Consider the following 72,089-nt stretch of genomic DNA (forward strand, 5'->3'; position numbering starts at 1 on the left):
GTCTTTTCATTCCCGGCCAACAAAAATTCATCTTCAAGTCTTGGTACATCTTTTTCATTCCAGGATGAATGCTCAACTTGCTCTTGTGACCTTCATCCATAATCAACCTCCTCAAGTCAGGGTTGTTAGGTACGCAAACTCTATCCTTACACCGCAGAATATTGTCACTTCCTACCTTGAATTCCGGGTCCTTACCCTGAATCACCAAATTTCTTTTCCCGAGTAGAAATTCGTCTTGTAACTGTTGGTCTCGGATTTCTTCCATCAACCCTTTGGCTATTCTGATCATTCCGAACTTCAGTTCTCCCTCGGACAATCTCACATCTAAGAACAAATCTCGAAATTGTTCCAGTAGTTGCAGCTCTTTAACCATCATTGACGAGATATGCATCTTCCTGCTCAAGGCATCAACAACAACATTAGCCTTCCCAGGATGATACTGTAGGGTAAATTCATAATCCTTAAGAAATTCCATCCATCGTCGTTGTCTCATGTTCAGCTCCTTCTGGTCAAACAAGTACTTCAAACTCTTATGATCACTGAATATGGTAAAAGTGCATCCATATAAGTAATGTCTCCAGATTTTCAATGAAAATACAATGACAGCTAGCTCTAAGTCATGAGTCGGATAATTCTTCTCGTGAACCTTCAGTTGTCGTGAGGCATAAGCCACTACTTTCCGATGTTGCATCAGCACACATCCCAAACCTTGATGCGAAGCATCACAATACACCTCATACGGTTCCTCTGGTTGTGGTAGGACGAGTACAGGTGACGTCGTCAAACGTTCCTTCATCGTTTCGAAGCTAGTTTCGCACGCTTCGGTCCATGCAAAAGGTTGATCCTTTTGCGTAAGTTGAGTCAAGGGTCCAACGATCTTGGCGAAGTTCTCGATGAAACGACTATAATATCCCGCGAAACCGATAAAACTCCTGATTTCAGTCACAGTCCTTGGTCGTTCCCATGCCAACACAGTCTCTACCTTTGCTGGGTCCACAGCTATACCGTCTTTAGAGATCACGTGGCCTAAGAATTTGACTTCTTCGAGCCAAAATTCGCACTTGGAAGGGTTGGCGTACAATTCTTTCTCCCTCAGGACTTGTAAAACCTGACGCAAGTTCCCCTCATGATCCTTAGCATTCTTCGAGTAAATTAGAATGTCGTTGATAAACACCACGACGAATCGATCTAAGAATATATGGAAAGTCCTGTTCATGTAGTCCATGAATATAGCAGGTGCGTTTGTCACCTCAAATGGCATTACTAAATATTCATAATGTCCGTAACGAGTTCTGAATGTCGTCTTCTGTATATCCTCAGTCTTTACTCTGATCTGATGGTAACCCGACTTCTGGTCTATTTTTGAGAATATCGCAGCTCCTCGAAGTTGATCCATCAAATCATCAATTCTAGGTAACGGATACCTATTCTTGACGGTTACTTTGTTTACTTGTCGGTAGTCGACACATAATCTAGATCTTCCATCCTTCTTCTTCACCAATAAGACTGGCGCTCCCCAAGGCGAAACGCTTGGCCGGATAAATCCCTTCGACAGAAGATCCTATAGTTGAGACTTCAATTCCACTAACTCCGCAGGTGCCATACGATATGGTGCAATCGAAATCGGCCCTGTTCCTAGTACGATATCAATAGCAAACTCGATGTCGCGTACAGGCGGCAATCCAGGTACATCGCCAGGAAAAACATCAGTGAAGTCTCTGACAACTGGAATATTGTTCACTTCCGGGTTCCCTTTACTCTCTAAGTTTAGCAATACGGAGTACTCTTGAGATCCTTCGTTCAAAGAGACACTAATGCGGTTGGTAGATAGATACTCGAAAAGATCCGAGTCAGGAAATACCACTCTTTTTTGGTTGCAGTCCAAAAGACAATGATAATGAGATAACCAATCCATTCCTAGGATAACGTCTAAGTTCTTGAGAGTTAGGCATACTAGGTTAGCATGATAGACTCTATTTCTATATGTCACCGGACAATACATACATGCAGCATTAGCAAGTAGGGTTTTAGCAGGTGTGGTAACAATAAGATCAAAGCTCAAGGAAGTAACAGGAAGTTTCAATATGGTCACACATTCCCTAGAGATAAATGAGTGCGTTGCACCGGAATCGAAAAGTACAGTTAGGAGATTATCGTCAATCTCGCAGTTTCCTCTGATCAGACCGTCGACTCCTTCAGCCTCTTCACCATCCATGGTGTAAACTCTCGCTTTTGCAGCAGGGCGCTTTCCTCGAGCAGTGTTTACAGTCGGTTCCGTCTTGGGTGCCCTGCACTGACCGGCAGTATGCCCCAATTTGTTACAATTAAAGCACTGGGGTCTCGTGTCCGGACAAGCATTAGCATAGTGCCCCGGCTTCCCACATTTGAAGCAGGTCACCTCCCTGTTCAAAGTCTGATCTCCAGAACCCCTAGCAGTACCAGTCATGGGTCTATAAGATCCTGAGCTAAACTCTCTCCCAGCAGGACGTTGATACGGCCTCCTGCTCTGAAATCTCCCTTTACCTTGATAGTTTTGAGAGCCTGACCTCATTGTCCCTCCAGTTCCAATACGGTTCAACCTCCTGTTCTTCATCAGTTCCACCTCTGTGGCTTTCTCAACTAATGACTGAAAGCGCATGATTCCTAATGGCCTCACAGAGTCCTCGATATCAGGCCTCAGTCCATTGACAAAACGCTTACACATGTAGCGTTCATCAACGTGATCGTTGAAAAATTGAAAGTGTTTCGCCAGAGTCTCCAACTTGGAAGCAAATTCAGGTACAGACATACCTCCTGGACGGAGTGTCATAAACTGTGCCTCCCGCTCATCCCGAGCACTAGTTGGAAAATACTTTTCCAAGAACGCAGTTCGGAAGGAGTTCTAGTTGATCTCCTCGTTATTGGCTTCCATAATTCCCCTGGTGCCTCTCCACCAATACTCAGCATCACCAAGTAGCAGATAAGTTGCCATGCCCACCTTGGCACCTTCAACAGTCTGCAACACACCGAAAATCTTCTCAATCTCCTGGATCCAAAGATCCGCTTTGTCCGGGTCAGTACCACCCGAGAACTTTGGTGGATCTTGTCTCCTGAAGTCATTCAGGCCCTTGTTCTGGTCCAGAGTTACTTCTCTCTGGCGCTGGTGTTGGTCACGTGCCTCCTCAGCCGCACGTCTCATAGCATTGTCATTTGCCTGTGCAGTCACAGCTTGGGCCATAGTGGCCATCATCTCAGCTAGTTGGTTAGAATTCACCATGTTCTGTTAAGTCAAACAAACAGTTAGTACTCATCACAAGATAGTATCTGGCATAACTATACAATATGATTAAGAAATAACTTCAATCAATTCTAAGCGAAAAATCGCTTGGCAGACAATCAGTTTTCACTCTTTGCAGAGAGTCACACAACCTAGCACAGAAGACCTATTCCCCAAAGACTCCCGAAAGACTCGACAAGCTCTGATACCACAATGTAACACCCCGATTTCGGTGGCGTCACTTTAGTAACCAAAAAGAAAATAAAGCGGAAAAACGTGAATTGTTTTTTTCGATTTGTTTAAATAATAAAACTAAATACTTAATGAAGTAAAGGCTCTACAACAAAAGACAATATAACTAATGTACAATATATATTTACAGCCCCCGCTGTAAGTAGTGAACCACGTCACGAGTATCCTCCAGTGATGGGAAGTAACCGAAAGTGGCGCCCGTAGGCAATATGTACAAACCAAAATAAAAGGTCAAGTGTTCGCAACACAGTCCTCCAAAAACGAGAATAAGTCAGCCCAAAACGGCCTAAACAAGACCTCCTAGTCCGACCAACTCTCTGTGATTTCCATAAAGAAAACCACACAAAAAGCTAACGGTCAGGAAACTACCCTGTCCCAAAATGAACCATGACGGTCAGAGCTATGACTCTACTCCTACACTAATCCTGTCTAGAGGAGTTTCACACCAGCACTCACAACTACATGCTAGCGTGATCATCGTCCGAATCGGAATCCAGAACAACTAGGTCAATGCACACAATCCTTCCCCCTCTCGCTACTGCGATACGCTCCTGTGTTGGTCTCACGGGTTTAGGGCCCGAACCAAGGTCATCAATGACGGCAACAGTAGGTGAGCTAGAGTCTGAAGAAGCCCCTCCCACAGGCTCCCCTCCGAGGGGTCCTCATCATCCGAAGATGACGGTGGTGGTGGTACTCCTACACCGGGTCTACAGTGCACGCCGGGTGGCAGGTTGAAGCTGACGGTACATCTCCTCAAAACTCCTTCCGTCAAGTGTCCCAGACTGTCGACACAGTCCTCCATGATTATCCCCGAGTAAGTCGCTCGGTGGCCAGCGGGGTCGACCACCCATGAGCCGGGGTCCTCCTGGTCAAGCATCTCAAATCTAGTCCCCCCCGAAGGGTGAACCATCGTGAACCAGTCCGCCATGGACATCTGACAATGGGCGTAGTCCGCCAAAGCACACACAGAAGACGCGAGGGTCAACTCCAAAGAATTACATAAGTAATAACTCCAATAGATTAAAGTTTAAGGGATAGCTACTTAGGCTTAGAAGTTAGTGATAGCATCATAAGATTGTATATCTCCCAATGAATATAAATGACAATAATAGCAATTAACATACATCAAGTAAGATTAACAAGTATCAATCACACTCGGCAACTACGTCAATATGCATGTTGCATGAATGAGATGACGAGGAATAGGATGCAATCCGGAGGGATGGGCATCAACGAGTCAGCCCTAACACCAGCCATGGTGGGACCATTTCCGCTCGCGTGTCTCTTATACCAAACAAAAGGTAGTCAGATCAGCAGTAAACCCCGAAGGCCTGCCATTTCCGTCTGCTACTAAGAATCACCGCAGTGTTCTTATGTGGAAATCCGGGACTTATGACCATTTTGGAATCCACCGAGGTCCGGCATCCCACCGTGTATTAACCCCAGAAATGTGTGCATGAATGCAAAGTGATTAGCCAACCAACGTCTCCGACCTCACTCGACACGTCGCCACGTGTTCTAACTAACTTATTGTCTCTGAAAAGAATACCCTAAGGTAAATGTCGATTCTGCGACAAAAGACAATTAATTATAAAAATGTATTATCTCATGATGACTTCTCGAGTCATCCGACTCATCTCCATCCGATGGTCAAAACTGCTCAGCGAGCAAAGAGTATCGACATACTCGGAAACTACCCGTTTCCCGACTTATCTTTCATATAGCCAAACAACAAAACTGCTCCTCGAGCAAAAGAGTATCGACATACTCAGAAACTATCCGTTTCCCGGCTTATCTTTTAGATAGCCAAACAACAAAACTGCTCATCGAGCAAAAGAGTATTAACATACTCAGAAACTTATTAGTTTCCCCAAAACTTGGATTCGACGACACTTCTCTTTTTCCAAAACTAATATTCAACCCTAAGCTTTCATCCGAGATTGTTATCATTATTTAAAGGTTCAGAGGTTGTTTAGTGTCTTATGAATTTTCCTTGTAAAATAGTTTCCATTTAGTTTTATCTCTAATCTTATAAGTTTAAAAGATCCCATAATCCCAAGTAACTCCCAGAGAATGTCTCGATCCACTAAAACAATAACAAGGTCCGAACCTCCGTTCGTCCCGTCAAACTTTCCCAAAATCTCATGATAAATTTGGCATAACTGCCTGTTATCCTCACTCTGAAGTACAACAGATATATGTGTAATTGCATAATCAAATTAGCACAATCCAACAGTCCTGGCACATATATCAACACATCCTAGATTAACCATTTAGCACATAGCACGTAGATCAATATCAACACATTCTAGATTAACCATTTAGCACATAGCATGTGAATCAATCCCAAAAACAATCCAGAGATGAATAATCATCATTGTCAGCCGAAGCCTCAGAAAACATTTCCCAGTCAAACAAAAACAAGTGCATAAACAATAAATCAAGTCGAATTCGTCGACACCTAAAGCATTAACTAGTATTCAGTGAGTAGCCCTCACCTGTAGCTCCTCCAGTGTTTTCCGGCAACGTTCCTTCACAATCTCCCCCTTCCTCTCCTTGGAATTCCTCAAATGAACCTTAGAGCTAAAACCACAGAATTCAATCACAATCTATCAGAAACTCAGCACCCAATACTTACTAAGGTTACACGAAGCAGCATATACTCCGAAGTACGATAATCTAACGCGATACGACAAGTTTTCGAAAAAGAATTTTTCTTCCCCCTTGGAGTGCTCTCGGCCACACACACTAATTGTGTGCACCAATTTTTCTTCGATCAAACTTGGTTCCTAGGTTATCATTAGTCGTAACTAAGACGAATCAAAACTCGGAAAAATTATCGGATCGAAAACTGTCGCAGGGGTATTTTGGTCAATATTTTTAGCTCAGAATTTCAAAATTGGAAATTCGAAAAACAAATTTGATGGGGACGTCACCAACGACGTTTATGACAACTAAACCTATTGGTGCTAAGCTCAGTCGAGAGTTTTAAGTCTAAAGGACGAAGCTTTGGCCAAAAATGGGTTTTTCAAGCAAAATTGAAACTCGGCGGCAGTTCGGCGAGAATCGGCGAAATGTAATCCGCTAAACATGCTCTTGGGCACGCAGGCAAGAGGTTTAGATAGAAAGATGAAGTTATTTGGACAGTTTTGCAAAAGGCTCAAAACTTTGAGCACAGAAAGACATAGAGAAAAACGACAGAATTGACGATCAGAAGTAAGGAATAACATCTATACCTCGAGATCTTCAAGTAGCAACTGTCGGTGCAACGATCAGGCAAGAATCGGCGAAAAATCTCTTCCTCCCCTTCTCCTCTCAAGCTCGCGGCTTTGGCTATGGTGGTGTTGGAAGATTTGATTTTTTTTCAAGCTATTTATAGGTAATGGAAAATGCGAAAAAATGAAAATTTCGCGATTCCGATTTTTCCTGTGCCATCCTCCGTGAATTCTAAGATAGGTTCTGGCGACAGAATTCCATAACTAAAAATAGGTTTCTTGGAATTAAAGCAAACGATTCAAAGTCGGTGTAAATCTATTTTACCCGAAAAACTACTTTTTGCACTGGATGTCGGATGAGAAAACTTCTATCTGATGAAAGATTGGAAAACTCGAGAGAAATAGGTGTGCGCGTGTGGAATCTTCGTTTGAAGCTCCGAATAGAAAAAGTCTTCATCAGCCATTCATTTTAGGTTTCTTGAGCTATCAGGGTTTTAGTTTCGGCAAACCTCCGAGAATTGGAATCGGACGTTCGTATATCTCAGGGTTTCGTATCGAAACGCTTGTCATAGGAGGATTAAGAGAAGTTCTAACCTTTCTCTGAAGATTTTTGGAATTAGTTTCCATCGTGTCTTTAAGTGCAAATTAGTCGTTTACTGACGCTCTCGTCCTAGGTATAAGCGAAGACTACTTGTGCTATAACTTATATTGACTTTAATGTTATCCTTAGCCTTTTTCTGAACTTTCTCCTTCATAAATTCATTCCATTCGATAAACACTTGTTCAGGTTTCCCTTCACGATACATCAAACCTAATCGTGAATAGGAATTTCATTCACTTATTCTAAGCTTAAAACTTGGGTCTCATAGAAACCTCCAGCAATCGTGCCAACTTCTTTGGCCGCCGAAAACACATTGCCCCGCGTCGTGGCTGATTTCCCTGCCACAATCAGCTTTACCACCGCGCGCTGTAGAGCTCGACACTTTCCAGTATCGTGACCTGAGATTCGGTGATAGGCACACCATTCTGCTTCTACTTGTCCTCGAGAGAAAGGAGACTCCAGTCGTTGTATGGAATCTCGGTAGTGTTGTCTGTATGAGGCATCAAGCTTCAGCGTTGTGTCTGTTACGCTCGTTTCCGCATCATGTCGTTCTAGGTGATTAATGACGTCGCGAATCAGCCATCGCTAACCCGCTCCATCACTCGGTTCCTGAGATTGAAGTTGCGCACCTATTTTGTCCCTCGAGAAGGAAGCCAAAGACCTTGCTTGCTCATCATGCCGTTGCAGCGGATCGTGTCCTCGCTCCAACCTTTCTCCAGGTAATAGACGATGCTCCGCCATCGAGCCCGCTGGTTTATCTAGGTGCACCAACGAAAGATCTTCAAAACTCAAACGGCGCCCACAGACGGCGCCAAATGTTCCGTGCTAGAACATAGAGAGGATAGGTAGTACCCAAAGTGTGAGGAATGTGATCACATCATGATGTGAATGCTTAGAGAGAGAAACTCTAACCGCATAGAGAGAGAATGTATAACTGAATTTCATTCTATCATTTCTCAAATGAGCTAAGAGTCCCTTACAATTGGTATTTCCCTCCTATTTATAGAGGTGGAGTTGGGCTTTGGCGCCTCTATCCTGTCTAAATGGGCCAGTTGGGCCTCGGGAAGGGAGGCCCAAGGTCCCGACGCGTCCCCCGCCCAAGGCCGGGTCTCCTGGGCGAGGGACCCTGGGGTCTCGCCCAGCCCAATTAACCCCCCCCCCTTTCATGTGTTACTTTTTACAATATCAAAACCAAATTGCAAGAAGAAGTAGTCGTTTAGAACACAAGAAAAGTTAAAGCAATGTATATTCAGTTTGGAGATGATCTTGACTATGAACAAAGGAATGATTATGATAAAGCAAGCACTTCAGTTAGTTTCACCAATTCAAGTTATGTTCAAAGTAACTAAGAGTGTATGAAGCTCATGGAACTCATTCTATGGTTAAGTCAAATAAAGCTTTCTAGTAAATCTTATTAATCAAATTCCTTGATTCCTACGAATAATTCAATTGAAGATGAAGTTCTTATTTTTAGGCCATTAACTACCAACCCCACCCTTATTCCTAAGGCTGAGAAACTAATCAATCCCATCTCAGGTCGCCTATTCTAAACCCAATTTCTATTTGTGTAAAGAATAAGTAAAACAACTTGTGTGCACTCAAGTTAATATTGAAACCAAGAACATGAGCTCATAGAAGAAAACCTTATTTCATACAAACTAAGAAATTATGAAAAGAAGGTTTCCTCCACTAACTATTATCAAATCTCTTTCAAGACTCAATCGTAGTATAGTACCGAATTATGTTGTCTCCACAGGGATCGTGTTGCTACGTACTAATCTTACTAACTATATATTACATGAGAAATTCAAAGATGATAATTTATTTAAATGAGATAGGTAATAAAGATAACAAAAAAAGAACGAAGAAAACAAACCTAAGAAGTGATTTCACTTGATGCACAACTTGTTCTCAACCCTAATACTCATACAAGATGGGCTTACAGTCAAGATGCCGATAAGAGCTATTCAACCACTAATTTCGTAGCTAGGTAAACCTACCCATTGAAACCCTAGCCTTAACTCCTTAAGTCCTAGCAATCACAACATGAGCATTATGGTCTAAGCCTACTCGATGAGACATACCCAAGGCTTTGTTCATATCCAAATAAGTTCATGTTTAGGTGGAAGGAATCTAAGATTGTCACTCAAAATATCCCTTTAGCTCCCAACTAGATAACCTTATCTAAGCGGTGAGTATCCCGACTGTCACTCGGTTACGACATCATTCCCGACTCAAGATATTATTACCTAAGGGTCTTAGCCTTCCATTGTCAACTAGAAAACCTCAACCTGTAACACCCTCTAAACCCGGCGTAAATATTTTAGCATAAATCAGAGTAAAATGCATAACACAAAGATTATCACATTTATTCTCCAGAAACATAAATCAAAACACCTGTTATGCTCATAATTTAGATATAAATTTTCAACTTTGATGTCTCAACATCATATGCATAGCACAACGAATTTATTTCAACTCAAAAATTTAACATAATCCAAAAATAAATAAAGAGATTACACGAAGTATCTCTGAACATCTAGGTACAATACTAAATGTTTCCCCGTGTTACATAACAGAGCATGACTCCCATAACTAAAATAAAAATAAAAGACTAGCTCCTCCGACTAACCCTTGCGAGAAGCTCCACTATCCTCGGTACCTGAGCGATGTCTCAAAGAACATCATTCCAGCAGAAGGGTAAGAACTCAAATTGATAGCAATTCCGCAAGTGCACGGATTGATCGAAGTAATACAAAAGATTGTCGAACCACAGGGATAGTTGTTCATCAATTGCTTCTAAGAGTTTAGTGTTTAGAATGTAAAAAGAAAAATAATATAAGTTTGAGTTTTGTTTTATGTAAAACGCTTGTAATCAAAAGCTAGAATCAATTCAGAAAAAGAAGTACCTTGGGCAAAGTATCACTTAGTCTAATTGTGTTTCTTACGACCAAATTCTTATATGAACTATAGAAACTCTTCTATGATGCTATAGCCTTTACCTTCATTTGTTAATACCTTAATCAAGTAAATCATTCCATTTCAGTTGCTAAGCCTAATGCCTTAGTACCTAGTCAATTCAATTGAAGAATGAAGCTTCTATGTTCAGGCCAGCACAATAAGTTCCTACCCTTATACCTAAGTGGTAGTAAGCAAATCAATCTAATCTCATGGTCCCTTAATCCTTAACAACTACCGTTGTGCAAGAAGAAAGCCAAACCCTTGCATGCATTCAAGAGAACATTGAAACAGAGAAAAGATACATTGAAAGGAAACTTTATTCATATAAGAAACTCAGAAGTTCAAAACATAATCAAAGCTAAGGTTCACTTCACCCAAAGGTACAAAGAAAGCTAGCCAAGCATGGCTAGGGAATTCACAATGCAAACTAAAGGAACAAAAAACTAAAAGAAGAGGGACAAGAAGCCTCCCACAAGCTCCAAGGAACTAAAACTCTAAGTTTTGTTCAAAAAAGTACAAGATACCTCAAAGAAATAACAAAATCCCTATTTATAGAGTTTCCAGCGGTCATCCACGCATGTGCGTGGCCTTCTCCACGCAGATGCGTGGGCAAAAACGCTCAAAACGCAAAAATCGCAGCATCAGATTTTGCCACGACGCATGTGCGTGGATCAGACGGCGCACATTCGTGGGCATCAGGTTTTCCAACAGTAGTTCCACGCATGTGCGTGGTATACATGGCGCACATGCGTGGCTCATCTGAATTTTCTTCAATTTTGTAACTCCCACTTCTCCTATCATCATGGCTCTTAACTTAGCTTTCAACCATCATCATTAGTCATCAAAAACCTATCAAACCTGAAAAGAATCTCAAGAAACCATCAAAACAACAATGTAACTCATTGGAACATGTCATTAATCATGATAATTCACCATCCTTTCATTCAATTCAGCAAATAAAACCTCAAATGTGCAATCAACACTTATGAATTCAAAGGACTTCAGCTCAAAACTTACCATAGGAATTACTTTCTAACTAAACTAATAAAAAGACTAAATAAATTGATTAAAAACACCTAAACTAATGCAGATGCAATTATGAAATAAAAAGGGACTTAACTTGACTTAAAACTCAATAAAGGACTCAAAAGGGAAATGAAAGAATTAAGAAGGACTCGATAAACATAGAATAAACTTTGGGTCATCACACCACTATACTCAACGACAGCTTGTCCTCAAGCGTAAACTCAAGGTAGCTTGTCCTCAAGCACAGAATAAATCACCCTACTTCAGCTGCTTAAACCTTACCAACTACCGTTGTGCAAGAAGAAAGCCAAACACTTAGATGCATTCAAGAGAATATTGAAACAGAGAAAAGATACATTGAAAGGAAACTTTATTCATATAAGAAACTCAGAAGTTCAAAACATAATCAAAGCTAAGATTCACTTCACCCAAAGTACAAAGAAAGCTAGCCAAGCATGGCTAGGGAATTCATAATGCAAACTAAAGGAACAAAAACCTGAAAGAAGAGGGCCAAGAAGCCTCCCACAAGCTCCAAGGAACTAAAACTCTAAGTTTTGTTCAAAAAAGTACAAGATACCTCAAAGAAATAACAAAAGCCTTATTTATAGAGTTTCAGCGGTCATCCACGCATGTGCATGGCCTTCTCCACGCCCATGCGTGGGAAAAAACGCTCAAAACGCAAAAATCGCAGCATCAAATTTTGCCACCACACATGTGCGTGGATCAGACGGCGCACATGCGTGGGCATCAGGTTTTCCAACAGTAGTTCCACGCATGTGCGTGGGATACATGGCGCACATGCGTGGCTCATCTGAATTTTCTTCAATTTTGTAACTCCCACTTCTCCTATCATCATGGCTCTTAACTTAGCTTTCAACCATCATCATTAGTCATCAAAAACCTATCAAACCTGAAAAGAATCTCAAGAAACCATCAAAACAACAATGTAACTCATTGGAACATGTCATTAATCATGATAATTCACCATCCTTTCATTCAATTCAGCAAAAAAAAACCCCAATGTGCAATCAACACTCATGAATTCAAAGGACTTCAGCTCAAAACTGACCATAGGAATTACTCTCTAACTAAACTAATAAAAAGACTACAATAAATTGATTAAAAACACCTAAACTAATGCAGATGCAATTATGAAATAAAAAAGGACTCAACTTGACTTAAAACTCAATAAAGGACTCAAAAAGGAAAAGAAAGAAACAAGAAGGACTCGATAAACATAGAATAAACCTTGGGTCATCACATATCATATGGATAAGCATAATAATAAGTAATTATAAAAACTTGTATGTATTACACATAAATTCTTCACTCTTAACCAAGAAAACTAATTTATGTAATTTAATTTAATCAATCAATTTCACAGTTATGACCAAACTCCATAATTAATAGCTCAAGTATAGCAAATATAATTGTCTCCAATTACCACAACATCAAACTCCCTAAACATATCACAATTATCATTAATTAGCATCAACAGCTCCCTAAAACCTACTGTAACAATTTTACAATAACACATATGACTCAAGTGAGACCCAATGCAAATGCATTTGGTACCAAAGTGTTATCATTAGCGATATTACCGCGTCCACTCCAGACTGATAACCTCCAATAAAGCCCGTCATCTAAGCTTTCAAAACTATCTCCAGTTTTGGGACAAGTCACTAGCCTCCACAAGAACTAGCAAATGTTGTCTCTTGACAACTATGCAGTGTATTGTGCAAACTCAACTAACATATGCATATTTAGACCATCTCCAAGTCCTGATTATTCTAGCATAGACATCTCCTAGTTCAACAATATGAATAATCTCCAATTTCAAAAAACACACACTTATACGTTATCAATTACACAACTTGCAGTCACAATAACTTAGCAACTCAACATATAATATCAATTCAGAAAACAGTACCATATAACGAAATATTTAACAGATGTAAATTAAGTATAATTAATATATAACAGGTTTTGCAACTATTATTCAAAAGCTGGATTTTCTCCCCAATTTTCCCCAAAATCGAGCCATGCTCCATGTGTCGCGCGCCACCTGCTTACGTCGCGCGACATGCGCACGCGCCACCTACCAGCGCCACGCATCCCCGTGCGTGCCCCCACTTCCATGCGCGCGCAACTCGCGTGCCTCTACCGCCATGCGTGCGCAACTCGTGCGCCAGCACTCCTCTTTTCCACCCCACAATTCATCTAAAAATCAAACCTATCTATTTTCAGTTTAGAAAATTTTGCATCCTAGGGTTCCTAAACCATGCTTTCTATCACTACCAACTACTTTACCAATCCAGAAAATATGAATTCAAACCCTTACCTCTTGTAGATCAACTCTAGGTTTTCTCCACTTTTCTGCTCTCCTTCTCTGTTTCACGTGTTCTTCTGTCTGCTCCTCTACTAATCCTTATTTTCTTTCTTTTTTTTATTCATTTCACTCCTAACCCTAAACTAGTAGTATTAGTGGGCTATACTCCCAACTACTCACACTAAAACCCAAAAACCTTACTTAATTTAATCACTTAATTATCTGATAAAATCACTTAATTACCATATATCATAGTAATAATTAAAATAAAATAATAAATAACCTAAAAACAGAAAGTGGGGTGTTACACAACCCTACCCAAATACAAATATTTCCTTAGATAACTAATGCAAATGACGGTTTCTCTCATTTACAAAACTCACACCAACTTTCCAATTGTCATGTAAGCCATGGAAATCATCTAAGGGGCAATTGACACATGAAGCACAAAGGAAATTAACAGACCTAAGACATAGGTGTCTCTCCTCTTTCTATGAACTAAGCAAACTGTTGGTCAATTCGCAAGTGTACGAATACCTCCGGGTTTTAAAATATCGAACCACATGGATTGTGAGTGAGAATTGTTGATTTAAGCCTAAAGTTTGCAAGTTCTTAAAACAGTAAAATTCAGAAATTGATTTTGATTGATTGTGATAAAAGATTTGCAAAAGAGCAATGTTGAAAATGATGTAAATAACAATTGATGGAAAATTGCCTTGGGTTGTTGATCATCTAATCCATTTTAGTCCACCTATCCTATGCATGTGAAACCTTGATTTAACTCTTGTTGTTATAGCCTATGTACTTACTAGTTGATTCCTCACAAAAGTAACTCTCTCAAACAGAAAGATAAGCCCAATTTCTTGTGTACTTAAACATTCATAAGAGGTATGATAGCATGGATATTCAGGCCAACCAAATCCTACCCTCACTCTATGCCTAGAAGCAAGTATAGAAGGATCTATTCCAATTCATGTCCCTAAATCATAACAAATTTCTATTTGATTATAATCTAGCCTATAGCAAAGGTGCACCAAAGCTAAACATGCAATAAGGAATTGAAATACAAGATTGAATCAAGACTCATGCATAGAGATAGGATTTAACAAACTAAAATTTCATAGAATATCTTAAACCAAAGCAAAAAAGTAAACTAGCCACTCATGGCTAGTGAACTCATGAAGAAAGTGTAAAGAAAACCTGAGAAAAATACAAGTTGGAAGCTTCCCTACAGCCCCAAAGCTCTCCTCAACTCTCAAACTTGAACCAAAATGAGTAAAATGTCAAAGTGTATCAAAGAAATTGGCCTAAGCCTTATTTATAGGCCAATTACACGAGACTGGGCGCTCAGGCGCCAATTCAGAGCGCCTGAGCGCCAATTGCATGTTGAAAAACATGCCTCTGGACCTAATTGGCGCCTAGGCGCCCATTCCCAGCGCCTAGGCGCTTAAGCTCGCCTGAAAAGGACTTTTTGGCTTATGAAACTCCTCTTTTCAATCCTCTTTAAGTTCTCCATCAATTCCATGCTTCTTGGCCTTCTTTCTCCTTCAGTTTCTGCTCTCCAAACCTAACCAACAAGTCAAGGAAGATTCTAGAAGCTCCAAGAGCTCATTAGCACAAGAGGTCCTTCATAAAACACAACAAAACCATGCAAGTCCTACACTTTACTTAAAATGCAAGAAAACTACCTATAAAGCTACTAAATTACCAAAACAAAATAAAGACTAAAGAAAAGAATAAAAATACATGAGAATGCAGGAAACACTACATGAGACTCAACAAAAAGACTCAAAACAAACAAAGAAATGACCCTAAAAACACTACTAAAACAAGGTCATCACACCACTATACTCAACGACAGCTCGTCCTCGAGCGTAAATAACACTCGCTTGCCCTCAAGCGCAAGAAATGCTCCCACACAAATGCTCTCAACAAGGAATACTTCAAAAAGAAACAGGGGGATAAAGGAATCACAGCTAGTTCCAAGAGAAAGACCCAACAACCTACCTCATGCATCTTTTGAAAAGAGAAGAGTGTAGAGTCCATTCATGAGAAGCATTTAGATCTACAAATCCTAGGGTGAGATGTTCATTTAGTGCACTGAGCACACAAGCAAGTTCATAGGTCCTGAATGTCATTCACTCAATAGCAACAAAGATTAAGCATGAAAATATTCAAAGAGACTTTTAAAAGGGTTGAAACATTGGCTTGGCGAAACATGATGGTGGTTGGTCCCTAAGGGAATTCTAGGCTTTCAAACACATTGAGTGTGGTCCTCTTCTAATAACCCCAGAGCTTACAACACTTTTTTTTTTGCACAAGTCTCTTGCACCCACCTTTTCAAACTTTTTTTTCTTTTTCAACTCCAACTTTTGGTTAGGAGTTCTTGTTCTTCTTCTTTTTTCACTGATTTTTTTCCTTTTTGGGGCAAGAGACTATTTCACATTTTTCCAGCTCCATACAACACAACCAGGACCATCACTCCCCAATATTCCAACCAAACATCCGTCCCAAAAACTTGACTACACAAATTCTCCAATAAGGCTCAAATGGGACAACTAAAGGCAATGTTCAAACAACAAATTCAGAATCTCAAGAAATCCTACAAGTCTCAAGAATAAAGCAAGAATCACTAAGCATGCTATGAGCGAAATCAACGCAGAACCAAGAATTGCAAGTGAGTCAGGATCCTCCAGAGAATTTTTATGGTGAAGGGTCAAAGATAGACCCTTAATGGACTCACCTCGACTCCTTCCTCAAGAAACACTCGGAAGACCGAAGTCTCCTCCTCTCTTCCCAACATGCAATCACTCATCCCCAAAACAACAACAAGTATTCACAACAGCACTTTCAAAAACAGCACAAGTAGGGAAGCAAATCTATAGCTAAAAGCATGTGAGTATAGGGAAGTAAAGACCCAAAAATAAAAACAAAACCACCTAAAACAATGCATGATCAAAAGAAAACAAAATCTACAAATTGAAAATATGCTAAAGATGCATGACTTAAACTAAGAGTAGAGATACCTCAACATAGTCACTCCATGGGGTCATGGTCACCCCTTTCATCACTATAATCCGGATGAACATCAGCATCATGCATCAAGCTCAAGTCTATCATCCCCTGCTCCAAGGTATTAAAATCCATGGGCCCATTGTACCTGGGGTCTGATGTGCTACCTCCCCTCCAATGGAGGTCAAGATCCATGTGTAGGCGGTCTTGCCTCAAAAACATCCGCCCGAAAGCGGCCTCCAACCAAGCAGGAGAAGGGTCAGCACGTGGTGGAGTAACCACCTCATTCACCACCTCAACATTTTCTTCTTCCTCCTCTTCTTCTTCTTCTTCTTCTTCTTCCGCTGGCTCCTCAGGATCCTCTTCCTCTTCCTCCTCTTGAGGCATCTTTGTCGTCCATTCTTTATAAAGTTGAGCGATCCTTTCCTTACTGTGCAGAGGTGCCACATGCAACCTCTTCTCAATAACATGGACTGGCCTCCTAGCTCTGTCCCTCACCGCATGAATCAAAGAGCAAATCAAGTGAGGAAAGATGAGTCGATGCTTGTCTTTACTCCTGTTGTACAGGGAATAAATCCGACCAGCAATGATGGTGGCTACGTCCATAGGATGACCTCTCACGATGCAGTAGATGGCAACCAATGTAACCTCTCTAACTTCAGACTTGTTAGAGCTAGGAATGAGTGCATCCTGCAAAAATTCAACCCAAACTCTAGCCAGCGGTGTCATATCCTTCCTTCTCACAAAAATGATCTCATCTTCAACTGCTTCCCAGTCCCGCCCAGGCCTAACAATCACTGCCTTCATGTCTTCCAAGATCTCCGGTGACTTCTCCTCTAAGAGCTCATGATAAGTGGCCTTCTCGGGGAAAAGCTCCTTCTCTTGGTCCTCCGTGAGGAGACCAAGATGCCTGCAAATGACTGCTGGATTGTAGTCAATCACATCTCCCCTGAACCAAGATGAATTCACCGGTGGCCTGGACCTGTCCTCTTGATTGTCACAGTAGGTGTTCGCGTAGAACTCCCTAACCATGACCTCACAAGCAAACGGAATGGGGTTGACCCAATTCTTCGACCTCCTAATCTCCATGGCTTCTTGCATGCCCAAGAGGTCTCTCCTTCCCTCCCGATACAAAACTCCCCGCTCCTTCACACACTCCATGTGTGCTAGGTGAGCTCGGTAAAACTCCTCCTTAATCGCTGATAGGAAGCGGGAGCGATCAAAACTCCGGGAGGTGGAGGAAGAAGCTGTAGCTCTTGCGTTGGTTCTTGCTCTTTTTACAGGCATCTGCAAAATTGTTAGCCCAAACACAAGCCACAAATGTTAGAAATGTTAGTTCAAATATAAAAAGAAATAAAAGAAGAAACTTTGTACAAAAACAAAAATAGAACAACCTAAGAGCACCCAACTAGTCTTAGTGATTTTGGCAAAGAGAGAAAGACTACCACAAGCACTTGCCAAAAATCGACTAAGAGAACCCAATGAGGCATTCTAACAAACACCTTACAAGCAAAAGCTAAACTAAACTAATCCACAAAATCCTAACTACCCATTCCTCACAAATTCACAACCCCTTTCTAATTAAGCACAAAATCAACCCATAATGAACATATACAACCCAAACCCAACTTGTGCTAACACAAAATCACTCACCCTTACCCAAAAGAAGCATGCATTGCAAAACTCATGAACCATGATGAAGGGAAGTGGAAAATGGAACTTACCTTGACTTAAGAGTGATTGGGTGCAAGTGGAATAGACTTGATGCAATGCAGAACTTTGAAGCAAAAGGAAGAGCTAATGTGTGTGCAAGTGAGAAATGAGAAGTGGAAATGGGGTATGAAGAGTGTGGGGTGCGTTTTTTTTATGAAGGAATGGGAGTAAAGAGTGGGAAAATGAAAGGTTGGGGTTTTAAAACCCAAAATGTGGGTAAAAATACGAACATGAGCGCTCGAGGGGAACGCTCAGGCGCTCGCACCAGTTCCAGAGGCAGTGCCTCTGCCACTAATTGGCGCCTAGGCGCTCAACCCAGTTTTTTCACAAAAATTTTTACTTTTTTTTTTTTTTGAAATTAAACCCCTAAAATACTACAAAATTAAAAGATAAAAATAACAAATTAAAAGAATGGGTTGTCTCCCATTTAGCCCTAGGTTATAGTCCTAGGTGGACTCTCCTTCCGATGGTGTTAGGAAGGAAATTCCTTTCCATTGATTAACTTACCACAAGTGCAAGGAAGAAACCTTGCACAAAACCTCTGGAGTAAATCCTCCCATGAGGCAATGTCCTCTTGCTCATCAAACCAAGCTCTAGCCTCCCTCGTCAAAGAATGAGGGAAGAGTTTAATCTTCACTTCATCACTTGAAACACCCTCAATCTTAGCAAGGGTGCTAGCTTGGGTAAACTTCACCATATGAGTATGTAAGTTCTCGTACTTGGACCCCCCGTACTTGTTACTACTAACAAGCTTGATGAGAGCCGGATGGAGCTCATCAATTTGGGCATTAACTTTGGGGGTCTCTTCCGAAACCTTTGACCTGCTTCTAATCACATCACAGACAAAGTCATTGTCATGGTTAGTCTCAATCATAGGATTAAAAACAGAAAACCGTACCTTTTCCTTACCAACACGGAGAATGAGGTAACCCTTGTCAAGATCAATCTTAGCTCTACCAGTAGCTAAGAAGGGTCGACCAAGAATGAGAGGAATCTTCTCATCCTCCTCCATATCAAGCACAACAAAGTCCACGGGGAACACGTACTTGTCCACCCGCACCATTACATCCTCCACAATCCCATATGGAGTCTTAAGGGATCGGTCCGCCATTTGCAAGGAGAGCATGGTTGGGGTAACCTCTCCTAGGTTAAGCCTCTCAAACATGGTGAGCGGCATCAAATTGATGCTCGCTCCAAGATCACACAAGGCTTCCACATCCGCCATGCCTTCAATTTCCACCGGAATGGTAAAACTTCCGAGGTCCCTTCTTTTCTTTGGCATCTTCCGCTGCAAAATGGCACTACATTCCTCCGTCATCAACACCGTCTCATCTACTCCCTTCAATCTTCTTCTCTTATGCAGAATATCCTTCATAAACTTAGCATATATAGGCATTTGTTCCAAAGCATCGGCAAAAGGAATACTAATGTGGAGCTTTTTGAAAGCATCAACAAATTTTGAAAACTTTTTATCTAAGCTCTTCTTAGCCAATGCTTTAGGGAACGGAACCTTGCTAGTTTCAGGAGTAAGATCAACTTCCTCTCTCACCTTAATAGGCACAACTACTTCTCCTTCCACTCTCTCCTCTCTCTTTTCTCCCTCTTTTTTTTTCTTCAATTCATTCATCACTCTCCCACTTCTAGTGGCTACAACAGAGGCATTTTCTTGCTTAGGATTGGGGATAGTGTCGGAAGGAAATTTACCTTGAGGTCTCTCGGCTATTTGCTTGGCCAGCTGTAAGGCCCAAGTTTTTAAGCTTTGAAATTTACAACAGAGTTTATTTGATTAAATAAATTTATGAAGGAAAAGGTTCAGGAAAAGTCCAAGCATTGTATCAAAAACCGATAAGAGTTATAGCACGACTAACATTCGCCTAATCCTAGGTCAAAGATTTTAGTGAATAGTTAATTCACACATTAGGACACGATGGAAACTAATTCCAAAAATCTTCAGAGAAATGTTAGAACTTCTCTTTTTCGTCTATAAACAAGTGTTTCGATGCGAAAGCCCGGAATGTACGATCGCCAAATTCCAATTCTCGGAAGTTTGCCGAAACGGAATCCCTGATAGTTCAAGAAACCTGAAATCAACGGACGATGAAGACTTTCTCTATTCGAAGCTTCAAACGAAGATTCCACCCGCGATCACCTATTTCTCTCGTTATTTCTAATCTTTCTTCAGAAGGAAGTTTTCTCTTCCGACGATCACTGCAAAAAGTAGTTTTTCGGGATGAACCGACTCACACCGACTTTGGATCGTTTGGTTTAATTCCAAGAAATCTTGTTTTGAGTTCTGGAATTCTGTCGCCAGAACCTATCTTAGAATTTGCAGAGGAACGCGCAGGAAAAATCGGAATCGCAAAAAAAAACATTTTTCCGCATTTTTCAAAACCTATAAATAGCTTGAAAATTAGATTTTTTTTGCAAAAAAACTCACCCATTCCCTCCCCCAAAACCGCGAGCTCCAAGAGAGAAAGAGAGGATCCTGATTTCGCCGATTCTTGCCTGTTTGCTTCACCGATCGTTGCTAATCGAAGACCTTGAGGTAGGTAAACTATATCTCTCTTCTGATCGTCGTTTCTGTCGACTTCTTCTATGTCTTTCTGTGCTCAAAGTTTTGAGCCTTTTGTAAAACTGTCCAAATAAGCTGATTTCAGTGTCTAAACTTATTCCCTGCATACTCCTGATCGTGTTCTGCGGATTAGATTTTGTCAGATGTCGACGAAATGCCGCCGGGATCAATTTTTGCACCAAATACCCATTTTTAGGCAAAGTCGCAACCTTTAAGCTAAAAACTATCGACTTGGCTTAGTGCTAGTAGGATTAGTCGTCATAAACGTCGTTGTTGACGTCCCCATCCAATTTGTTTTTCAAAAATCCAATTTTGAAATTCTGAGCTGAAAATAATGACCAAATTACCCCTATATCAGTTTTCGATCCGAAAATTTTTCCGAGTTTAGATTCGCCTTAGTTACGGCGTACGATAACCTAGGAACCAAGTTTGATCGAAGAAAAATCGACCCTCCCAATTGAGGAAAGTGGCCGAGAGCTATACTAAGGGGGGGAGGAAATCCGACTTTTTCGAAAACTTGTCTTAACGCGTTAGATTGTCGTACCACGGAGGTTGTAATGTACCGTGTGACCCTAGGACTTATTGTTTGCTGAGCTTTTGACTCATTGTGTTGATTTATGTGATTTTTGCTTAAGGTTCTTTTGAGGAGTTTCCTGGAAATCAAGGAGAGGAGCGTGAAGGAACTTGTGAGGAGGAAGCTGGAAGACCCACCGGTGAGGGCTACTCTCTGAATTACTAGATAATGCTTTAGGTGTCGACGAATTCGACTTGATTTATGTGTTATGCACTTAATTGCTAAATGTCTGAAATGATTTCTGAGGCTTCGGCCGATCTTGTTGAGTATTTGATGCCATGATATTGTGTGCTAAATGATTCACATGTTATGTGCTAAATGGTTAATCTAGGATGTGTTGGAATATGCTGTTTATGCTTATTGATTGAGCTGATTTATTGATGTTATTCCTACTATACCTGAAATACTGAGGGGTGAGGATTGCGGGAAAGTCATGCCGAAATTTTATGAGATTTTTGAGAGAGTTTGAAAGGACGAACGGAGTTCGGGCCTTGTTACGTTTTAGTGGATCGAGACCTTCTCTGGGAATTACTTGGGATTATGGGATCTTTGAAAACTCATAGGGTTATGACAAGACTAAACGAAACCTATTTTGACAAGGAAAATTCATAAGACATTAATCAATCTCTAAACCTTTGAATAATGATAACAATCTCAGTTGAGAGCTTAGGACTTGAAGATTTGTTTGAAAAAAAAATGAGAAGTGTCGTCGAGTCCAAGTTTTGAGGAAATTTACAAGTTTCTGAGTATGTTGATACTTTTTTGCTCGATGAGCAGTTTATTGTTTGGCTATCTAAAGTTTAGCCGGAAACTATAAGTTTCCAAGTACTTCAGTACCTTTTTGCTCGATGAGCAGTTTGTTGATTGGCTATCTAAAGTTTAGCCAGGAACCCTGAGTTCCAAAGTACATTCTTTCTTCTCTTGATTAATTCATTTTGTCGCAGAATCGACATTTACCTTAGAGTATTCTTTTAGAGACATTAAGTTATTTAGAACACGTGGCGACGTGTCGGGTGAGGTCGGAGACGTTGTTTGGCTAATCACTTGCATTCATGCACTCATTTTGAGGTTAATACACGGCGTGATACCGGACCTCGGTGGATTCCAAAATGGTCATAAGACCCGGATTTCCATATTTAGGACACTACGGTGGTCCTTAGTAGCAGACGGAATGGCAGACCTACGGGTTCACTGCTGATCTGACTACTTTTGTGTGGTGTAAGAGACACGTGAGCAGGGAGGTACCCACCGTGGCTGGTGTTAGGGCCGTCTCATTGATGTCCATCCTTCTTCCGGAATGCATCTTGTTAACCAGCATTGCATTTCATGCAACATACATTCTGACTTAGTTGCTGAGTGTGATTGGTACTTGTTACCCTATTTGAGGCATGCTAATTGTTATTATGACCTTTTATATTCATTGTGAGACATGCAACCCTAGGATGTTATCCCTAAACTTATTATCCTATATATATCTGGTTTTATTATTTATATAATTCTTTGGAGTTGACCCTCGCGTCTTCTGTGTGTGTTTGGGCGGACTACGCCATTGTCAGATGAGTATGGCGGATTGGTTTACGATGGTCAGCCCTTCGGGGGGGACCAGATTCGAGATGCTTGACCAGGACGACCCAGGTGCATGGGTGGTCGACCCCGTAGGCCACCGTGCGACCTACACCGGTCGGGTCATGGAGGACCGTGTTGACCGATTCGGACGCTTGACGGAGGGGGTAATGAGGAGACATATATTGAGCTTCAACTTGCCGCCCGGCGTGCATTGTGGACCCGGCTTAGGAGGACCACCACCACCACCATCATCTTCGGATGATGAGGACCCTTCTGAGGAGGTGCCTGTGGGTGGGACTTCAACGGAGTCCAGTTCGTTTACTGCTGCTGTCATCGAGGATCATGGTTCGGGCCCCGAGCCCGAGAGACCAGTGCAGGAGCGCGTCAGGGTGGATAGAGATGGTAGGATGGTGTATGTCGACTTAGTTGTCCTGGATGCTGATTCGGACGACGACCGCGCTAGCGTGTAGGATCGAGTGCTAGTGTGGGTTCCTCGAGTTGGGATTAGTGTAGGAGTAGTGTCGTAGCTCTGACCGTCATGTTTTCAGATTCGGGACAGTGTAGTTTCCTACCGGTAGCTTTTTGTGTGGTTTTCCTATGGAGATCACAGAGAGCTGGTTGGATTTAGGGGGTCTTTTCTTTGACCGCTGGGCCAACTTGTTCTCAGATTTTGAGGTATAGTGTTGCGGACACAGTATTTTTACCTTGGACTGTACATATTGCCTTCGGGCGTTACTTTCTTTCTGTCACCCGTCACTGGAGGTTACTCGTGACGTGGTTTGTATTAGCGAGGCATGTATATATAGTTGTATATTAGTTTCTTTTATCTTTTGTTGAGGAGTTTATTGTTTTCTGCCTTTAGTTATATTGTCGAAAAAAAAAATAATTCACGTTTTTCCGCTTAAGTATTTCTTTTGGTTACTAAAGTGACGCCACCGAGATCGGGGTGTTACAGCAGCTGGCCAAATTGATTCTCAAGATTCTTGATAGTCGCCTCTTGATTCTTGTAATTGTTCTCCGTCCGGTTGATGAAAGTTTCCACCAACTCTTCTAAGCTCTTCTTGGAACCACTACCTTCACCTTCTCCTCGCTCTTGAGGTTGTGTTGAGATTTGGCCTTGGAATCCTTGGCTAGGAAATTGTCTTTGAAAACCATTTCCTTGCCCACTACCACCTTGCCTCCAAGAAAAATTAGGGTGATTCCTCCATCCTCGATTGTAAGTATTTGAAAATGGGTCATTCCGAGCTTGACCCATAGCCTTCACTTCCTCCTCCGGTCTAGTCTCTGTGCATTCTTCGCTGTCATGTGGCCCTCCACAAGTCACACACTCCAATTTGGCAACTCGACCACCAATCTTGGTAGTCTTCATTTGATTTTGAATCTCATTCATTTGCTTGGAAAGTTCCTTGTTGGAGGCCATAAGTTGATCATAAGCTTCAACCTCAAGGACTCCTCTTCGGGCTTGGCGATCATTACTAGAGTTCATGGCTCTTATAGCCATTTTTTCAATCAACTCATACCCCACTTGTGGAAGTAAGGCATCAAACTCTCCACTTGAAGCCGCATCCAAACCAAACCTCGAAGAATATTGGAGACCATCATAAAACTTTGCTACTTGCTCAGCTTGAGTAAGGTTATGTTGAGGACACCTCCTCAAGAGCTTCTTGAACCTCTCCCAAGCTTAATATAGATTCTCATCGGTGGATTGAGCAAAAGTCATGATGTCATTCTTGAGCTTCCTCAAGAGGGCTCATGGAACAAACCTTGTGGTGAACTTCTCAGCCAAGTCTTCCCAAGATGTAATGCTACCTTGGGGCTGTGAATTCAACCACTCCTCAGCAGTATCCCTCAATGAAAAAGGGAATAAACTCAAGCGGATGGTGTCCGTTGAAACATTCTGAACTCTGTAGGTGTTGCAATTGCGGATAAACCGCTCCATGTGTGCATGAGGATCTTCAAGAGCACCTCCACCATACTGATTTTGGCTCACCAAGTTGATGAATGCCGGCCTCAGCTCAAAGTTTCCCGTGCCATCGGGGGAAACTATGCTGCCGGGATAATCGTAGCTCATGGCAGTCGAGGTGAGGTCTCTAAGAGAACGATTAGCATTCTCCAATTCTTGCTCTTGAAGTCTTTGAGCAAGAGCCTCATTCACTCTTTCTTCAATGTGGGCTTGCATCTCCTCCTCCGTCATATGGGCAGCCATGGCGGCTAACTCAGCAGCTCTTTGTTGAGCTCGTCGACGATGGAGGGTGCGTTCTGGCTCCGGATCAAACAGCAGTGGATCCGTGCCAAGACTACCGTGCATAAACTGAAATCACAAAACAGAGAAAAGGTTAGTAACACCTATTCAATGCAATGCTTAGTAAAACAAACAAGCAAACTCTTTAACTTAAATCGAAAACCACAAACAATCCCCGGCAACGGCGCCAAAAACTTGTTGGTCAATTCGCAAGTGTACGAATACCTCCGGGTTTTAAAATATCGAACCACGGGGATTGTGAGTGAGAATTGTTGATTTAAGCCTAAAGTTTGCAAGTTCTTAAAACAGTAAAATTCAGAAATTGATTTTGATTGATTGTGATAAAAGATTTGCAAAAGAGCAATGTTGAAAATGATGTAAATAACAATTGATGGAAAATTGCCTTGGGTTGTTGATCATCTAATCCATTTTAGTCCACCTATCCTATGCATGTGAAACCTTGATTTAACTCTTGTTGTTATAGCCTATGAACTTACTAGTTGATTCCTCACAAAAGTAACTCTCTCAAACTGAAAGATAAGCCCAATTCCTTGTGTACTTAAACATTCATAAGAGGTATGATAGCATGGATATTCAGGCCAACAAAATCCTACCCTCACTCTATGCCTAGAAGCAAGTATAGAAGGATCTATTCCAATTCATGTCCCTAAATCATAACAAATTTCCATTTGATTATAATCTAGCCTATAGCAAAGGTGCACCAAAGTTAAACATGCAATAAGGAATTGAAATACAAGATTGAATCAAGACTCATGCATAGAGATAGGATTTAACAAACTAAAATTTCATAGAATCTCTTAACCCAAAGCAAAAAAGTAAACTAGCCACTCATGGCTAGTGAACTCATGAAGAAAGTGTAAAGAAAACCTGAGAAAAATACAAGTTGGAAGCTTCCCTACAGCCCCAAAGTTCTCCTCAGCTCTCAAACTTGAACCAAAATGAGTAAAATGTCAAAGTGTATCAAAGAAATTGGCCTAAGCCTTATTTATAGGCAAATTACACGAGACTGGGCGCTCAGGCGCCAATTCAGAGCGCCTGAGCGCCAATTGCATGTTGAAAAACATGCCTCTGGACCTAATTGGCGCTTAGGCGCCCATTCCCAGCGCCTAGGCGCTTAAGCTCGCCTGAAAAGGACTTTTTGGCTTATGAAACTCCACTTTTCAATCCTCTTTAAGTTCTCCATCAATTCCATGCTTCTTGGCCTTCTTTCTCCTTCAGTTCAAGAAGTCAAGGAAGATTCTAGAAGCTCCAAGAGCTCATTAGCACAAGAGGTCCTTCATAAAACACAACAAAACCATGCAAGTCCTAAACTTTACTTAAAATGCAAGAAAACTACCTATAAAACTACTAAATTACCAAAACAAAATAAAGACTAAAGAAAAGAATAAAAATGCATGAGAATGCATGAAACACTACATGAGACTCAACAAAAAGACTCAAAACAAACAAAGAAATGACCCTAAAAACACTACTAAAACAGGGTCATCACAAACAATAACACATATCAATCTTCCAATCTGTTTATGAATCATTGAAGCTCTTATAACACCAATTGACGAAAAGAAGCATTAAGCATGTAAAGGAACTCCAAACAAAGAAAATCCATAATTATAATTGTATAAGGGTTTGTTGAACAAGGGTGAATCAAATTACATCACAGAAACAGAAACAACCTACATAGAAGGGGGGGGGGAAAGGTGGAACCCTAGGTAGATTGGAGACATGGGCCTTCCAGAGTTGGCTTTTTCCTCCATGGTGCTCAAGCACCCACCCCCAAGGGCTCACTTCCTCTCCACCAAGTAAGTCTCTCGGCTCTAGAGAACCTCCTGATTCTAACTTTTATTGAAAAAATTGAAAAGGGATCCTAAACAAAAGAACTAAACAACTATTTATAGAGTTTCAAACGTGTTTGGGTGCTCGAGTGCTAGGGTGCACTGCTCGAGCGCCACCTTCTCGAGCAAAAACTCCCTTGCTTCTATTGGCTGGGCGCTCGAGCTCCGGATGCACGCACACAACCTTTACTCCAGCCTTCTTCAATTCCTCATTCAAGGCTCCAAGTCTCTTATCCTTCCAAGTTCCTTCATCTCAACCTGCAGTATTCATTAAAGAACTCTTGGAAAATATCAGAATACAAACCATTATTCTCACACGTAGGACCCAAAACAAATGATAATAACTCAGACCCACAACTATACGAAAATATATGAAAACGGTCCTTGAAGAACCACTAAATTACCTAACACATGCAAATGCATAACCAAAAGGAAATATGCATGAAAAAGCGTGAAACACTACATGAGACAAGGAAAAATGTTGAAACGAAGCAATGAAAATACCCTAAAAACATCATAAAAACCCAGGTCATCAAGAAACTACAACATAAACAATAAAAGGATTCATATCCCCAAATGCTAAAAGAAACTTAGCCAAGCATGGCTAAGGGAAACATAATTCTAACCTGAAATACAAGATATTGAGGTATAGAAATGGTTCAAAATTCCTCCCAACAGATCATCTCAACTAAGATTATAAAATGGTGTATTTGTAGCAGAAACATGATGAGCCACTCATGTGCATGTGTGGACTTCAACCTCTTTTCGTAAAATGGCATGTGTGGATTTTTTAACCATCGGATCAAGCTGAAATTTTGATATGTTATTCAAAACACGTAGATCTTCAATCTAACAGGTCGGATCGTCAAGAAAATATATGTTCTATGAGAAATACCACACGCACTAAGAAGATCTTCTTCAACTTCCATTAGCTCAAGTTCTTGCCTTCACTGCAATTAAGGATAGCCTTCATGTATCTTCATTCTCTTCAATGTTAAATTATGTGACCTCCCTTCAGCCTTTTCCCTTCATCAACCTTTGCTTTTCCTTGTTCCCAAAGATTCCAAGACATCCCTTCATGAGCAATAAATGTAGGGCTGCACACTAAATGAACCATAAAGTCAAGCAATGGGAGTTCAGATTATATATTCAACACGTGTTAGAATTCCACATTTTCAATCTTCATTTTGTAACATGCTAGACCAACGACCAAAGTGCTAAAAGACTCAATTTAAGGCCAAAATGCAATAAAGACACTAAGAAGGACTAAAATTCTAATAATGATGCTAAAAATATAAAATGACACAACTAAGCCTAAAAACACTAAATGAGACTCAAAAAGATTAAAAGAAAGACTAAAAAGAAAGATAAAACACAGTAAAAAGACCACATAATCCCGGGTCATCAGGCTTCCTAGGAGTATTACCCATCGAATTGACCAAATAATGAGAGGGTTTATTTGGTGTAAGCATAATTGGCAGTGGGGGTGGCACCTTGTGAATTGGAACATGGTCACTTGTGCCAAAACACAGGGTGGTCTTGGTATGAAAGATATAGATGACTTCAATACGGTTCTTTTGGGTAAAGCAGTGTGTCACTTAGCAAATAATTCTCCAAAAGTATGGGTTGAAGCTCTTTCTCATAAGTATCTCAAGGGGTCGTCGGTCTTCAACGTGTCGGTGAGGAGTAACTCCTCTTTGAATAGGCAAGGAATTATAGGGCCTCGTAACAAACTTCGGGAAGGGTTTGTTTTCAGGTTGCGAGATGGAATGTCATCTGTGTGGTACCATGATTGGTTAGGCAAAGGAAAGATTAAACATATTTGGTTCTTTTTTGGAATGTTTCTGATGCTAGTTCATGCCTTCGGGATCTTGTTGTTAATAACGAGTGGAAGTTCGATCGCTGATGACGATAATTCCTAGGACGTCGTGGATTGGTTTAATGTAGTGGAGCCCTGGCTTGTGCTTACTGTTTCTGATCGTTGGACCTGGCTTGAATCTGATAAGGGTGTTTTTTTGGTTTGTGATGGATATCAATGGCTATGTGAGAAATCTGTTGCTTTCCCTAGGAACTGGTTATCGTGGAGCTGGGTTTGGAAGGTCGAAGCACCGAAAAAATTGCATGTGTTCCTCTAGCTCGCGTTTCATGGGGCCTTTCCTACTAATTCCAATCGTTTTTGTTGTCAGATTGGTGGACAAGATGCTCTAATTGTGTGGAGGATTGTCTCCACTGTTTGAGGGGCCGCCCTCATTCAAGAGAGTTATGGGGCAGATTGGGAGCTTTCGGTTGGCGAAATTTCTGACATGGGGATGCTCGTGAATGGCTTCGGATGCAGACTCAAGGGGTAAATGGAATGAAGTTTATAGCTGGTTTGCGGGGAGTTTGGCGATGGCGCAACAATATGGTGTTGGATTCAGACCCTTGGACAGTTCAAGTTGTTTGGCATAAACTAAGCCATTACCATGATGAACTTATTCAGCTTTCTTCCCCTGCCAGTTTGGACCCATGCGTGACTTTGAACTCCTGGTGGTGGCCGCCCAACAAACTTTTGTCAAGCTAAACACTGATGGTAGTTATAGGGAATCAGATAATTGTATGGGGGGGGAGGGGGTCTCTTGCGTGATAGTGCTTCAGTGATGTAACACCCCGATTTCGGTGGCGTCACTTTAGTAACCAAAGAAATAACTTAAGCGGAAAAAGGTGAATTATTTTTTTTTTGATAATGTAAGTAAAGACAGAAAGAGATGAAACTCTAAAACGAAGATAACAGAACTAATATACAATATGATTACAGCCCCCACTGTAAGTTGTAAACCACGTCACGAGTAAACCTCCAGTGACGGAAAGTAAAAGAGAGTAATGCCCGTAGGCAAAAGTACAAACCAAGGTAAAAATACTGTGTCCGCAACACTAAACCTCAAAATCTGAGAACAAGTTGGCCCAGCGGCCTAAGAAAAGACCCCCTAAATCCAACCAGCTCTCTCTGATCTCCATAGGAAACCACACAAAAAAAAACTACCGGTAGGAAACTACCCTGTCCCCAAAACTGAAGCATGACGGTCAGAGCATCGACACTACTCCTACACTAATCCCATCTCGAGTAAGTTGCTCGGTGGCCAGCGGGGTCGACCACCCCTGAACCGTAGTCCTCCTGATCAAGCTTCTTCAACCTAGTTTCCCCTGAAGGGTGAACCATCGTGAACCGGTCCGCCATACTCAACTGACAATGGCGTAGTCCGCCCAAACACACACAGAAGACGCGAGGGTCAACTCCAAAGAATTATATAAATAATAAAACCAGATATATAGGGTAATAATTATTTAGCCTCTCAGGCTTATACGTTTAGGGATAACATCCTAGGGTTGCATATATCACAATGAATATAAAGATCATAATAACAATTAGCATGCCTCAAGTAGGATAAACAGGTACCAACCACACTCAGCAACTAAGTCAGCATGTATGTTGCATGAAATGCAATGCTGGGTAACAAAATGCATTCCGGAAGAAGGATGGACACCATCGAGTCAGCCCTAACACCGGCCAAAGTGGGACCATTCCGCTCGGGCGTCTCTTACACCACACAAAAGTAGTCAGATCAGCAGTGAACCCGTAGGTCTGCCATTCCGTCTGCTACTGAGGACCACCGTAGTGTCCTAAATATGGAAATCCGGGTCTTATGACCATTTTGGAATCCACCGAGGTCCGGTAATCCGCCGTGTATTAACCTCAAAATGAGTGCATGAATGCAAGTGATTAGCCAAACAACGTCTCCGACCTCACTCGACACGTCGTCACGTGTTCTAGCTAACTGATTGTCTCTAAAAAGCCTACCCTAAGGCAAACGTCGATTCTGCGACAAAATGAATTAATCAAAAAGAAGAAGAATGTACTTTGGAACTCATGGTTCCCGGCTAAACTTTAGATAGCCAATCAATAAACTGCTCATCGAGCGAAAAGGTACCGAAGTACTTGGAAACTTATAGTCTCCGGCTAAACTTTAGATAGCCAAACATTAAACTGCTCATCGAGCGAAAAGAGTATCAACATACTCGAAAACTTGTAAGTTCCTCAAAACTTGGACTCGACGACACTTATCATATCTCCAAGACTAATATTCAGGCTCTAAGCTCTTATCTAAAGTTGTTATCATTGTTCAAGGGGTTTAGAGATTGATTAATGTCTTATGAATTTTCTTTGAGAAAATAGATTTCGTTTAGTCTTATGATACTTCTTATGAGTTTCAGGGATCCCCTAATCCCAATTAATTTCTGAGAAGGTCTCGATCCATTAAAATATAACAAGGTCCGAACTTCGTTCGTCCTTTCAAACTCTCTCAAAATCTCATAAAAATTCGGCATGACTTGCCCGTAATCCTCACTTTCCAGAAACATAGGCACGAGTGGAATAGCATCAATGAAACAGCTCAACCAATAGGCATAAACAGCATATTCCAACACATCCTAAGTTAACCATGTAGCACATAGCATGTGAATCATTTAGCACACAATATCATGGCATCAAGTACTCAACAAGTGCGGCCGAAGCCTCAGAAATCATTTCAGACATTTAGCAATTAGGTGCATAACACATAAATCAAGTCGAATTTCATCGACACCTAAAGCATTATCTAGTAATTCAGAGAGTAGCCCTCACCTGTAACTCCTCCAGCGTTTTCCTCACAACCTCCTTCACGTTCCTCGCCTTGATCTCCAGGAAACTCCTCAAAAGAACCTTAAGCCAAAATCACAGAAATCAACACATTGAGTCAGAAACTCAGCAAGCAATAAGTCCTAGGGTTACACGGTACATTACAAACTCTGTGGTACGACAATCTAACGCGTTAAGACAAGTTTTCGAAAAAGTCGGATTTCCTCCCCCCCTTGGTATAGCTCTCGGCCACTTTCCTTAATTGGGAGGGTCGATTTTTCTTCGATCAAACTTGGTTCCTAGGTTAACATACGCCGTAACTAAGACGGTTCTAAGCTCGGAAAAATTTTCGGATCGAAAACTGATATAGGGGTAGTTTGGTCATTATTTTTAGCTCAAAATTTCAAAATTGGATTTTTGAAAAAACATATTGGATGGAGACGTCCACAACGACGTTTATGACGACAAATCCTACTAGCACTAAGCCAAGTCGATAGATTAGAGCTTAAAGGTTGCGACTTTACCGAAAAATGGGTATTTAAGGTAGAAATTGATCCCGGCGGCATTTCGTCGACATTTGACAAAATCTAATCCGCAGAACACGCTCAGGAGCATGCAGGGAAGAAGTTTAGACACTGAAATCAAGCTATTTGGACAATTTTACAAAAAGCTCCAAACTTTGAGCTCAGAAAAACATAGAAAAAGTCGACAGATCTGACGATCAGAAGTGAGATATAGTTTACCTACCTCAAGGTCTTCGATTAGCAACGATCGGTGAAGAAAACGGGCAAAGATTCGCGAAAATCCGGATCCTCTCTTTCTCTCTAGCTGCTCACGGTTTTGGGGGAGGGAAAATGGGTATTTTTTTGCAAAAATCTAATTTTCAAGCTATTTATAGGTTTTGGAAAAAGCGGAAAAATGATTTTTTTGCGATTCCGATTTTTCCTGCGCGTTCCTCTGCGCATTCTAAGATAGGTTCTGGCGACAGAATTCCAGAACTCAAAACAGGATTCTTGGAATTAAACCAAAAGATCCAAAATCGGCATAAGTCGGTGTAAGTCGGTTTATCCCGAAAAACTACTTTTTGCAGTGATCGTCGGATGAGAAAACTTCCTTCTGAAGAAAGATTAGGAATGACGAGAGAAATAGGAGAACGCGGGTGGAATCTTCATTTGCAGCTCCGAATAGAAAAAATCTTCATCGTCTGTCGATCTTAGGTTTCTCGAACTATCAGGGATTCCGTTTCGGCAAACTTCCGAGAATTGGAATTTGACGTTCGTACTTTCCAGGATTTCGCATCGAAATAATTGTTTAAGGACGGAAAAGAGAAGTTCTAACATTTCTCTGAGGATTTTTGGAATTAGTTTCCATCATGTCCTAAAGCGTAAATTAACTATTCACCAATACCTTTGACCTAGGATTAAGCGTATGTTAGTCGTGCTATAACTCTTATCGGTTTTTCGATAAATTCTTGGACTTTTCCTGAACCTTTTTCCTTCACAAATTTATCTTAATCAAATAAACTCTTTTATTTTATTCACTTATCCAAAGCGTTAAAACTTGGGCCTTACATTACTACCCTCCAAAAAGAAAGTTTCGACCTCGAAACTTATGGTTCAGTAAAAAGTTCTGGGTACTGTTCCTTGATCTTTTCCTTCAGCTCCCACGTCGCATCGCCGGTGTCCTTGTTCCAAATAACCTTCACTAACTCGATCTCTTTACCCCTCAACTGCTTTATCCTTGTGTCACCAATGCTGATTGGCGGTGTCTCGAAAGACAAGTTATCCTTCAACTCAATGTCATCCAGCTCGATAACATGTGTCGGATCAGCAATATACTTCCTCAGTTGTGTCGCATGGAATACATCGTGAATGTTTGATAGAAAAGGCGGTAGTGCGATCTGATAAACTACCGGTCCTACACGACGAGTAATCTGATAAGGTCCAATGAACTTTGGCGTAAGCTTTCTTGATTTGATTGCTCGACCAACTCCTGTAGTCTGAGTAACTCGCAGAAACACATGATCTCCCTCTTCAAATTCCAGGGTTCTGCGCCTTTGATCTGCATAGCTCTTCTGTCTACTCTGAGAAGCCTTCATCTTCTCTCTGATCTGTTTAATCTTCTCAGTTGTCTGTTGCAGAAGTTCCGGTCCTACTAACAAATTCTCTCCATCTTGATACCAACATAAAGGTGTTCTACACTTGCGGCCATACAAAGCCTCATACGGTGCCATACCTATGGTCGTATGAAAACTGTTGTTGTATGTGAACTCAATCAGTGGCATTAGGGTATCCCAACTGCCCTTGTTGCCTAACACGCAAGCTCGTAGCAAATCCTCCAATGATTGGATAGTTCTCTCTCAGTTTGCCCATCAGTCTGTGGATGATAAGCAGAACTGAATCTCAGCCTCGTTCCCAAAGCATTATGAATAGCTCCCCACAAATGTGAAGTAAACTTCGGGTCTCTATCGGAAACAATACTTGTTGGCACTCCATGAAGTCGCACAATCTCAGCTATATAAATCTCTGATAGCTTATCCACGTTGTACGTAGTTCTCACAGGTATGAAATGAGCTGACTTAGTCAATCGGTCCACGATTACCCAAATCGAATCATATCCCTTTTGAGTTCTTGGCAACGCCACGACAAAATCCATCGATATGCTATCCCATTTCCATTGAGGTACATCCAAGCTCTGTAGCATACCTGAAGATTTCTGATGTTCCACCTTCGCCTTCTGACAGATTAAACATGCAGCTACATATCCTGCCACTTGTCTCTTCATCCCTGGCCACCAAAAATTCACCTTCAAGTCCTGATACATCTTTTTCCTTCCAAGGTGAATGCTCAACTTGCTTTTGTGACCTTCGTCCATAATCAACCTCCTTAAGTCAGGGTTGTTTGGTACGCACACTCTATCCTTGCATCGCAGGATATTGTCACTCCCTACCTTGAATTCCGGGTCCTTACCCTGAATTACTAAATTCTTATTTTCCGAGTAAAAATTCATCTTGTAACTGTTGGTCTCGGATTTCTTCCATCAAACCATTGGTGATCTTGATCATCCCAAACTTCAGTTCTCCCTCAGATGCTCTCACATCTAAGCTCAAATCTCAAAATTGTTCCAGCAGTTGCAGCTCCTTAACCATCATTGATGAGATATGCATCTTCCTGCTCAATGCATCAGTAACGACATTAGCCTTTCCAGGATGGTATTGTAAGGTAAAATCGTAATCCTTGAGAAATTCCATCCAGCGTCGTTGTCTCATGTTCAACTCCTTCTGGTCAAACAAGTACTTTAAGCTCTATGTCGTCCTGCTCGACCACTCGTGTCGGTTCTATGTTGGAAATAACATTGGTTGACGCTACGTGCAATTGCACAACCTTAACCACTTGATCCTTTACTTTTGTTCGTCCAAAAATTCTGCTTAAACTCAGTACACCTCTGGCATTCCAGAGTGAATGTTCAACCTGTCCTCGTGATCTCCACTCATGATTCAAAACTTAACTCAATCGCTCTATAACTCATAGACGAACTATTCCCTTGGAATCTACTAGTCCATTAACGTCGATTCCAACTTCGTAACTATCCTCATTCGCACCATGAAATCAATCTTCTACTTAGTCATCACTCAAAGTAAAACTCGACGTGAGTCTTAATACCTTGTGCATCGCTAGACCCAATCCCTTTTAACATCCATTCATCAGCAACTTATAAGCTAATCACCATCTTAATATCTTACAATCCATTATTGTCATCTCCCCTTTTTCGAGACTTCCCTTACTTGAACCATAAAACCAACCTTCACTTATTCACAACCCACTTTACAATTACCTAAAATCCTTAACACTTCCCCCAAATCCGAACTTATTCCCTAGAAGTTCAAACCATAGCTGTACCTCAGGAAACTTAACTAGTCATTTTATCATCCGATCCCTCAACATTCGGAGGTTTAACTACAATCATTAATGCCAACACCACTAAATCTCTGATTCGAACATGATTTTCACCTCCCAAGGTCAATCTTAACCCTTAAATCCTCACTTAACTTAGTGAAATTCACTTGCTAACCCCAGCATGCAATATCGGAATCCATAACAAAGTTCCATTCACTCTTAGACTCTAAGAAATTTGTCCACATATAACAACCTCAAGTATTAATCTTAATACTAACTCTTTATTTCCGTAACTAGATCGTCCTCCCATCAATCCGATACTTATTCTCTCGATCAAAACCTGACAAACCTTGAGTCCTACGCACTTAAGACAAGAATTCATAGACTTAAAACCTAAACTTTCACCACGTTTGGACCTCAAATGTCCTTTAATTCTTCAATACTTCTTAAATGAATATCCATTTCTTAAACTATAACTCCTTCCCAAAGGAAATCAATTACTTAACAAAAACTTTACTTCCCGACTCCACTAATCCTCGATCCAATCAAATTAATCTTACCAATCCATCTATCAAAGTCCATTGCCAGTTCTGATTCCGAATATCACCCCCTCAATATTAAGTTGATCAGGCCTAATACATCGAAGGTGAAGATTTAGAAAAACCCACTGGAACAGTCGATGAGTTCCTAACATCCAGTAGTCACAATTACCCTGATATTAAATCCTCAATGATGCCGCTACGGAACTACACACTCTCGACACCATACGTATACTATCCATACGGAATCTCTCGGAGATTCATTCTTCAGCTTCTAGCTCCTTTGTTAAAGGCATCGGTGCCATACTACTTTTCTAGGCTTAACGCGTTATTCTAAACCTCGTGTAACTTCTATAGTTTAAACACGAGCAACGGTCAAATAAAGTATTATTAGGCGTAATAACTATAAAGTCAAAGCTCGACAGTAAAGGCAAGTTAGGTGTGTTGCACGTTCTACGAGAGTAATAAAGCATGTTATCCTAGAATGAGAAGGAATAGTTAGAAGGTTACCATCGTTCGTGCGCTCTCCTCTGACTAGTCTACCAGCTCCCTCGCCGCACGAGACATAGACTCCTCCCCGTGCAGCAGGATGTCTTCCTCTCACCGTAGGCACAGATGGCTCAACCCTGGTTACATTGCAATCCTTGGCTTGATGCCCCGGACGGTTGCAATTGAAACATAGAGGTCCCCCGTCTGGACACTTGTTAGAGTAGTGCCCCACCTTCTTGCACCTGTAACACGTTACTCCTTGGCCCGAAGTCTTGTTTCCTGTTCCTCCGGTAGCATTTATGGGCTTATACTGCCCCGAGGTAAAACCTTCCCTCAAAGGGCGTTGATACGGCTTCTTCTGTTGGAATTTACCTCTTCCTTTATAGTTCTGAGGACCTGACCTTACTGGTCCTCCAGTTCCAGCACGATTCAACCTCTTGTTCTTCATTAACTCCACTTCTGTGGCTTTCTCAACCAAGGACTGGAAGCGCATGATTCCCAACGGTTTCACTGAGTCCTCAATGTCAGGCCTCAGCCCATTCACAAAGCGTTTGCACATGTAGGGTTCATCAACCCCATTGCGGAAGAATCGAAAGTGTTTGGCCAACGATTCCAGCTTAGCAGCATATTCCGGAATGGACATGCTACCCTGACGAAGAGTCAGAAACTGTGCCTCACGCTCGTCACGGGCACTATCTGGAAAATACTTCTCCAGAAAAGCAGCACGAAATGAAGCCCAGTTCACTTCCACATTATTTGCTTCCATCATTCCTCTGGTACCCCTCCACCAGTACTCAGCATCGCCCAGCAGCAGATAAGTTGCCAGGCCCACCTTAGCCCCTTCGGCGGTATGCAGTACCCCAAAAATCTTTTCAATCTCTTGGATCCATAGGTCCGCTCTGTCTGGGTCAGTCCCACCCGTGAACTTGGGCGGATCCTGTCGCCTGAAATCAGTCAGCCCCCTATTCTGGTCTAGGGCTACCTCCCTCTCACGCTTATGACGCTCACGTTCAGCCTTGTCAGCACGCCACTGAGCGTTCTCCGCAGTTTGATTTGTCATTGCCTGGGCCATAGCAGTCATTGCCCCAGCGAGTTGGTTCATGTTCACCATGTTCTGTTTAGTCAAACAAACAGTTAGTACTAATCATAAGATAGCATCTAACATAACTATACAATATGATTAAGCACTAACTTCAATCAATTCTAAGCGAAAAATCGCTCGGCAGACAATCAATTTTCACTCTTTGCAGAGTCACACAACCTAGCACAGAAGACCTATTCCCCAAAGACTCCCGAAAGACTCGACAAGCTCTGATACCACAATGTAACATCCCGACTTGACGACTGGCCTCACGGTAACAACACGAGTCTTTTCAGTGCGCTTTGTCCTCACTTGCGCACTTCCCGGGAAAACTTCCCAGGAGGTCACCCATCACGATATTGCTCCAAGGCAAGCACACTTAACCATGGAGTTCTTATCAGTTGGGCTCCCGAAAAGAAGTTGCAACTTATTGTTATGAGTAGTACCAATCAAATCTTTTATGCCCTCCTCAACTGTATAGTCCATCCCTATACAGTCTCGGAATACCTCTTGTTCGGGTGTGAAATCGGTTCATTCATGTGCCCCTCCGCCTAGAAGCCTGTCAGGAGCCGCTCCTTGTCCGTGCCTCACTGCACCGGCGATCACTCCCCGCCCTCGTCGGCCCCGGGCGTCACAGGCCCACCAACTTCCGCTTGGTTCGTCCCCGAACCACACCGTACTGGGAGAGGTCGGCTCTGATACCACAAATGTAACACCCCGATTTCGGTGGCGTCACTTTAGTAACCAAAGAAATAACTTAAGCCGACCTCTCCCAGTACGGTGTGGTTCGGGGACGAACCAAGCGGAAGTTGGTGGGCCTGTGACGCCCGGGGCCGACGAGCGCGGGGAGTGATCGCCGGTGCAGTGAGGCACGGACAAGGAGCGGCTCCTGACAGGCTTCTAGGCGGAGGGGCACATGAATGAACCGATTTCACACCCGAACAAGAGGTATTCCGAGACTGTATAGGGATGGACTATACAGTTGAGGAGGGCATAAAAGATTTGATTGGTACTACTCATAACAATAAGTTGCAACTTCTTTTCGGGAGCCCAACTGATAAGAACTCCATGGTTAAGTGTGCTTGCCTTGGAGCAATATCGTGATGGGTGACCTCCTGGGAAGTTTTCCCGGGAAGTGCGCAAGTGAGGACAAAGCGCACTGAAAAGACTCGTGTTGTTACCGTGAGGCCAGTCGTCAAGTCGGGATGTTACAAGTGAGCTTGGGTGATCGGGTTCATGAGCTTTAGTGCCCGGGGAAGTGCCCTTCTCGCTGATGCCACCACGTTGAAGGACGAGCTTCATCTCATATGGCTGTAAGGCCACCGTAATTTGCTCTGTGAGGTGAACTGCTCGGATTTGGTCACAATGCTTCAAGATGTGGATCGAGCGAGGCTCCATAGTCATGATTCGATGTTGCTGGAGGTGCATGTGCTTCTTAGCAAATGTTGGAGAACCAATCTTTCATGGATCCACAGCGAGGGGAATTATACGGCAGATTGACTAGTAAAAGTAGGGGTTACATCTAGTAATCTTGGGCTTCGAGTGGTGGCTTCCCTGTCTCCGGAGTTAGAGTTTATCCTCCTTAAGGATAGATAAGGAGTGCCTTAGCTTTTGTTTTTTCTTTCTCTTTGTTGTTAATTTTCCGAAGTGCAAAAAAAAAGTATTCAATGATACTTTTTCCATGACGGTTGGATAATTTTTTAATTTAAATTTTTATTAAAAATTATATATATATATATATAAAATAAAATTATAAATGTATATTTTGCTGTAAAAAACTGAATATAAAAAAAAAAAAAAACCTAATCCGGGTAAAATATGTTTCTAACTTTCTCTATTTGTTCCTTATTTTACGCGATTGTTTTTTGCATCTATTTGGCAGCGTGTTTATCCTGATATGAACAAAAACATTTCCGAAGAAACTTTCGCGTTTTCAAATTTCGTTCTCTCCGTTTGATATCAGTTTTCTCCAAAACTCTTGCCATCCTCGTTGCTGCCCCTTCAAACAGACACTGTTTCTGGTTAGTTCCTTTTTCTTTCTTCGTCATTGGAATCTTTGGTCGTTAATTGATGATTGTGCCTCGAATCTTGATGAATCTTTCTGCTTTCATGGAATTTCAATTTTCTTTTTTAAAAATTGAAAATTGGGGTTTTGGGTAAATGACGCTTGAATGAATATGATCAAAGGGTAGAACTATCTTTTTTGCTTTTGAGATGCTCTTTCTTTTTGTTTTTCATTCGGTCATTATTTTGAATTATTGGATTTGTAATTTTTGTGTAATTAAATACTGTCAATAGATAGTGACAAAATTGTAGATTGTTTTATAAGCCTGATGTTGCGAATACGCGAGATGGGTGGGAAGATTTAATACAAGTGTTAGGTTTTGGAGTGGTAGGATGTGAGTATGTGACTCATGTGAGAATGTAAAAGAAATTATGGTGTGAGAATGGTGTCTAGTCTTAGAAATTATCGCTGATATGTAGGGTTGTCAAATATCCGGTGTGGCCCCGCCTTGGTGGAATTCTAGCAAGCCGCCATGGATGATATCCCACCATAATCGGTCATAATCCACCATCAGTATTTTTGGCTTTCTGCCATTAACAACAATGCTGATATGGCATATAGGAGTTTAGATTCAAAATGGTGAATTCATAGAAATAAAGTTATATATTAGGTTAAGTTTAGGATGAGTAAATTTTCTTAATGGTTGTATGCAGAGTTGTTAATGGTGAATTGCAGAAAGCTGAAAATCCGCAATGACAGGCCCTCAGAGTGGAAAGTAGCGGATAGTGGCGACCCTTCTGAGCTCTTCGTTATGGTTGTATGGACTATAAGTCTGATTTTTAGAATCACATGTCACAGTCCTTGATGTATGTAAGACAATGTTGTCAAATCACGATCGCGGACCATCGCGGTGAGCTAAAAAATCCGCTATTTCGGCCGCTATTTAGCGGCGAATAGCGGGAATAGCGCACTATAGTGGGCAATAGCGGCGTCGCGATTAGCCAAAAATCCGCTACGAGCGCCGCTATAGCCGCTATTTGATAACACTGATGTAAGAGAGGCTGAGAACATAGATAGTAAAGGGCACTGCTTGTAATACTTCTATGAGAAGAAGTTATTGTTTCTGCACAACATATTTCATTTAGGAAATATATGAAGCACCAGATTTACTAAAATTTAGAGAACCTAGGATATTATTTGAAAAATGACATTGACAATTACCATAACTATCACGATACATTGAATGAACATTCTGATAGATAACATGGAAATTACTAATGAGAGAGCTCGTGTTCGGATTATAATTATGTGATATTGATAACAATTCAACATTTCATATTTGAAAATGAATGAATTCCAAGACTTGGATGAGGTTGACAGTTATAATAATTATTGTGATATTGATAATATTTCAACATTTTATGTTGAATGTCTACAAATTACGAGCTTCACAATTCAATCAGGTTTGAGTGATTTAGTCTGTTTTTGAGTTGTGTTACTCAAATGGTTAAGTGGCTGAGCCTTATTGCAAGCAAGTCAAGGTAGTTACTCAACTGGTTAACTCCAGTTTTTAATACAATGGAGGCCTAAGGATGCCTTTCTATCTATCTATATTCTGTAACACTTCTCACAATCTTGTTGTTGAGTGTTGCACCATATCAACTTATGCACTGCTTCATGTTGGAATGTTCATTTGCAGATTAGGAATTTTTGAAATAATCATAGAAGTGTCTGGGAAGATATGGCATTTAGAGGTAGCTTCCAGGGCCAGTTTAACTACCATGAACAAATTCCTCATGGCTGGGATTTCCAGTACGCTGATAGTAGTCAGGGCCAGTTTAACTACCATGCCCAATTTTGTCAACCTTATCGACCAATTATTCCTAATCCTTCTGTAGCCCCATTTCGACATCCACAACCAAGGGCATACTGTGAAATTTGTGACGTTGAGTTGCCTAATCACCAATGTTGGGAAATACATAACAAGGGAAGGAAACATCGATCAAAGTTGAGACAAAAAGCTTCAAATGGACAAGAGAGTAGTCAGATTCCAAATTCTCAGATGAATTTAGTAGTTCCACCTAAGACAGTTTTGGAATCTAAGAAAAGTAAATGCCATGTGGAAAATGTGAGCTCTCAGGCTACTGTTTTCAAGTACAAGAATTTCCAGCAGAAAGATAACACTAGTAGAAATGGTCATGGTTTCAAGCGTAAGTTTGTAGGAGATACAGTAGGTAAACACATAAAGATGAATAATGGGATAAAAAGGCTCATGGAGCCATCAAACCTTGATGTTAGTGCTCTGTCAAATTCTGCGGAATATCTAGTCCAAAAACCTACATTATCACCACCGCCAGGACCGGCTTCGCCAATAACCGCACCAATAAGTGTAGGGGGATCAAGTTTGAAGCTACAATTTCAACACGTCTCAGCCTCGCAGACACAAGTGTCAGAAGGCAAAGAACATCATGACCGAATTCCTCAACCTTATCGACCAACTATTCCTAGTCCTTCTGCAGCCCCTTTTTGACATACACAATCAAGGGTATACTGTGAAATTTGTGACCTTGAGTTGTCTAGTGACAAATGTTGGAAAACACATAACAGGGGAAGAAAACATCAATCAAAGTTGAGACAAAAAGCTTCAAATGGACTAGAGAGTAGTCAGATTCCAAATTCTCAGATGAATTCTGTATTTCAACCTAAGACAGTTATGGAATCTAAGAAAAGTAAATGCCATGTGGAAAATGTGAGCTCTCAGGCTACTATTTCCAAGCACAAGAATTTCCAGCAGAAAGATACCGGAATTTCTTCTAAAATTCCAGCTGAAGGGTGTGAAGGGAAACCCAAAGATAACACTAGTGGAAATTGTAGTGGTTTCAAGCATGATTTTGGAGGAGACAGAGCAGGTAAATACATGAAAACGAATAATGGGATGAAAAGGCCGATGGAGTCATCAAAACCTGATGTCAGTGCTCTGTCAAATTCTGCGGAATATCTAGTCCAAAAACCTGAATTAACACCACTGCCATGGCCGGCTTTGCCAATAATCGCACCAACATGTGTTGGGGGATCAAGTTTGAAGCTACAATTTCAACACGTCTCAACCTCACAGACACAAGTATCAGAAGGCAAAGAACATCATGGGATTCAAATTCTCACTGTAGATTCTGATGTTAGCACCATGACTGAAGATATGTGTTTTGTCTCTGCAGCCCTGGCAATAGCAGCATCACCAAAAGGGCATATAGCTTCTCTGGTACTTGCCCCACCACCAGCACCAGGATTGAGTTTTGAACCTGAAAATCAACATGGTTTACAGAAAGAAGTGTTAAAAGGCAAAGAACAGCATGAGATTCAGAATCATACTGTCAAAATAACTGATCAGCCGCAATCAATCTCAGTGGAGGTGCATGCCCCTGCAGTTTCTAATATTAACAATCAAACTGAAAACATGAATTCTGATTCTTCAGCAATAGCAATAGGAATAGCAGGTCCTATGGCATCTCAGGTACCCATACCTCCACAAGCCATGGGATCAAGTTTTGAACCCCAGATTGAAAGCCGTAATTATGAAAGCCTAAATTCTACTGGTGAAACAAATATTCAACTCCTACCATTAGTCTTAATGGAGTTTGATGCCCCTTCAGGGGTCCGTACTAACACCAAAACTGCGGATGAAAGCTCTAAAGCCAAAGCAAAGGCAGGTGTTCTCACTACTGAGTTAGGGATAACTCAGTGGTCTCTGGTGTTTTTTATTTACTATATTGCACTTAAAGTATCGAACAATACAGTGCATTTTTTCTTAAAATATCTAGTTCCGAGTTTGGCTATAATTATTGTTTGGTGAAGCATTAGAGTTACTGTGAATATGCATAATTCTGCTTAACCTATCAATTTTGACAAATCAATTTTTCAATTGAAAAAAATCACCAATTCTACTGGTGGTTGATCTTACTTCATGTTTCAACTCTTTTCATGAAAAAACATCTTTTTACGTTTTTAGTGTGTTTGTTTAAACTTTTGAATTAATTCAGAATGTTAAAAATAAGTTTCATGATTAATTTGAGAATCTACTTTGAGTAATTTCTTGAAAAACTGAAATTATGTCTGCTTTTTGAAATAAAATTTGGAACAGTTTTATTTATTTATTTTTCCTGGGCAAATTCTTGTCTTCATAAAAAGTGAGAAACATGATAAAAATTTGAAATGATCAGAAGAAGGAATTGTTAGTGTTTTGCAGCAGCTAATATTGAAGCACTGAATGGAGCAAGTTTATAAAAAAATTGAAACTTTTCCTTTTGTCAACCATACATAACCCAAAATCATATCCATGATTTACAGATTTTATCTGCATACTTCTATTGTTGTATTTTGTGGAAAAGTAAGTGTTTGTTTGGAGTTCTTCCTTTGCTTTCATGAACCAATTCAGAATCTTTGTGCACTTGTTGCAGGTCATGGTTTGTCTTAAGTGTGGCGATGAAGGCTTTTCGGATACGTTTGTTTTTTGCGACAAGTGTCAGGTTTATGCATTGCATAGGTACTTGTTATTCACTTCCTGTCTACATATTTATATCATAACACTTGGTTGTCAATTCTTCCACTTCTAATGTCAAGTGGACCTTCTTTATTTCCATAGAAAGTACTTAAGTGGGTGAATCCAAGGAATATTGGCCTGATATTGCTTGTTTTCATATCCTGAACCTGTGTCACATGACATCTACATGGATTTTGATCTTTTATACTATATTTTTAACAAAAGTGTAATCATTACATTTCCCAAGAACTTCTAGTAAAATATAAAACCAGTTATGTGTGTCTTCAACTTCACCCAACAAAAGTTTTTGAGATAGTGATTCATGACATGGTAGATATGCATATGTGCACCGTTCTCAGTTCAAGTCCAATGTGCTGTTATGTGAGGGGGCATATTAGAAATTGTTGAAAAACGTAGAAATAACTTATATTATTTTAACGTGAAAAGATACAATAGGGAGGCTCTCTATATATAGAGACCTAGGACAGCAAGTGCTTGCACAGCAAGCAAGTAAACCCTAGATTGTCACTTAAGTGTAGCCGCCACATAGGCAAGGCTAGATAAGTAAAACATAAAATATAGAATATTACAAAAATAACCCTGAACTAATTATCTCTAATACTCCCCCCACAAACTGAACTGTGCAGATCTGTCACAGTCAGTTTGTCTCTCAAATCCTTGAACAAAGTGGAGCTGAGGGGTTTGGTGAGAACATCAGCAAGCTGGTCTGGTGCAGAAATATGTTTTACTAACAGCTGGTTTGCTAGGACCTTCTCACGAACAAAGAACAAATCCAACTCCATATGTTTAGTCCGAGAGTGCTGAACCGGGTTATGTGCAAGCATGACTGTACTTAAATTGTCACACAGCAGAGTAGGGACAGTAGTTGCAACTTTAAGCTCTTGTAGAAGAGACTGAATCCATAGCATATCTGCTGTAGCATGTGCTAAACTCCTGTATTCAGCCTCACAACTGCTGCGAGCAACAACAGTTTGCTTCCTTGACCACCAAGTAATTAGATTGGGACCAAGGAAGATACAAGCTCCTGAAGTAGACCTGCGATCATTTGGATCAGTAGCCCAGTCTGCGTCACAATAACCAATTAAGGACAATGGAATGCTGCGTGGAGCAGGCTTCAGAATCAAACCACAATGTTGTGTCCCTTTGAGATACCTCAAAATGCGCTTCACTGCCAGCCAGTGACTCTCTTGAGGCTGTGCCATGAACTGGCAGACTTTATTAACAGAAAAACTCAGTTCTGGTCTCGTGATAGTGACATATTGTAGGGCGCCTACAGTGGACCGATAGAGAGTAGGATCTTGAAAGGGAGTACTACCTTCTCTAATAAGCCTCAAACCAGTCACCATATGAGAAGAAATAGGTCGACAATCCTCCATCTTGGTCTTTTCAAGTAAGTCCCTTATATATTTTCTTTGAGACAAAAGAATTGAGTGATCTGCCAAGTGCTTCACCTCAATACCCAAAAAGTAGTCAAGTTGCCCAAGATCTTTCAAAGCAAAAACTGCTTTTAACTTGGACACAAACAATTTGACCAAAGATTCTGAGGGACCAGTAACTATAATATCATCTACATATACCAATGCATACATGGTGGCGGTAGAAGTAGTGTAGACAAACAACGAAGGATCACACTTGCTAGAGACAAAACCAAACTGCAAGAAGGCTGATCTTAACCTCTCGTACCAAGCCCGTGGGGCCTGCTTAAGGCCATAAAGAGCTTTATTCAGGCGACAAACCAAGGTTCTATCACTAGCTTCAAATCCTGGAGGTTGTGTCATATACACTTCCTCTTCCAGAATGCCATTAAGGAAAGCATTATTGATATCAAGTTGTTGAATACACCAGTGATTGGTAACAGCCAGAGTCAACATCACCCTAATGGTGACTGGTTTCACAACAGGGGAGAAAGTCTCCTTGTAATCAAAGCCAAACTGCTGATGAAACCCCTTTGCAACCAGTCTTGCCTTGAGTTTCTGTACTGAGCCATCAGGGCATTGTTTCACCCTAAAAACCCATTTGCAGCCTATGGGTTCTCTGTTCAGAGGCAACGGAACCAGTGTCCACGTGCCATTTGCATGAAGAGCATCAATTTCTTCTTGCATAGCGGACTTCCAACCTGCATCCTGCAAAGCCTGCTTAACAGAGGTTGGTTCAACCATGGTTAGTAACAAGGTTGGATTCAATCTTGGTTTAAAAATTCCACTTTTAGATCTAGTCTGCATGGAATGAGTGTTAGGGCCATGATAAGAACTCTGTTCTGCCAATGCAGAAGAGGAAGTGGAGGATGAGGTAGAATGTGACAAGGACTCAGGAGAAGGCTCACCATGTGAATGGTGAGGAGAAGTAGACTGATTTTCATGATGAATGATTGATGATGAATGCGGTAAAGAAGAGGGATTCTGATTTTGGGAAGTTGACTCTGAAGTGTGGTGAGCTAAAGGACTCTCAACAGAATGTGGAGTAGTGAGAGGTGAGTCAATAGTGACCTGTGGTTGCTCAACTTGTGGAACAAGAGGAATAGTAGCTGGTATGAAGCTTGACTCTGAATCTGTTTGGGGTGGACTAGAGGGAAAAAGTTTTGTATAAGGAAAACTGGTTTCATGAAAGACAACATCCTTAGAGATAATGATTTTACCCTCTGCAGTTAAGCATTTGTAACCTTTGTGCATAGTAGAATAGCCAAGAAATACACATTCTTGAGACCGGAATTCAAGTTTATGCTTATTGTAAGGTCTCAAGTGAGGGAAGCATGAACAACCAAAAACATGCAAGGATTTGTAATCTTGTTGAACCTTATACAACTTAGTATAGGGAACCTGAAAATCAATTGAGGTTGTTGGTAGTCTATTTATGAGATATACTGAAGTGAGAAAGGCTTGATCCCAAAACTTATAGGGAAGTGAAGCATGAGAGAGTAAAGTCAAACCTAACTCCACGATGTGTCTATGCTTCCTCTCAACCACACCATTTTGGTGGTGAGTATGTGGACAAGCAACCCTATGCCTGATGCCATTGTCAGTGAGAAACGTAGAAAGAGGGCGAAATTCTCCTCCCCAATCAGATTGGACTGAAAGAATAGGGGTTCCAAACAACAACTCAACCTGTTTCTTAAACTGCTGAAAGACTGTGAGGGTTTCAGATTTGGCTTTTAGCAAATAAATCCAAGTGAAACGACTATAAGCATCAACAAGGAAACATAGTATCGAAAGCCACCAGAAGAAAGAAAAGGAGCCGGCCCCCACAGGTCAGTGAAGATTAATTCTAAAGGTTTAGAGTAAACAGTTGTAGAAGAAGGTGAATGTAACTTATGAGACTTGCCAATAACACAAGCTGGACAAAAATCAAGATCAGTTTTATTAGGCATAGCAATATTACATGCTTGCAAAATTTGCTTCATTACATTGATACTCGGATGGCCTAGCCTAGAGTGCCAAGTATTGAAAGAAACTGAATTACAGGAAGGAAAAACATTATTCAAAGACACTGGATGTGGAAGACTTTGAGGAGGAGACTTGGCATCCAAAAGTGATGGAAAGTGATAGAGACCGTCAGGACCAACTGAGCCATACAGCAACACAGCCTTAGAACCCTGAGATTTAACAACACAAAAAGTTTCATGAAACTCAAAGAAGACTTTGTTGTCTTTACAAAACTTACTGACACTTAGAAGATTTTTGGTTATCATGGGAACATGCAGTAGATTTTTAAGAACAAGTGTAAGACTAGAATCAAAAGGAGATTTAAACCAAGAAGATCCATGAGAGGAAATACTCAAACCTTGTCCATTGCCTACAAAGACATGATCTGGTCCTTCAAAGGGTTGTCCATGGTGAATATTCTGCTCAGTTGGTGTGACATGATGAGTTGCTCCGGAGTCAGGATACCACTCTGTAGGAGCTGGTGGTCGTTGATAATTCTGAACAATCTTACCTGGTTGCAGGGATGTTGCCCCTGCTGCCAAGAAGCTTTGTGCTGGAACTGAAGAGGATGCAGCACATCCCTGAAACTGAGGTGGAGTAGGGAGAAGAGGAGGTGCTTTGTTTCCTCCCTGAACATTCTGAAGGGGAGAAGGAGCAAGCAAAGGTATTGTCTGGAAGTTCTGTGCATAACCAGGGAACTGCTGAAACTGCGGAGAAGCCATTGATGCATAATTCTGTGATAAACAAGGGTTGAGAAACTGCTGATATGCAGGAGAGGCCAAAAAATTCAGACTTGGTGCACCAGGAGGTTGGACAATATTAGTGGCTGAATTGGGTGAATTATGTGTTGGTGCTCCACTGTTTCCATAAGTATGTGGGTTGGGACCACCATAGAAGTTTTGATAGTTCTGGGGAGGTGGTGATGCAACAAAATTTTGATTGAACCGGTGATAGCATACTGCTGCAGTGTGCCCTATTTTAAAGCAGACTTGGCACTGTACAGAATTTCGACCACGACCTCTACCTCTACCTCCACCTCCACGACCTCTACCTCCATTGTTTCCTCTGTCACCAGCATAGTTTCCTTCCTGCCACTGATTTTGTGGAACAGATTGAGGGTGTTGGTGATTAGCAGCATTTGTTTCAGTAGGTAGGGTCTGTGGGACCTGTTTTCCAGCAGTTGCTGTATTGACGGTGAACTCCGTTGCAGCACTGCGTTTATTCTTTTCAATCCGTGCTTCTTGGGCCAATAAGAGAGCACCTATCTCTTGAATTGACAAGGACTGAAACTTACTATTCATGGAGCAAAGGCTGACAAGAGTCTCATATTCACTAGGAAGTCCTTCTAGCACTATATCAACATGCTCTTTGTAAGACACTGGATCCCCAATAGCACTCAGAGAATCTGCAATTGACTTGATCTGCTGAAGATAATCACTCACACTCTTTGAGCCAAGGCTCAAATTGCGAAGTTCTGTTCGCAATTGACGTGATTTTGCTTCTGTGCGTGTGAAGAATCCATTGTGCAAACGCTGCCACAGTTGATGAGAGTATTTGCAACCTATCATCTGAGTAAGTACGTCACGAGAGAGTGTAGATTGGAGCCATGTGAGAAGATAGGCATCTTGCTGCTCCCACGCGAGATACGCAGGGGAAAATTGACCAAGGGCTTGATCAATATCATTCAGATATTTGTCTGGAATTTCTGGATCAACGAGAAATCGCTGCAGCCGATGAGAGGTGACAACTGGTTCTACTTGTTGCTTCCAAAGAAGAAAATTGGAATCAGTGAGTTTCTCGGCGATGGAGAGAGGATATTTCTCCAACGGAGATGGAGCGGAAATAGAGAGAGGAATGGCAGTGGTTGTCGCACCAGTTGGCTGCCGTTTTGGCGACGGCGGTGGCGACGAAGGAGGGGTTTGGTTGACTGCCGCCATGTGCGCAGTCTTTAGGCTCTGGATACCATGTTGAAAAACGTAGAAATAACTTATATTATTTTAACGTGAAAAGATACAATAGGGAGGCTCTCTATATATAGAGACCTAGGACAGCAAGTGCTTGCACAGCAAGCAAGTAAACCCTAGATTGTCACTTAAGTGTAGCCGCCACATAGGCAAGGCTAGATAAGTAAAACATAAAATATAAAATATAGAATATTACAAAAATAACCCTGAACTAATTATCTCTAATAGAAATGTAATATAAATCATTCAGGTCCCAACAATTTAAGCTTTTACGATAGTTGGTTCATGACAGTTTTTATCATCACACTTAGATGCAGATGCAACTCATTCTATTTCCATATGGACATTAATTTAAATCCCTATTAGTTGGTATTGAAGGTGGGAGCAGTGGTTGTTTATATTCTAAAATAAGGTTGATTCTAAACAAAAACTTGATCTAGATACATATAAGAATTAAGAAACAATAGTTTTATTCGAAAATTGTGCGATAAAGTATGCCATCATATAATTTGTATACCACCATTCTTTACTTCTAAGTTCAAGCATCAGAATCATAGTCATTTTATTAATACCATGGACTTCGTTCTGGCATCAGATTCATAGTCATTTTAGTATGCTATTGAATTTTTCTCCCAGCATTTTCCTAACTAGAAGCTTTTGCATTTGATAAAGTTGCAGTTTCAAATTCTTAAATACATTTTCCTTATACTCCTCAACTTTCCCCTTTCAGGTATTGTTTAGATGGACCTGTGAATTTTTATGATGACGTTACATGGTTGTGTGAAGATTGTGAGCCACACGTAATAGAAAAATCTTTCCATTATCAATGTATTCTCCCATCTAGAGTAAGTGACTCTTCAAATTCTGCAAAAGATGCATCTCAAGGCAAAAGTGACGTAACAAATTATGTAGAGAGTGTAAAGGATAACAATAACCAGCAACAGAACATTGCTGCTAAAAGAAATGTCATGTTATCAGATTGTCACAGTGTCTCTAATCATGCTCAATCTCAAAGCATTAACAACTATGAAGAAGAGGAAAAGCTTAAGGAAGATTGTCAGTCAGTTCCAATTGTTGAAGATAATTCTAGTGAGGGGTTTGTGACTGTTCATGATCCATACCCTATTGTTGATCCAACATGGAGGTAAGAAATTTGTGTTGCTAGCTTCTTTTGTATTTGGTTAATTCTTTGGCGAAGCAAATGTCTGAAGTTCAGTTCTCCTGCCAATAGGGGAAGTTGGTGCTTCAGCAACCAAAGTTCTGATACTTTCACTGGACTTTTTGCTCATTTGTCCACTTTAGCATGCCCCAAAGTTCTGGAGGAGACAAGACTTTTCCCTGAGGTGCTTTCTGCTAACTTGCTTCCAAGATCTGCAGTGTGGCCAAAGGGTTTCTCGGAATCTGGGCCAAATGATGAGAGCATTGCTCTTTATTTCTTTCCTGAAAGTGAAAGGTAATTTTTTTTTATAGAAAAACCAAGTACTTGTTTGATTTCAAAAAATTATCTCTTCTTCAAAACGCTTAACTAAGAGCATTTCCAATGCTAGTTCTTAATTTTTAGTTCTTAACACTATCCACGTGGGTCCGTAGTGCGATATGTGCTCTAAGAAACTCTCAAGCAACTTTTGCATATTTTGCTTCAACCACAAGTTCTTAACTTTGAGTTCTTAGCACTATTTATCTGGTCTCACCACATCACGTTATTTATACTTTTTATTTTCATAAAGCAATAAAACAAAACTCATAAAGTAATAAAGCAATATGAATGAGAGAAAAAATGTTTTTTATGCTAAGAACTCAGAAAGCAAAATTGTTTATATAAGAACTAGTTCCTATTTTTAAGAAATAAGAACTCCACGTCAGTCATCTCCAGTGCTTAAGAACCCGGTTCTTAGTTCTTAACTTAAGAACTCACCTTACACCTTTAAGAACTAACATTAGAGATGCTCTAATAAGAAAAATGCTAGAAATTCACTTCTACACCCTCTTTTCAACACTCTCCAATTGATTGGTTAAAATTCATGTTGGTTCCACTAAAAACATGGGACCACTTCAAATTTAGTGGGACCTATATGAATTTCAACCCCTCAATGAGAGCGGTGAAAACAAAGTGATGGAGTGTTGATAGCACTCCTCAACTAATAATTATAAAAATGCTTCTTTGATTTTCATATTTTGATAAATTTGTTTAACAAATGTTGAAAACGTCATTTTTATTATTTTTATTTGTACAAATGGTTGAAATAGAAAATAAAATGACAATTTTTTAACTAGTAACCAAAACAGGAACAAAATATATAGATATTTTTTGCTTAAATATGTTTTCAGATCCTATAAAATAGGGGTACTTTCGTTTTAGTCCCTACTTTGGGCCAGTTAGATTAAAAAGACCATGTAGGATGCCACGTAGGTAAAATAGATGAGGTGTCAAAAAACCGCATGTATCTATGTTAGCCACGTCACCTTTTTTGGCAACGGGAGTCAACGTAAGGGACTAAAGTCATCTATTTCTTTCAACATAGGGACAAAAACCAACAAAATGGAAATGTAGGGACCAAAACCAAAATACCTATTTTATAGGATCTAAAAACATATTTTAGCCAAGATATATTTTCTGACGATATATGCCCTAACTTGATCTTTATTTAATCTATTATTGAATCTTACTCTTTTCTACAGTGTTGAGAGAGCCTATGACAATTTAGTTGATGACATGATTTCCCATGACCTGGGCATAAAAGCTATGATAAAAAATGCAGAGCTTTTAGTTTTTCCTTCAACGGTTCTCCCGATCAAACACAGGAGTGAGTAACATTTATGCTACTTTTTCAGTGCCACATTTCAAATTTATTGTTGTTGAACAAAATTGTGTTAACTTGAGTCACTCGTTTTGCAGGATTTCAAGCAAAGTATTATTTGTGGGGTGTGTTTAGGGCAAAGCAAGCTGTGTTGATAAGTCCTTAATCCTTAGTCATTGTAAATACTTTGAGGATTAACATGTAGTTTTGGTTGCATTGCACAATACACTCGTAGTGATTTATGTATTTCTAAGTTACTTGTCAATATTTGATTATGCTTTTTCTTTCAAGAACTATGTACTTCTGTAATTAAGAAAAGAGGAGGCATCTAATATGGGAAAAGATTTCTTTGTGCAACCTTGCACAACCAAACAAATTGTCCCTTTTACCCTTACTCCAAAAATTAATTCCATCTTCATCCTTCCCATCATCTTCATCGTCTTCAACCCAAAACAACCCAGATTCATCCCACCCAAATCCAGATTAAGAAAAACATAAATTCATCTTCAACCTCACCCATCCCCACCAAACACCACCACCACCCCCCCACTGAAACCCAACTCATCTTCAACCTCACCACCCAACGAAACCCACCCCAGCAACAAGATGATGGGTTGAAGATGAAATTACCTAACCCAGAAACCTAGAACAACAAACTTGCCATTCGGGTAAGTGCTGAACACGATGATGGGTTTGTCGGTGAGGGAGACGAAGAAGACTAGGAGGGTGGAGAACAAACACCGCCAGATCTACCTCCCTGTTTCGGATTTGGTAGCAATTTTGTCAAATTTGAAAGAAAATCTGTGATATAAGAAGAAATTAACAAGATCTGTGTATATAATATGGTTGAAGAAGAAATTGACAGCGGAAGAGGGATAGAGGCGAAATTGGTGTAATTCTGAACAACTAGTGGTCGTTGAAGACACTACCAGAGTTGCTAGTGGCACCGTTGCTGATGTGAATGGAGAGTTCGCATTGAACAAGTTCTGCACTGATTTTTTTCTGATCTTTTTGTTTTCCTTACTGTCTAGTCATGGAACTAGGGGGCTTTGCCTAAGGGAATGTCGTTGAGGCTTTGTTCATCTAGTTCTCTTACTTCCTTCGTATTGTACTGCTAATTTTCCTTCACGTCTAGTGGATGAAGAGATTAGCTTGAGTTTGATGTACAGGGCTTCTGTCCCTTCCTATTATTAATATATTTGATCTTACAAAAAAAAAATTAGTGTGATTCTTCTTCCTGAGATGAATTTGGGTTGTTTTTGGTTGAAGATGATGAAGATGATGGAAATGATGAAGATGAGATTAATTTTTGAAGTAAGGGTAGAAGGGACAATTTGTTTGGTTGTGCAAGGTTGCACAAAGCTATTTTTGTGCATATATATTAGGTTTTCCCTATATTCTACACCTCTTTTTATAACTGAAAATTTTTATGGGTGTCGATCTCTTTGTGCAAGTAGCTACAGTGAACTCTCGAGTTATCCAATATCAAAATTCAAGAAAAATAAAAAACTAAAATTAATAAGGTAAGGATCAGTGTTTTATCATTACCACATTTTACTTGGAGTGAACAATCCCACTTCCAATTATCATGAAACAAAATCATTGCCCCTAAAAAAAATCAAATCAATTTAAAATTTGACCTAAATAAATGGTCGATCAAATTATCTTTTATTTATAACTAAAATATAGTTCAAAACAGATTTGGGAGAAAAATAATCAAATAATCCCTAGTACAAGAAATGGTTTAACCGTGCATAGTCATAGAGTAATTACAAGAAAGAACCCAAACCTATTGTTCCAGAAACTCTTCCTTTAACCTCCTCAAAAGCTCTCAAAGTCGCAACCCTCTTTTCTCAAAAGCAAAAGCAAAGAGTGATAGAAAACAAAAAACTGATGTGAATATAGAAGCTCGCAGCGCGAAAAAAAAAAGAGAGTGCAGATGCATAAAATGCTCTAAAAAGACTCAAAACATTACATAAGACTCAAGAAACACGAAAAAAATAAAATAAAAGAAAGACTCAAAAAAAACCAATGAACTCCCGGGTGATCAGCTACTTGATCTAGGTCCTAGATTAAAGTCATTAAGGTTTTGGCTCTTTAGTTGTTCTTTTCTTTTCCGATCAAATGAAGGACATCAGATGACACAACAATCTTCTGGTTTAGACGATATCTTCAATTTAGGTTGCCTGATTGAAATAACTTAGATTTTTGTCCTGATGTATACTGTACTTGATTTTGGTATAACTTCTTTAGTTGATTGAAACTTTAGACTTAGCTTCTTTATTGAGAGTAGATTCTTTGCTTGTTTCCTAACTGCACATGCATGAGAGATTTTGTACTTCACTAGGCGATCTATATATGCTTGCTCATGTTAAATGATAAGTTAATTTTAATGAGACATTTGCTCCTATGGCGCGTATGGAGACAATAAAACTGTGCTTGCCATTGCAGCTCAAATGGAGTTGCAAGTTTTTCAGCCTGATGTTAAATCAACCTTCCTTAATGGAGAATTGGAAGAAGAAGTCTATGTTCAACAACCTCAAGGTTTTGAAGCAAGGGGGGAAGAAAGAAAGATTTACAAACTAAAGAAAGCACTTTATGGCCTCAAACAAGCGCCAAGAGCATGGAATAGCAAGATTGATGCTTATTTCTTGCGAAGTGGATTCATGAGAAGTCCATCTGAACCATCTCTCTATGTGAAGATAAATGGAGAAGATTTTCTAATGGTTTGTCTTTATGTTGATGACTTGATTTATGCAGGGACCAATGCTAACATGGTGGACTCTTTTAAGGAGGCAATGATGAAAGAATATGAAATGACAGATCTTGGATTGATGAAGTATTTCCTTGGAATCCAAGTGAAGCAATCAAAAGGGGAGATCTTTATCACTCAAGAGAAGTATGTTTAGACATGCTTAAAAAATTCAGAATGGAGAACTCTAATCCAGCTCCAACTCCCATGGCCTTGAATGAGAAACTTCAGCTGGATGATGGTGCAGAAAAATCAGATCCCAAAATCTATAGAAGTCTTGTTGGTTCCTTAATTTATCTCACTAATACAAGGCCAGATATAGTACATTCAGTTAGTTTGGTTTCCAGATTTATGAATGAACCAAGTAAGCTTCATTTTGCAGCAGTCAAGAGGATTCTTCGCTATCTTCGAGGAACTAAGAAGCTTGGGATCAAATATGTGAAAGAAGAAGACAACATGCTTGTTGGATATACAGATAGTGATTGGGCTGGAAGTCTTGATGACCGAAAGAGCACATCAGCCTATGTTTTTTGTCTTGGCTCTAAGCCTATCTCATGAAGTTCTAAAAAGCAAAACTCAATTGCTTTATCATCAGCTGAAGCTGAATTTATTTCAGCAAATGAAGTCACCCGTGAGCCTATTTGGCTAAGAAGAATTTTGTGTGACTTGCAGCAAATGGTTGAAGATCCTACTCCTATCTTTTGTGACAACCAATCTGCAATAGCAATGTCAAAGAATCCGGTTTTTCATGGAAGGTCAAAGCACATTGAGTTGCGTCACAATTACATTCGTGACATGTTGCTAAAGAAAGAAATCTACTTGAATTTTATCAATACCGGAGAACAACCTGCAGATATTCTTACCAAACCGGTGTCTTTTGAGAAGCTTAAAAATTCAAAGATGCTATGATGATTACAAATTAAGAGGGGGTGTTAAATGATAAGTTAGTTTGCAATTGTTGGTTACATTTTGTTTAAGTGTCTTTATGCATTTCTTAGGGGTTACAATCATATTAATGCTTGGTGGTTACAAACATAATAATGTTAGAGGTTAATGTCCTTTATGTAGTTGCATAAGTTACATCTTTGATCTTCTCTATTCTCTAGTATTAATAGAGGAGCATTGTAAGTTCTTCATTAAAAAATTCAGAAAAATAAAAAGTTCAAGTCTTTTCCTATATTTTCTCCAACAGCTCATGACTTTGTAGATGATGTTTAATTTGGCCATCGTACCTGTATGCCTGAAAGTTTCATACATCATATCTTTAGCATTTATAACTTCATTTTTATTATCATAAAAAAACATGAAAGGAATTGTGAGGAACGAATATTTGAGAAACAAGTCTCTCGCACCTTCTTCTAATGGCTGCATACCGTCCTCAAGACACTAAACACTAAAAAACATGGGGATGAAGATAACATGATGAGCCCAGAAATGTAGATGTAAACCAAGAAGGGCCCCGAGAACGATCATAAAAAGACGCTGGAAATCCAATGTGAGTTTTGAGGCCAAGAAATTAGAGAAAAAGTACTAAAAGGCTTCACCAAAGTCATGTTTCAAGGTAGATGGCATGAGCCAAGCCCGTTGATGACGCCTTCGGTTACCTCATAAAACCTTTGAGGATGGATTGAAGGTAGATGGGGTTCAAGTACATTGTTTAGCCAGAGTTGTAAAGCCAAAATGGGCCTGAAAAATTGGCATTTTTCCGAAAGAATGAACTTGTAGTTTAAGCCCAGTGATGGCAGTAACGTCAAAAAGGGTTTGGTTTATCATGCCATAAGGGGCGTGACAGATTTTGCTTTCCCGATCCCAAATTCGCAGCGCACTCATGAACAAATCTTCTCTTGAAAGATGCATAAGGTCAAAGATTCCAAGCTGTTTCCAAGTGTGGATTTTACTTTTCTCCACTTGTGCTAGCCAGACTTTGATGGTCAATTTTTGTTGGACTGGGTATGCCCTCACGAGATTTTATGGTTTGGTGATGAAACTCAATTTATGCTCGTCAGTATAGGCCAGAATCTTCTTTGTCGTTTGATTGGAAAAGAATTGTCGGCTCTTGCCGGTAACGCTCTAGGGTCCCATTAATGCGTATCTGATCCCGCCAATGGAGAAAGGGATTAGGGTCCCAACTTCAACAGTTGGCTCAGGTACAAAGACGTCGCCTCAAATACTCAAAAGTGAGCCATCCGAGAAAGCCTCCACAATAAGGAGGGGATTATCGTGAACTAGACATCGTGTGTAGGAATTAAAAGTAGCAAGAACATATTCGAATGCGGAAGTTGTAAGCTAAAAGTGGAAGAAACTCGTAAAAAAGGTATTTATGCAATGGGGGAGAATTTCCCAAGCTTGAAAAATTGATTTCCAACTGCCCCTACTCAGCGAATTACCCGGATTGGTTGTTTGAGCAGTTGAGAGGCCGCATTTATGGCCTAAGTTTTATGCCTTGGAAGCATTTCGTTGGAAATTGAATTTTGAAATGAAGGACATAGAAGGTTGTAATGGTGTGAAGAAGGTAGAAACTTTTGAAAACATAGGAAGGACCCACATGGCTTCCAGATGACCATAAAAGCTCGTGGACGAAGTGTGAACTACACGCGTTAAATTACACAACGAGTTGGGTGACGTCACTTGTCTGGAAATAATCATTAAGAGATCAAAATATTGTGTATAGGCGTCAAGGGCTCGACCGTTCATGCAGCACACGTCTAATCATTTGGTCTTCCCGAGACACAATTCAAAATTGCAAAATATTTTAAACAAAAATGTTATTTCTCTTCTTCCAATTGAGGAACGACATGTTGGCGGGGCAACTGTTGATATAGGAATTTTGAAGTGAGGAATACCCTACATTATAAAGGAAGAGACTAAGTCCTCGCGAATTATAAAGGGCTCTCAAGGGGCAAGTTTGAGCAGAGGCACGACTAAGAATCTTAACTAGGCACGAAATGAGAAAGAGGTTTGAAGCGTCAGGAGCTTTTTGGAACACTTTAGTTTGAAGAAGTGTTTGAAACTACAGGGATGAAGGTATGAAATATGGTAGAAAGGGGGGGGGGGTTGAATAGCGTTTTCAGAATAAAACTTCCACCTTAAGATTTTATCAAATCTTTCGAGACACAAGTAAAGTGCTTAAGATAAGAGATGAGAAAAGCACACAAGGATTTTATCCTGGTTCACTTGATGAATCACTCAAGCTAGTCCAGTCCACCCGTGAAGGTGATTTCTTCCTTCTTAGAATGAAGGCAATTCACTAATCAGAGATTTGTTACAACTGCACTTGAAACCTACAAGTGACTAACAATACACTGACTTAGCTCACACTAAGATTCCCGCTCTTAGTCTTCTCTAGGATCCGATCAACTTTGATCTCATAAAGGTAAACTAAACAACTGTTTAAGAAATATTGTTTACAAAGAAATTGCTTCTGAAAAGCTTGTAGTAAACACAATGAATTCAATGAAGAAAGAATGCTTAGAAGGTTTGAATATTGCTTGCGCGTATAAGTTTCTTCCAGCCGCATCTTTCAGTCTTCAGCCTCTATATATACTCCAAGGATTAGGGTTTGAACATTGCATGGGAATGTTGCCGTTGGAGGGCAGATCTGCGATTTCCAGCTTCTGCTGTGGCTGAGTATGTTAGGTTAGGTCGTCAGGATAGTACATTTGCTTTTGTACTTTGGATAGTGACTTGACCTTTAACCTTGTTGACTTCTGATCAGAGGAATGCTTCGTGTTGGAACTTGTGAAGCTTGTTGATCAGAGTCAGAGGGAAGCATGGATCCTCTGACCGTTGTACCTTCTGATTCTGAACTCAGAGGATAAGTACTTGGTCTTCAGAGCCATTTTGCTTCTGGACTTCAGAGTCTTCACTTTTCAGCTTCTGGATCTTCAGAGTCTTCTACACCATCAGAACTTCTGAGCCTTCAGAGTGTCTGGGTTATTAGAGCGTCTGGATCTTCAGAACTTCAAGTGAGCTGAGTCCATATCGGAGCTTCATTAACTTCAGATCTTCTGAAGCTTTTCTACTGTTCAGATTGAACATAGATATTGCGAAAGCGTTGCTACGGTCACTCTTTAAGCAAAGTGCTTCTGATTTGTGTGAGATTATGTTAAGGTCAGAGCCTATTAAGAGCACACTCAGAAAACACGTTAGAGTACCATAATTGTTCATACTAAAATGTTAACTTGTAATCATCAAAACATAGAGTTGTACTACACGATCAAAACTTGATCTTACAATCTCCCCCTTTTTGATGATGACAAAACCAAGTATTTTGATGAACAATTCTTAAACAATAAACTGAATTCACTCAGAGTTTAGAGAAATAGAATTAGACTTATCCTGATGGGAATGGTTTATTTTGCTCATTCTGAATCCAAGTCACAGCTTGATTCTGAGCCTAGCTCCCCCTGAATCTAAGACTTAATGGAAACATTAGTGATATCTAGATTCTGAGCTAAATAATAAAAGAGTTCAGAGTGAAAACGCATGACATAGATGAAATGAAATAATCAGAGCGCATAAGTATTCAGAGTCACGAGTGGGGTATCAGAGTCAACCAATATCACTTCAGAAGAAGTGAAATGTATTCCTTGTATTTTTCCAGTGACACATCTATGGTCATAAAGGTGGAACTCTTAAATTCTCCAAAAGAAAAAGAAATCACATTACCACAGCTTATACATCAAAAACTGGGTTATACTCCCCCTTTTTGTCATAAGCAAAAAGCTTGGGGTGTGAAAAACTTAGCTTGAAGTACAAGGTACTCCCCCTGAGAGAAGGTCTAAGTTTCAAAAAGATGAATAAGGGATTAATGATGAAAAGAAATTAGCGAATTAATGAAAGGAATTAATGCATATGTTGAACGTTTACCACCGGCCATGGGAGTAAAGAGAAGCTTCAGTTACCAAAGACTTAACCTCGAGAAACTGCAAGAGCAATAACTTCCGGAGAGAGAAGGATGCTTATATAAAGTGATTAGGAACACAGTAAGCTTCACAACAAGATTACTTTCGAATCACAAATGGCATCATACATGGTTGCATTAGAGGAACTCAGAAGGAAGACTTTTGATGAAGATATGTTCATCAATGTGAGGCATCCAGAGGGTTCGAGAACCATACATGAGCTGACCACAACGCTGCTGGAGAAAGATCTTAGTCCAGAATTGGAGAAAGATCTGAAAGAGTTCCTCTGCTTCGTAGAGGAGATTCAGGAGCTGTGCAAGCTGGAGCTGAATCTGCTGGAAGAGAAAGAAGCAGTGGAGAAGAATCTGGAGACAATGGAAGAGAGTCTGGAGAGGGATGAACTGAGCAACAGGCTCGGCAACATAGAGTACACACTCGATCGTCTAGAGAAAGAGAGAGTAGAGCAGCGCAAATAGTGTAGGAGAATGAGGAAGGATCCTCCATTCTAGAGTAGTGTAGAGAGTGAATGTAAAATGTAATGTTTGGTTATATATATATAAGAGAAAATTTCAAAAATATGTTGTGTTAAATGCAAGAAGAAACACGAAATAAATAATCACATAAGGCAGTAAATAGACTTAAAATATAGAAGAAAATAACTAAAAGTTTATCAAACAGGGAAAAAAAATGAGAGAAATCCTAAAACTAAGGTTTTTCAGTGCGACGAAGGAGCTCTTGAATAGCTTCATTCATGCTGAACAGGAGAGTCTCATGAGTGTTAAGACGTTGTTCCAAAATAGCAAGTCTGGAAGAACTTGGCTGAGTAGAAGTGGATGGAACATCCTAAAGATTGTCTTGAGCAGAGTGAGGAGCTTGAGTGGAGTGTGAATCAGCACTTGTGAAAGGCACTCGTGCAAGAGCTTGACCTCTGAGAGCATCAGCTTCAGCCTGTAACCTCTCAGCTTCTTTCAGAGCTTCTAACTTTGCATTCACAAGGCGTTCAGCTTCTAGACGTGCGGCCTCGTCTTCTTGTTCTTTCTTCTTTCTTGCTTCCTCAATAGCTTCAAGTAACTCAACCCTTAGTTGTTGTTCATGCATAGCCACTCTTCTGTTGAAACGCTGCCTTTCAGCTTCAATCCTCTGAACCCTTTCAGCTGTGAGATGACTCAACAAGATAGGAACTTGAGCAATCATCCAATCACACAGATGATCCCATTCTTCAGCAACAGAGTCAGGGTTCTCATGAAGGTCAGTGTGACCTTGCACATTCCGAACCATTAATGATGCTTCATAATTAAACACACTGACGCACTCAAGAAGGGAGTAGGGTTTGAGATATGTATAGGGAATAATGGAGAGATTGGTTTCAGGAGAAGTGGGATGATTAATGTTATTTGCTTCAGAAGCACCTTGAGGAGAACCAACATCTAGAGTTTGGACGTTTGATGTGTTGATCTCAAGGTTAGGCTAAGAGGTCTCAACCTCAGGGTTTGGAGATCTAACCGAGGAATGGTTAGAGACCGAGTTTTCTGATTGGACATGTTCTGGTTGTGAGGGAAGTGTTGGTTGTACAAGAAGAGATGAAGGAGATGCGACATTCAAGGGGACTACTGGAATGGGATGATCTGGATCAACTAGACATTCTGGTCTAGGTTCAGAATATTTCCTTGGGCTAGGAATGGTTTGATAGTACTCAGGAATAGCAGACTCTTTCTGTTTCGCAATTTGATCAAATTGGCGAATGGATTCATAATTATTTGAGGGTGAGGACTCGGCAACATTTGTGGGAAAGGATACAGAGGGACAAGGAGTTGTAGTGTCTATATCATTTGTTCTGCGAACAGGATGATCAGATGCTCTGAGGACAGAGTGATCAGAGGTTCTGGGTTCATGGTGAGATTGGTCAGAAATAATGGGTTCAGAGGCTTGAGGGTTATATTGAATGGAGAGGTTTGTTGGTCAGCTGGTTGAGACTCTTGAATGGAAGAGAGTGGGGTAGCAGTGCGATTCAGGAGGGCAGAAATGGGTAGTGCATCAAATGAGCTTAAATCATCATCAATAAATGAAACAGCAGACTTACTTGATGATTTCACTGCAGATCGAGTCACCCTGGCAGGAGCCTCAGTTCTGGTTACCTCAACAGCTGGTTCCACACGAGTTGGCTTCTCCACAATTCTCACTTGCTTTTTCAACTTCTTTGGTGGAGGAGCATCATCACCATCACCATCAGATGGAGCATTTGGCTGAGAGGGTTCCTCATGTTTCCTCTTAGGCTTTTCATTCTTCTTCCTCTGATCAACACCATCAGAGGGATCAGTCTCTTCAGAGGATTCTTCTATAATTATTCTTCTCTTCTTCTTCTTCTTGGGAGGAGAATCAAATTCTAGAGCTGGAGGCAGGGTTCTGAAGAACTCATCCACATCTATTTCAAAACCTTGTTCCCTCAGATCAGCTAGATAGTGCAAGATGTCAACTGGATCATCAGCTTGGGACCATAGAGGGTAATCGGTCAGAAGGACTTTTCTCTGTCGGATTTCATCAGAGGTATCTTCATGAGCAGGTGCCACCTTTGTCTTAATCAATCCCATCTTTTTCATGGATGTGGAAGTGAAGACATCACCAACAACGGTCATCAGATCCTTTGTGCAGCCTGCTTTAGTCAGATCTTCTAACAATTTGCTTTCCAGAAAGAGGTCTGAGAGAAATCTTCCAAAAGGAATGTATCTGATTGCAAACTTTGGAGAAGCAGTTGTTCTGGACTTCTTGATGCACTCTTTGAGATAAGAGAACAGGAAGAAAGGAAGGCAGATCTTCTTGCGGTCCTGAATAAAGAAAAGCATCACTTTCTGACAGAAATTGAGGTAATCTGGAGAGCTTCCCTTTGTCCTTTTATTGATGCAGTGTAGGAGATTCTTGTGCCAAATCCTCAGCCTAGGATGAAGTTCTACCACTTTGCAATCATTCTTGCCTGGCTTCCAGTTTGTGTAGAGAGCTTGGTTAACAGCTTCTTTGGTCTTGGGTTTCACCTTTGATTCCGATAGTTGGAATCTGTAGCCTGTGCCGGTATTTTCACCCAGAAGATCAACAATTGATTTCTCTGTGATGATAATTCTTCTTCCAGCAATGTAGGAGACTACTTGATTGTCATCACAGTCGGCATGTTTCCAGAATTCTTTTACTAATTTGACGTAGACTGGACCACGAAGCTTGTTGAAGTATTCTTCTCAGCCTTGAGCTTTTACTTTAGGACGAAGATCAAACTCATTGGCAGCGATGTTGTCAAGATCAAATCTTCATTCAGCAAGAACCTGGAGTTCATCAGGAGAGTAGACACACGTAACAGCACAACCACTTTGTGCAAGAGGAATCATCTGGCATGTAGCTTGAGCTTCTGGTTGATTTCGCTGGGTTGCGGAGCTCGATTGACCGGTGGCCTGACCCACCACCATGACAGGAAATCTCCTTCCGTCAACAGTTTCACCTCTGTTAGATTTCACCATCTCTGAAGCGGTTGAAGGTTTGGGTAGAAAGAGAGAGGATGAATGAAGAGAGAGAGAGATCGTGGGGATTAAGGGTTTTGCAAACGAGAGAGAGAGAGAGAGAGTAAAATAAGCGATGGAGAACGTGTGTGCATAGTGGTTTTTGAAAATAACCGTTGTTGATTAAAAAGCAAAGTAAAATCAACGGTTAAAAATTAAAGACATCATAACAAACAGTTAATACACATATCACACGATGGAGAGAAGCACATCAACACTCATTACGACAGATTGTCAGCACGGGCACAAGGAACAATGTATCATAGCTACTGACACACGTTTACTGTCTCAGCTTCAGAGTAAGCACCAATGGGTACTTAACAGGTAATGGTTCATGTTTAGACATGGAGAAAGTTCCCTTTTTGAGAGGGGGGTTAGCAACTTTAACAGGTAATGGTTCATGCAATATAGTACCAGAGGGTACAAAACATTCATACAAGGATTTAGCCTTAGGCATAGGAAGCTCATTTCTATTAGGTCTAGAATAGCCAATGCCATGCATTCCATTTCTGCTTACGCCATAGATCATCGAAGCCATTAAGCTTCTATCTACGCTTTTAGCCTGGAATCTTTGAAATGATTTTTCATATTTAGATTCATTCTTACTATCAGAGGCATCACAAGCAACTACATCTTCTAACTTAGCAATCTGGTTCTTAAGCACAGAGTTGGAATTAACTAAAGCATGATTATTATTTTTCAATTCAGAAATAATTTTCTCATGTTCAGAAGGAGTCTTAGAAGCTGCAGAGAAATCCTTTTTCAACTTTTAATGCATAGTCAATAAAGAGTTATACATATCCATAATATCAGACAAGGCATGTTTTAGTTCAGAGGTTGAGAAAGAAGCGAATACCTCATTTTCATCGTCTGAGTTAGGATCTTCTTCTGATGCTGAGTCAGAGTTAGTGGCATCTTTTGAATCTGCTTCTTTGTCTTTGACAATAGCCATGAGTCATTGAACTTCACCATCAGAGTCAACATCCTCTGACTCTGACTCATCAAAAGTCACCATCAAACTTTTCTTTGTTTTGAAGTGCTTCTTTGGCTTCTTGTCCTTTTTCAGCTTTGGACAGTCACTCTTGTAGTGTCCTGATTCTTTGCATTCGAAACACGTGACTTCCTTGACTGAGGACTTCTTCTGACCTGATGAGGATTCAAACTTTCCTTTGGCCTTTCCAGAGCCTTTGTACTTGTTCTGCCTGTGCTTCCAGATGCGGTTGAGTCTTTTGGAGATCAGAGTCAGCTCATCTTCATCAGAATCTTCTGATGCTTCTTCAGATTCTTCTGCTTCAACTTGGAGAGCTTTTGACTTCTCAGATTTAGACTTCTCAGATTTGGATTTCAAAGCTATAGACTTCTTCCTCAGATCCTGCATTTCTGAACGCTTCAGTTCATGACATTTCAGTATGCTGATGAGTTCTTCTAAACTCATACGCTCAACATCCCTTGTAAGCTCTATTGAAGTCACTAAAGGCATCCAAATTCAGGAAGACTTCTGATAACCCTTATGACATGATCTTTTGAAGTGTAGTTTTTGTTGAGAGGTCTTATTCCAGCTACAAGCAACTGAAATCTGGAAAACATATCCTCAATGGACTCGTTAGGTTCCATGATGAAGGATTCATACTTCTGGATCAAGGACAACGCCTTTGATTCTTTCACTTTCTTGTTTCCTTCATGGGACATTTTCAAGGATTCAAAGATACCCTTGGCAAACTCACGATCTGTAATCTTCTGGTACTCTTCATAGGAAATAGCGCTAAGAAGAATAGCTCTAGCTTTGTGGTGCTGTGAGTAAAGCTTCTTTTGCTCACCAGTCATCTCTGATCTGGAGATCTTCTTGCCATCAACATCAACTGGACGCTCGTAGCCATCCACAATGATATCCCAAAGATCTGCGTCGAAGCCCAGAAAGAAACTTTTAAGTATGTCTTTCCAATATTCGAACCTTTGACCATCGAACATGGGAGGCTTTGCATTGTAACCATCTTTTTGCATTTCACTGGTGGTAGCCATTTGTTTTTCACACCGGCCCGGATCACTGAACACTGTTAGGTGTGGTAATCAGAACTTGCGCTCTGATACCAATTGAAATTGAAGGTATGAAAAACGGTAGAAAGGGGGGGGGTTGAATAGCGTTTTCAGAATAAAACTTCCACCTTAAGATTTTATCAAATCTTTCGAGACACAAGTAAAGTGCTTAAGATAAGATATGAGAAAAGCACACAAGGATTTTATCCTGGTTCACTTGATGAATCACTCAAGCTAGTCCAGTCCACCCGTGAAGGTGATTTCTTCCTTCTTAGAATGAAGGCAATTCACTAATCAGAGATTTGTTACAACTGCACTTGAAACCTACAAGTGACTAACAATACACTGACTTAGCTCACACTAAGATTCACGCTCTTAGTCTTCTCTAGGATCCGATCAACCTTGATCTCCTAAAGGTAAACTAAACAACTGTTTAAGAAATATTGTTTACAAAGAAATTGCTTCTGAAAAGCTTGTAGTAAACACAATGAATTCAATGAAGAAAGAATGCTTAGAAGGTTTGAATATTGCTTGCGCGTATAAGTTTCTTCCAACCGCATCTTTCAGTCTTCAGCCTCTATGTATACTCCAAGGATTAGGGTTTGAACATTGCATGGGGATGTTACCGTTGGAGGGAAGATCTGGGATTTCCAGCTTCTGCTGTGGCTGAGTATGTTAGGTTAGGTCGTCAGGATAGTACATTTGCTTTTGTATTTTGGATAGTGACTTGACCTTTAACCTTGTTGACTTCTGATCAGAGGAATGCTTCGTGTTGGAACTTGTGAAGCTTGTTGATCAGAGTCAGAGGGAAGCATGGATCCTCTGACCGTTGTACCTTCTGATTCTGAACTCAGAGGATAAGTACTTGGTCTTCAGAGCCACTTTGCTTTTGGACTTCAGAGTCTTCACTTTTCAGCTTCTGGATCTTCAGAGTCTTCTACACAATCAGAACTTCTGAGCCTTCAGAGTGTCTGGGTTATCAGAGCGTCTGGATCTTCAGAACTTCAAGTGAGCTGAGTCCATATCAGAGCTTCATTAACTTCAGATCTTCTGAAACTTTTCTACTGTACAGATTGAACAAAGATATTGCGAAAGCGTTGCTAGGGTCACTCTTTAAGCAAAGTGCTTCTGATTTGTGTGAGATTATGTTAAGGTCAGAACCTGTTAAGAGCACACTCGGAAAACAAATTAGAGTACCATAATTATTCATACTAAAATGTTAACTTGTAATCATCAAAACATAGAGTTGTACTACACGATCAAAACTTGATCTTACAAGGGAAGCCTCGAGGAGATCCGAACACTTAGGAGATTTTCTAATAAGGCTCCAAGAGAACATCGGTCTTCGAAGAAGGTTCGATGCTTGGCACTACAATTAGTCAAAGATGAAGGTGTTCACGACGCTTTTAAGCACACAACTGAAGCCCTAGCTCGAACCCATACTCGAAGCGAGAAGGATCCAAAATCCAAGATCTAAAGAATCTAGAGGTTTCGCGCAACATTCTTCCCCCAAGTCTACAAAGTTATATAGGCATTTGACATGGGTGCGTGGAGATCAAGTTATGACTTAGAAGATAAGGATTCAAAGAATTTCAAGGCTTGTCGAGGGAACGACTTAGGTCTATGCAGTTATTTTCCATGTAATCTAGTCCCTGGTATTGGTTAGTTATTTTCAACTCTAGAACTATTAATTGATCAATGTAACCCTAGAATATGGGTCGGAAACTGAAATACTAATACTCTAAATGTCCACACGCCGATCACACAGACAAGAGGCTACACAAGTTAATGTATAAGAGTTCCTTCCAACCTTTTTACTTTAATTTTATGAAATTTAATTCAATTACATTACTTCAATTACTTTATCGCAGATAAATAATAATAATCGTAAAAGCTGGGTCTTACAAGTGTGCTACAATATCTGTCAAAACCTCAAGAGACTAACCCACTTAGATAGATCTCAACTAAAATCGAAAATCAGAGACAAGTTCAACCGACAACGAGACCTGTCTAACCGCTCGATACTTGCAAACAGAGACTCAAACCAATCAGTACTGACCAAAATATCTCGACCAATGGCGACAACAACCATTAACGTTAACAACACCACCAAAACCACTTCGACCACATCTCTAAGCCCACAACCGCACCAATCAAAAATCTCGAGGAAAAGAAAACCCACCAACACAACGAGAAAATCTCTCTATTATATATGAATATATAGTAGTAAAAATTATTTGAATAGATAATAATCAACGAATTAATAGTGAAATAACTTTTAATAGTTTTAAATTCATTTAACAATATACATATGGTTAAAAATATTTTAGAATCCTAGTTTTTGTACATTTTGACCGTATTAGTATCTATTCAGTTTTAAAAATAATTTTATAATATTATTAGTTAATAATACATAAATAAATCAATTAGTATTTGTCCTAAATAATACTATTTTATATTAAATTTTAATTATTTTAGTTTTTCAGTAATATTTTAGTAGTGATTAATTAATTAGTATTAAACTTTTTATAGATTTATATTTTTTAATTATAATACTATATATGTGTGTGTGTGTGCACGTAGTAGTAAAACTTATTTGGATAGATATTAATGAAATAATTAATAGTGAATTAAATTTTAATAATATTCATACTATTAAAAGTATTAATTTAAAGTCCTAGTTTTTGTATATTTTGACCGTATTAATATCTATTAAATTTTAAAAATTAATTTTATAATATTATTAATTAATAATATATAAATGATAAATTAATATTTATAATAAATAATAATCTTTTGTTAAATAATTAATGTTTTGATAAAAATAAAAAAAAACAAGCTTCTATATAGTTGTTTGTCTCAAGGCTCAATTTTCAACTTTGTCTACTCAACTCATCTTGTTGTTTAACTTCAACGAGACTTTTCGCTCTCATGGACATCTCTCGTCCACCAAATTTGTTGTGCCAGCAATTCCTTCCCGGTGAACTCATTGCAGAGATTCTGTCATGGCTTCCGGTGAAAACCCTTCTAGGACTTAGGTGCGTGAGTAAGTCCTTGAATACACTCATCACCTCTGATCTCAGCTTCGTCAAATTGCACCATCGAAGATCGGTTGCACAAAAACCCCAACTCTTGATTCATGCCTATGACAATTACATCTTCGATGTTAACATCACACCTATGAACCTTTCTATCGCTTCTTAGACATTAGGTCCATGTGCAACCAGCTCATTGGTTCTTGCACTGGCTTGATCTGCATACACAGTCTTTATGTCTACGACAAGATTCGAGAGAATTCGCTTTTTTTCTGGAACCCTGCTACCAGGTTGATATCTAAAAAGTTAGGGATCTTTCATGGTAATGTCGACTCTACCAATTTCACCTTTGGCTATGATTATTCAACTAACACTTACAAGGTGGTGTGTTTTGAATTGGAGAGTGGTAGAAGAAACTCACAAGGAATTCTAGTGAAAGTTTTCACCTTGGGTGATAATCTTTGGAGGGACATACAACGTTTACCTGTGGATGTGATTACTCTCCATAGTAGATTTCATAATTCGAATGATGGAGTGAATTTGAATGACACTCTCAACTGGATAGCACTTCATGATAATCACACTCAGTTTTATGATCCAGAGGTTGTTACTGTTGAGAAATTTATGATTCTTTCTCTTGATTTGGCTACGGAGAAATACTTCCCTTTGTAGTGCTGAAAGTTGAGGCTTTGATGGATTGCTTGTGCTTTTGTCATGTTTTGGAAAAAACTCATTTTGTTATTTGGCAGATGAAAAAGTTTGGGGTTGAAAACTCGTGGACTCAGTTGTTCAAGATTAGTTACCAGGATCTTCAAATTCAACTCAAGTTTGAATTTCAGTATCAACTTGTTCCATTGTGCATCTATAATGGTCATACACTGATTTTGGCATATTCTGATTGTGATCGAGCAATAATCTTTAACATGAGAGACAATAGAGCAGAGGAACTAGACTTACAAATAATATATGTTGGTCTTCTACTCTGAAGTATGCTGAAAGTTTGGTTTCCCCTTATTGAGAGTAACAATAAATCTTTGTATGATTTTATGTTAGACAATGTTTCTTAAAATCCTTGTCATTTCATACAAGAATCTATACATGATATATTATGTGACTATTTCTTAAGATGACTTAGTTTTATTGTATTGTTGAATGATTGTCGATTGGTTGTTGTTAATGGTTCGACAATCTTTGGATTTGGTGAATTTTATTTTCTTTTAAATTTATTATATGCTAGAAAATAAACAGATTTTTTGAAAGGGAAATTATCAATAAATGATTTTCCTAATAGAAAATACATTCTCTCTTGAACATTGAGTTGATCTTTAGAACATTTTAAATAGAACAAGAGTGGTACTTGTACAAAATAATGAAAAAGTAAAAGAGAAAAACAGATAGTTATGAATTAGGAAGATTTTTATTTTGGTACATAGAAAAATTAAAAACAACACTACAAGACAACTAAATCCTTCTGAAGAAGGGGAAGCACTTCTACAGAAGGAGAAACTAAATCAACAACAGGGCACTGTAACCTCGCTCTCAATCCAGCAAGGTAATCTGCAGGTACATTTCCTTCACGGGGAACAAAGCCTATCTTGATCTCCCAATTTCTCAAGAGGAGAAGATAAATATCCACCAGTAAGCTGCTATAACGATGGAATTCAACTTCGCGCTTTTCAACCGCACGAACAACTTCAAGACAATCCATCCCACAGATAATCTTCCTCCAATTCTCTCACCAAAGAAACTGCAAACCCATCGCCAGCGCTTGCAGCTCCGCGTACAAAGCGTCACCTCCAGTAGCCCCTGCATAAAAGCCACCTAACTAGGCCCTTGAAGAATCTCGAACCAGTCTCCCATCCCCATACGCTTGAGGATTGGGCTGTAAGCACCATCAACCATGAGAGATGTAACACTCGGACTTTCATGGGTGACAATTAGTAACTTGTTAAAGTAAATATGCAATGATTTCCAAAAAGGATTTATAAATGCGGGTATTTTTTTTCTTTTCATAGCATTTCTAAAACATGTCATGCATACTCCCAACTGTAAATAAATTTACATCTAGCCTTAAATAAGGCAAGTACCCGAAGGTAACAACATATGAACCCAACTTACAAACCTAACAAGAATTAGATTCACCAAGGAATCTAATACGCAATGACATCATAAATCCAATATATTCCCTACGATTTCCACATCGGAGAATCACAAGGAAGCAATGCACCGAAACCTACACAAAACCACAAACAATACTTATAAAATAATCAAGTAAGCTTTAACCAACAGTGGTAAGCTCTCTACCCTAAAGGTTCTAGCCTTACACCCGACTTTATTCTTTGAGTCTTCTACTGTTCCTCCACGTAGAGCAGCATCTGCTCACATCGCCACCTATCATCGTCTGGTAGTTTGCCGACCACCCAAACATAAACAATACAAACAAGGCAAGGAGCGATGGTCAACTCACAAAATAATGTATATAAGACAGAAAACAGATAAAGTATAAGGGGATAGATATATAGGTTCGATAAGGCTTATCATGTGTCACGACCCAAAATCCTAAGTCGTGACCGGCGCACAGACTAACACCCTAGTCTGGCAAGCCTGTTTCTCACAAAATCATTTTCCAAACTATTTTCCAAAATTATACATGTTGCTCTATATTTTAAAATAATTCAACAAAACCTCCTTTCAAATGGTTTTCATCATAACCAGAATTCCATGAAAACACAAATGTCAATTTCATCACTAAAGTACAATTTCTTAAATAAAATAATAAGTAACAATTTAGAATCAATCCACCTAAGAATCCCTATAGCTGCAGATAACTACAATCAAATAAAAGACACCAATCGAGCCACCAACCAAAGAAGGCCTACCAATAAGAAAACTGAAAGATCTGAATCTGACAACAGTCCGCTACTCAGTTGCCTGAAAATCTGTGGATGAAAATAAGGAATGGGGTAAGTCACAAAGACTTAGTGAGGATTTAACAACCACCATGAACAGGAAGGGGAAACATAATAGACACGAGTTTTCGCTCTCAACTCAGTATAAAGAATTTACATCATCAATAATCTCAACTCAGTGTAAAGAATTTATATCATGAATAAAATCAGTTCAAAATTTCAAATCAATCCATCAACGAACTTGACAAAAATCATAAAGTTTATAAGTAATGCTTTAAATGAATACAGTTCAAATCATGTCCACATATGAAAACATAAAACCATAAATTTAATATCATAGGGTC

General features: G+C 40.1%; 2 protein-coding genes and 1 non-coding gene across 3 annotated transcripts; all 3 read left to right on the forward strand.

Annotated features, from left to right (window-relative positions):
• Positions 1-24,708: 24,708 nt before the first annotated feature.
• Positions 24,709-24,815, forward strand: LOC130741557 (small nucleolar RNA R71). Its single transcript, XR_009020449.1, has one exon. It is a non-coding gene; the product is annotated as a small nucleolar RNA R71 (small nucleolar RNA).
• A 14,874-nt stretch (positions 24,816-39,689) lies between these two features.
• Positions 39,690-52,929, forward strand: LOC130738205 (uncharacterized). The gene is made up of 7 exons (XM_057590139.1): positions 39,690-39,849; positions 41,533-43,536; positions 44,288-44,373; positions 50,505-50,918; positions 51,006-51,227; positions 52,454-52,578; positions 52,671-52,929. Exons 2-7 carry the CDS (start codon positions 42,517-42,519, stop codon positions 52,736-52,738), a joined length of 1,935 nt encoding a protein of 644 aa, XP_057446122.1. The 5' UTR covers positions 39,690-39,849; positions 41,533-42,516; the 3' UTR covers positions 52,739-52,929.
• Positions 52,930-69,016: 16,087 nt separating this feature from the next.
• On the forward strand, positions 69,017-69,508 carry LOC130736558 (F-box/kelch-repeat protein At3g23880-like). The gene has a single exon (XM_057588376.1). It carries the CDS (start codon positions 69,017-69,019, stop codon positions 69,506-69,508), a length of 492 nt encoding a protein of 163 aa, XP_057444359.1.
• Positions 69,509-72,089: the final 2,581 nt, after the last annotated feature.

This window comes from Lotus japonicus, chromosome 2, assembly GCF_012489685.1.
Source record: "Lotus japonicus ecotype B-129 chromosome 2, LjGifu_v1.2".
NCBI classification, from domain to species: Eukaryota; Viridiplantae; Streptophyta; class Magnoliopsida; order Fabales; family Fabaceae; genus Lotus; species Lotus japonicus.

Bases quoted from the DNA above. Each gene is read 5' to 3' on its own strand.
- LOC130736558 (XM_057588376.1), top strand. From the start codon at position 69,017: ATGTGCAACCAGCTCATTGGTTCTTGCACTGGCTTGATCTGCATACAC.
- LOC130738205 (XM_057590139.1), top strand. From the start codon at position 42,517: ATGAATTCTGTATTTCAACCTAAGACAGTTATGGAATCTAAGAAAAGT. The intron at 44,374-50,504 runs GTACTTGTTATT...TTCCCCTTTCAG, and splicing joins CAGGTTTATGCATTGCATAG to GTATTGTTTAGATGGACCTG. The intron at 51,228-52,453 runs GTAATTTTTTTT...TCTTTTCTACAG, and splicing joins TTCTTTCCTGAAAGTGAAAG to TGTTGAGAGAGCCTATGACA.